Source organism: Phodopus roborovskii, unplaced genomic scaffold, assembly GCF_943737965.1.
Source record: "Phodopus roborovskii unplaced genomic scaffold, PHOROB, whole genome shotgun sequence".
Lineage (NCBI taxonomy): Eukaryota > Metazoa > Chordata > Mammalia > Rodentia > Cricetidae > Phodopus > Phodopus roborovskii.
In genome coordinates, this window is record NW_026126645.1 from 4,601,566 (window position 1) to 4,672,314 (window position 70,749).

At 48.8% G+C, this 70,749-nt stretch overlaps 4 protein-coding genes across 5 annotated transcripts in view; 2 read left to right on the forward strand and 2 right to left on the reverse strand.

Annotated features, from left to right (window-relative positions):
* Ubxn10 (UBX domain protein 10) overlaps window positions 1-2,776 on the reverse strand; it is a 7,182-nt gene extending 4,406 nt beyond the window's left edge. The window contains exons 1-2 of one of the 2 annotated variants that reach the window (XR_007833623.1): window positions 2,568-2,776; window positions 837-973 (exon numbers count right to left, since the gene is read on the reverse strand). The gene's annotated coding sequence lies outside the window, so the exon portion shown is untranslated. Of the gene's footprint in view, window positions 1-836; window positions 974-2,567 lie in introns of those variants that run through there. The other variant, XM_051173651.1, reaches the window with a different exon arrangement.
* Window positions 2,777-6,627: 3,851 nt separating this feature from the next.
* Pla2g2c (phospholipase A2 group IIC) lies at window positions 6,628-21,057 on the forward strand. The gene is given in 6 exon segments (XM_051173533.1): window positions 6,628-6,639; window positions 7,722-7,797; window positions 10,169-10,313; window positions 12,868-12,986; window positions 20,806-20,871; window positions 20,874-21,057. Coding segments are annotated over 6 exon segments (495 nt in total). The 3' UTR covers window positions 20,951-21,057.
* Window positions 21,058-26,723: 5,666 nt separating this feature from the next.
* Window positions 26,724-32,191, reverse strand: Pla2g2f (phospholipase A2 group IIF). Its single transcript, XM_051173652.1, has 5 exons — window positions 31,951-32,191; window positions 31,298-31,350; window positions 29,073-29,217; window positions 28,151-28,260; window positions 26,724-26,997 (listed from the first exon to the last, which is right to left on the reverse strand). The coding sequence occupies exons 1-5, from the start codon at window positions 32,064-32,066 to the stop codon at window positions 26,786-26,788; spliced, it is 636 nt and encodes a 211-aa protein (XP_051029609.1). The 5' UTR covers window positions 32,067-32,191; the 3' UTR covers window positions 26,724-26,785.
* Window positions 32,192-51,835: 19,644 nt separating this feature from the next.
* Pla2g2d (phospholipase A2 group IID) lies at window positions 51,836-57,349 on the forward strand. The gene is made up of 4 exons (XM_051173659.1): window positions 51,836-51,894; window positions 55,266-55,413; window positions 56,012-56,118; window positions 57,006-57,349. Exons 1-4 carry the CDS (start codon window positions 51,855-51,857, stop codon window positions 57,149-57,151), a joined length of 441 nt encoding a protein of 146 aa, XP_051029616.1. The 5' UTR covers window positions 51,836-51,854; the 3' UTR covers window positions 57,152-57,349.
* Window positions 57,350-70,749: the final 13,400 nt, after the last annotated feature.

Below are 70,749 nucleotides of genomic sequence, written 5' to 3' on the forward strand. Positions count from 1 at the left end.
CTGCATGGAATGGCCATGGGCTTGATGTCAGAAACCCCTCCTCCTATGCAGCTGCCTGAAAACTACAAAACACGTCTTGAGTTAATCATTTCCTTCTGACTGATGGCACACTTTCACTTACCTCAGATTCACTTCCTCCAAGCTCCGCCCATAACTCAATCCTTGGGCTTAGTTCCAAGTCCTTGGGCTTAGATGGGACTCTTGCTACTCTATGTGTGTTCTCTATCAGACCAAAGGAACCAAACCACAAGGAACCAAACATACTACCTCTATGTATTCCTGGCCACATGTGCCCACAAATATGCAACACACACACACACACACACACACACACACAGAGAGAGAGAGAGAGAGAGAGAGAGAGAGAGAGAGAGAAGCCCAGGGTTGATGTCAGTGGAAGTCATCCTCCATTGCTCTTATACCTTATTCACTGAGACAGGATCTCTCAACCAAACCCAAATCCCACTCATATGGCTAGTCTTGCTTAATTGCTACAAAGATCCTGTTTCTGCCTTCCAGGGCTGGGATTGTAGATGAACTGCCACACCCACCAGGCGCATACATGGGTTATGGAGATCTAAATCCTGCTCCTCGGGCAAATGCTTTAGCCATTGGGCATCACCTCAGCCCCCTTCCACAGTTCAAACAGCTCTGTGACTGTCCTGTTCTATACACAACCCAAACCTTCCTCCATTCTCCATGCCCAATCTGGCAGCAGGTAGTCCAGAAACTTCTTCCTGAACAAAAAGTTTTGCATCAGAAATACCTCCTTGTCTCCTTGTCCATTTTGTTTATTTTCTCATCAGCTATGAAGAATATTGTTCTCTATGAGTTTCTTGCTCAGAGAGGTAGGAGGAAGCCGCAGCTGTCCAGCTGGGTTGACAAAGGTAAGCTTGTCACTTGGACATGGCTATTAATTTGCCACAGCTTCTACAGAACTGTCACAGGCTTGGCTTCCAACACCCACACATGCCTGGAGAAGGGTTGACTGTCAGAAAGTTTGGTAACTTAGAAACCTCTCCCTAACAACTTTGATGAGGAAAGTCATGTGTTCTCATAGGCACTCTGCTAGGTTATTTTTAACAGTCAAACTTGAGTGTGTGCGTGAAGTTGCTATACCTTTTGGTACTCTATATAATTAGCCATGTTCAGGGGGTGTCATATTCAAGACACCCTGGTCATAAGATAACATGACTGTAAGCTATCTCAAGAGGGAAAAATAAACCTCAATTATGACTAATTTTCATAAGCCCACTCATGGCTATTTAGAGAGTAACACCTCCTTCAGGTAAAACCGTTCCATCCAACCTGCTTTTATAACTCACTGCCTCCTCCCCAGTGCAGAGACCATCTGTTACATGGAGGGAGCACCAGCTCCCACCCCCACCCAGTACAAGGGCAGGATGCTGTGGGGAAACAGGTGTTTGGAGAATTGCATCCACCGAGCCTTCGCAGTCACACCCCAGGTCCCAAGCTGTGCCTGTGCCCTCAGTCCAGGCTTCCACGACAGCATAATCCCTGCTTGGCGCATTTCACCACCTCTAGGTCTGGCAGACACTCAACCACAAAGTGATTTGACAAGATCTAGGCGTAGGCATCCATCAAGCTGCCAGCCGAAGAGGCAAGTGACCTGTTTACTTAAACACAATAGCTAGGAGGCAGAGGCCTGCTAGGAGGCAGGAAACAAAAACACTGGGCACCATTCCCAAGATGTTGCCAGAAGGGCAGGTGCCCATTCCTTAGGATTATCACTGCCCGAACAGGAAGGAAGAGGCATTGGCTAGACGATAAAGCAAGATTCCTGTTGCTTTCCATTGGTGCCCACAAGCCACCAGGGGTCAGACCACACTACTCCACAGCCCAAATCTAAACCTATAGGGAAAGCAGCAAAATATAACCACCTACAAACCATCTGCTGGCACATACCAAGACACATACATGTGCATTGGTCTTTTAAAATTGTTTATCAGTTACTGTCACCACCCCCTGCCACCGCCCCCTAATTCCCAGCCTGGCTCACAAAATTAAACTATGTAAAAGAACCAACCCCGGGGGATGGAGAAAGCGAAGATTGACACCATTCCCAGCTCTCGCTACTCCAAACCAGAGATTAGAATGCGGGGAAACCACAAGCCACCAAGTGAGGGAAGCTTTGGAAGGGAACTGGGGTTGATTCTAGGATAGAAGGGTGGGCGAGGGGGCTGGGGAGAGGCTTCTATATTTCCATGCTCCATCAGGCCTAAAAGCAAAGTTTAAAGTGAGAAGGGGGCAGGGGGGGGGATGGTGTCAGGTTATGGCAGGAAGGGCTGGAGCATGAGGGTAAACTTCAGGAAAGAGCCTGGAGCGGTGGGAGGCTTGCTCCAGCTCCTGCCTCAGAACATGACCGGGACCCGGATTCCCTTTTCTCTCTCTGGATCTGTGTCCAGGGTCTGGCTTGTATATGCCCCTCCCTGAGGGCCCCTTGGCTGCTGCAAACTCAGGTTCCAGCCAGACTGGCTCTGCCTCTGGGGAAGTCCTCTCAAACGGCCTGGCTCTCTGTTTCTGGGGACCCACGATGGGCCTCTCACCTCGCAGCTCAGCTCCATCCGCCTCCTGTGCCTGGCTACACAACCAGCTGGTAAACAGCCCTGTCTCCGTGGCAACCGCCAAGGGGTGGGGGGCCACGTGCTTCCGGTGGGACCGGAACCTGCCTGGCCTGGACAGGCCTGCGCAGGCCAAGTTGGACAAGCCTGGGCACGGAGAGCAGAGGGCTTACAGTCCATGGTTCACCGACTCCACACGCAGGATCTTGGTGTGGACCTGCCCCTTGGAGGCCACAGGGCCCTGGGCCTCTGCCACCTCTCCTCTTCCTGACCTGGCCTGACTGTGTCTCTGGGGAGAATGGGTTCATGGGAAAGGGAACCCTGCCCTGGGGTGGGGGTGGTGATCAGCATCAAATCCCTGTCAGTGCCCTCATTTTAAAACAGGGTTGTGGGACTCATTCCTTGGAGTCCAACTTTTTTTTTTTTGGGGGGGGGTGTATTGTCACAGAGGAGTAAGAGACTTCCCACTCCCACTCTGGGGACACTCTCTGAGTTTTGTGATCGCCACCCACTCCCTGTCTCCTTTAAGGGGTTACCTATCCAGTCAGCAGCTCCGGCCGCTTCACGGTGTTTTCCAACAACCTTGAGGTTTGGAGTCCTGCAGCCTGTCTGCTTTTTCCCCCATCCTGCTCAGAAGCTATGGCCCACTACCTCAGCCATTCTTTTTGGTAAGATTCCTCCTTCCCCTACTGCCATTCCATCCCATCCTTGTGAGGGAGCCTTAGCTGCAGTCAAGCACAAAAGATATCATGGCAAGTCACACAAAGGGATGTCAGGGCACTTGCGTGGTCTCCAATGTCAGTCACACCCTCAGTCCTCCCTGGCCAGCCTTCTGTTTGTTCTCCTCAGTTTTCTGCCCTCTCTGAATCTTTGTGCCTCCCCTCCTCCCTTTGGAATGATGTTCTCCTGGTCTCTGCAGAGAAAAACAGAAGCCATCGACTGCTGTCAGACCTGCAAGCCCCCTGCCTCTGCGCCCTTGCTTTCTTGCCTCTGGCCTGTTGGAGTGGAAAGGGGCTGGCTTCTGACTCTGTCCTGTTAACTGCCTCTGCTGTGCTCCGCTGGTTCCTGGCCATAGCCACACATCCACTCGCTCTCCCTAGGCTCAACACCCTTGCTTCTGTTGAATCTGTTTGAAGATTCTTCCCCAGCCTGTCCTGGCCCTTCATTTGCTCTATTCCTCCCTGTCTTTGTTCCAGTCAAATGAAGTCTTCCTCCCAAGCTGGCATTGAGGTGAGTCCCAAGCAGGCTCTGCTCAAGGCACTTAGAATAACTTAGTGATTGAACTGGTAGAAGTTACTACTAGACAGTCAAGAGCCACAGATTCACCACCTAGCCTTACAGCCACACATTTGCTACCTGCTTTGTCTTGTATGTATAGGCAGGGGATTTCCATGTGAGCACAACCCTAAACCCTTGTCAGCACATTCACAGTTAGAGAGACACATTGTTCGCTGATAGTTACAAATAATATTTTAGTTATAAATAATACTTGCAGTTATAAATAATAACCAATATAGTTTGAGCCAAGGGTAGGAGAGCAGATGTAGGCTGGATGGAATTACATGTGATGTGATTGGTACCAATGGTACATTTTTTAGGCACTGGCATGGAGGGGTTCATTTCAGTGATGGGCTGTTTGCCCATCTCAGAGAGGAAGCAGCTGACCTTGCATGGGGGTCTGGGCTAGGCTGGCCTCCTTTCTGGGCATTCTGTCTCTGGATACCCAGGAGGCATCCATGGCCTGAGGGAGGTACTGCTGGTACTTTTAGCATCTGGTTGTTTTGCATCACGGTGTCACTGGCTTACATCTTGTTAATGATGCTGTCAGAAGTCCAGGCGATGCTCTCCAGCCCTGCGGCGCCCACTCAGAAGAGATTAAAGTAGATCCTTCAGCAGCTATTTTCACATCACCTATGAATTATGAAATCCTTTGAGATTTGCATCGGTTTCAGTCCTTGCTCCCCAACTGTGTGAGAGAGTGGTGTGCGTGTGCCCTTGCTGGAGCATGGTGAAATGCTTGTTATGCCTGTGGTCCATTTCATGCTCAGCAACATGAGTCTTTGTTCTTTGGCAGGGTGTGGTGCAGCCCCGTGGGGAAGAGGCAGCCAGCTGTTCCCTCTCTTTATTTCCTGACCCACACCAGAGGGTATCTTCAAAGAACTTTCCCTCTGATGCCTGGGTGAACATGCACGCGAATTCACTAGATTCTCAGGAGATGGCTGGAGGCCACTCTCCCGCCTGCTTATGTGAGGGACCATCTTTTTTGTACCATGCCTCTACTCCCCAGCTCTCTCCTGAGCTCTAGCCAGCTTGTCCCCCAAATGGGCCCTTAGTGTACTCATCTCCAGTGTCCCACCTTCCCCTCTTCAAAGTGAGTCCAAACTGCTTGATCCTTCAAGGCCCTTCTAAAAAGTCTACAAAGTCCTTTCCTGACCATGTCTCCGGATCCCCCAATGCAGTACTTTAGTTCCTTCTGATCTGTGATAACATACCCAAGATGGCACCATGCACCATTCCCTGATCAGCTCCTTGGATGTCTGTGAATCTCCTCTACCGAGGCACCATCCATTGGGCTTCTTTGGAAAAAAAAAAAAAAAGAAAGAAAAGAAAAGAAAAAAGATTGAGCTCAGAGCCTTCTGCTAATGAGTAGTAGAGCAGTTTTGGGAAATGGCAACCAGTTGGTCCCAAAGCCCATTGTGGACCACCCCCACTCTTATACTCCCAAGCGCTTCATCTGAACCTGCCTGCTACGCTGGCCACAGGACTTGTAGGCATGGGGTGTGGAACCCAAGCCTCAGCTTCAATCCTTGCACCACCACTTTGCTGCAAGACACCTTGGGCATGTATATAACTTCTCCTCTAGACTTAGTTTGCACATCTGTAGAATGGACATTTTAAGACTGATTGCCATGAGAGTGAATGAGATAATCTATGGCATGGTGCCTGGCACATGGAAGTATTTTGTTTCCATCTTACCTGGGCACTCTCCTTCAATAGGTGATAAGTTGCCCAAGGGCAGGAACTTGTTTGTCCCTGGATCCCACACTTAGCCCACACAAAGCCTGCTTGTTATAGATGCCCAGCAAAAGAGAAATTGGTGATGACCTTGGGATGACCTTGATTCTACAGCTGGCTCTTGTAATGAAAGACTCGAAAGCCACCAGTTGTCACCCCAAGGCTAACTAGTTTGGAATGTAAGTGGCCTCTCTTGGAGCTGACTGAAGGTGGCTGGTCCAGTTTTTTGTTTGTTTGGTTTTTGTTGTTGTTGTTTGGTTGGTTGGTTTTGGTTTGGTTTGGTTTTTTTCCGTGGCTCTGCATAGCTCCTTAGAAATCAGCTTCCTGGGAGACAGTCAACAAAGAAGTTTCTGGCTAATAAAATGGAGCCCCTGAAGGACTGCAGAGTTCCATTGCTTCCTGCATCTTGGTGGAACATTTCCAAGTGTGCCTTGATGCTTCCTGTCTTGCTAAGCAGAATATGTCGAACTGTCACTCACCTTGGCCCCATGTTGACCAAGTGCTTTCACACCAGGAGCATCTAGAATCTTGCTGGCGCCACAGAAGACAAAGGACATTGACCCCACTTCACAGACAGGAAGCTCGGGGTCCTGGAGCTTAGTTCCACTGACAGGAAATGCTGGGACAGCTCCAGCTCTCTTTGGCATAGACTCAGAGACCACTGCTCCCCACCGTTGCACCCTTGTGCAATGACAAAGTTGGCAGCTGTGCTTGGGTGCGGTACTGTTGATGGGAGCCGAGGCCCATATGGGGCTTTCGGTCTATGCCTGGTCTCCGTTTACCTGTAGTCAGCTCAGCAGCCTCCTTTGGGCCCTCCATGGATCTTCTCCTTAGCCAAATACACAGCTGGTACTTCAGCTGGATTTCATTACCAGGCACACACCCCAGGCCCCTTTGTATCTGAAGTCTCATCACTTGCTGCTTCAAAAAACTGTGAGTCCTTTCTTTGTAGCTCCAAACTGGGCATGGTTTTGTTGGGTTCCCATGGAGACAGAACCTAATTAGAAAAGCTTGTACAGCTGTTGAAATGATGATTGGCCAGGTACAGCCTGGTCAGGGCCCACCTCTCAGCATCCACCTGAGTTGTATCAAAGAAGGTCAAGCTGGCTGGTTGGCCAGACAGAGACTCTTGCAGTGAGTGCTCTTGTGGTAGGACTGGTGTTTTGAAGACTTTATAGTTCCAATGTGAATGACACAGCTATGTGTGATTTTGGTTTTAGTCCCAAAACATCTTTGTCATATTCCTTATCCTTGCTGGTCTCTACCACAAGTAACATCTATAGGACTGCAAGGAATTTATTTGTTCTCTTTGTGCTTCTGTTACCCTCTGTCTAGCCAGCCAGCCAGCCAGCAAGTTATGCATCTATCCATCTGTTTCTTGAAACAGGTTCACATGGATCCCAGGCTGACTTCACACTTGCTATGTAGCCAGGGATGGCCTTTAACTTCTGATCCTCTGTATCTACCTCCTGGGTGCTGGGAGTGTAGGCATAGGCCACCATGCCTGGATCAAACCCAGGGCTTTGTGGTGCTGGGGAAGCACCCCAACAGCTGAGCCGAATCCCTGGCTCTATCCCATGTCTTAGGTGGAGGTAGAAACTCTGAGACTGACATGAGGGTCTCATGACATAACTGTGACACTGTCAAGGTTTGACATTATTCACAGAGGTTTGGATCTCATGTGCCAGCAGCAGAAACAAAGCTCTAGAGGGGGTGGTACCATGGGTCAAAAGAGAAACACTGCAGATGGCTGGGATGCTGATAAATTCGGCTTTCCAAACCACACTCCCATGATGGACACCATATATGCCATTTAAACCTGGGAACACAGTCTGCTGCCTCCTCCAAAAATAATAAAACAGCCAGAGTGATAGTGTGCCAGAGAAAGAAAGACACCATTAGCATTCACCATTTTCAAACAATGGAGCCATTCTTATGTTTTACATCTGGGTCAAAGTGCCAGGATGGGTGTCATATTCAAACATAATTAGTTCTGATAAAGATCTCCCAGAGCCCTGTGCTGAGGGCATCCAAAGGCCTGGGCTGTGTTGGTGGTTTATATCCAAATGGCCCTCTTCCTTTACTTTCTTCCCCAAAAGGAACTGAACTGGCAAATGAAGGTAGAAGCCTGGCACCCCGGACCTCCTGGTCTCCTCAGGAACGAAGGTCATTGCTATATTCATTATCTTCATCTTCTGCTGTAAGTATAAGCCACCTGAGAGAGTGCCGGGAGGCCATCTTTCAGACTGTGTCACAGGGGTGGCCCCTCCTGGGTAATATTGAGTGAAGGAAGGGTAGAAGGCACTCTGGAGAGAGCCAAGCTCCCTCCAAAGTTCTCCTACCTCTGGTTCTTCTGTCTGCTGGGCTGACCATGGTGTTGGACCCTCACACGGCATCTAGGACTCCAGGGACATTGGCCACATATTGGAAAAATTATGTTAGGCTGTGGTGTCTGCACTCGCAGTCTGGGAGGCTTTCTTCCTTCCTATTCTGGTTGCCTCTGTTTCAAGCTCTGCGTACTGCTGTACAAAGTGGTAGGCATGTCCAGCCAGCTGAAATAATTCTGGGGAAGGCAGCTCGATGATGTCTAGTGAAATACTTGGTCAAACTGAGTCACTGCTACCAAGGCTTCAGATTGCATTCTGAAGGGCCTCCTGGGAATCATCTGGCATCTCAGCCTTTTGTTGAGTGCCTGGGTTAGCTGTCTGTCCAGCCTCAGTTTCCTGCTGCTTTCAGCCATGTCGCAGTAACTCTGGGCTTCTGTAAGTGAGACATAGCAAAACTAATTCTCCTTCTTTCCCTGAGTTGCTAATGAGCTCTGCAGTTTTCAAAACCATGACAAATGTGTAATCTCCACTCTTGGGAAGTGGAGGCAGGAGGATTGAGAAATCAGGTCAAGGCATCTTAACTCGGCACTGAGGCAGGAGGGAGCTTGAGAAAACCTCCCTATCACTGTTACTGTTTTCCTTCATTGAGTTCATGGTTTTGCTGTATTTTTATCACAAACCAAATATATACTTATAATTTAAAAAGTCAAATGCAGGGCTGGGGACATAGCTCAGCTGGTAGAGTACTTGCTGGCCATACACAAAAACCTGGGTTCAGTCCCCAACACTGAAAAATCCAGGCAGGATGTGGAGGCAGGAGAATTGGAAGTTCAAGGTCATCCTTGGTTACATGTAAGTTTGAGGCAAACTTGGGCCACATAAGTTTTTGTTCTGTCACAAAACAAAACTATAAAATATATAGTAACAAAGGTTCAGCCGGGACTAGTACTTTTCTACACCTAAATACAACTCCTCTGGAGACTGTGGAGGACATTCCTTTAAACACACACACACACACACACACACACACACACACACACACACACAAACACCCCACTCACTCAAAATACTATATCCCTTGATCCCTGCTCTATGGCTGTAAAGAGACACCATACCAAAGGCAGCTCTTACAAAGAGAACCATTTAACTGGGGGCTTCTTTATAGTTTCAGAGGCTTAGTCCATTATCATCATGGCAGGGAACATGGCAGCAGGAAGGCAGGCATGGTGCTGGAGAAGGAGCTGAGAGCTACATCCTAATCTACAGACAGACAGACAGACAGACAGACAGGCTGACTAGGCCTGGTGTGGGCTTTTGACACCTCAAAGCTCACCCCCAGTGGCACATGCCCTCCAACAAGGCCACACCTCCTAATCCTTGCCTGACAGTTCTACTCCTGGTGACCATGCATTGAATACATGAACCTATGGGGCCATTCTTACTCAACCCACCACAATGTGTTTGTAAAAAACGTACGTGGAAGTATGCTAAATGGATGTGGCCTGGTTCTTTCTCCCTCTGCCTCAGTCTCGCTTCCAGGAGTTTGGCTATTGAAAGTGATGCATTCCAAGGCAAGTGCTTTGATGACTCTCCTCCTATGGGTAGACATGGGGCACTTTCCAGTGCTCTGAAGTTATAGACCACACTGCCAGCAGGTATCCTTGTATATGCATCTCTCTGTGTGTCTGCAAGCATTTCGTAGAGTACAAAAGCCTACTGATGCATGCCTGTAATTCCAGCACCTCAAAAGGCAGAGAGGGGGAGGATCTGCTCAGGTTCAAGGCCAGCCTGGTCTCTATAGAGCCTTCCAGGCCAGCCAGGGTTATGTAGTAAGAGAAGTCCCTGTCTATTGACAATAATAAGAACTGATGGGTCTGTGTATAAGTGCCATTTTACAGGCTGGGTCAAGGGTGTTTTTCTGATTCTTACCCCTGGATTTTGCTTCTTCTGGAAGACTACAAATGCCTGATACTGCCTGGAGGAGGGGCTGGCTGGAACCTCTGGCTTTGAGTTTTCCCAGTTAATGTTGATGAGATCTGAATGGTAGAGGAGCACCCCTGACAGCTGGGGAGACTGGGGCTCATCTTGGTTAACAGGAAACTTGCTGTGTGATGGAGTAACACTGATCCTGTTTTCTTTCCTGTGAAGGTGGCTGACACCTTGAGAGCTCAGGACTGCAAGCACTCTAGCCAGGAGGCCTGTGGGCCCTCAGGCTCCTCTCCTTTGTTGTTTTCTCCTTGGCAGGGATAACCTCCACCCTCAGCAGCTTCCGGCAGTTCCAGAGGATGGTCAAACACATCACAGGGCGCAGTGCCTTCTTCTCCAATTACAGATACGGCTGCTACTGTGGGCTTGGAGACAGAGGGATCCCTGTGGGCACCACAGACAGGTGATACACAAATTCTGGGCTAGCCCCCTATTGCATCTGCGATGAAGTCCGGGCTTACAGCCAGGAGAGAGGGAGTTAGGAATCATCAAGAAACAATCCCAAGGCAGCATGAGACTGAAAGGGGGTTGCAGGGTGAGTCTTGAGGAAGCCAGAACTGAGCAGCCTTCCCTGTGTGACCTGAGAAGCTGCCTGGGGCCCTGTAGGCTTAAGGTCCTGGGTATGGCTTGTGTGCTGACCATCTTGAGACAGGGTCTTAATTCCTAACTCATGTTAGCCTCTAACTTACTGCATAGTCCAGGTTGTACTTAAACTCTGGGGCCTCCTGCCTCAGCCTCCCAAGTGTTCAGTTTCTAGGCAGCACCATGTGCTGCTCAAACCCAGAACCCCATCCCTGCTGGACCATTACACCACTGAGACACACCCCAGGCCCATCCAGATATTCTCTATCCATCCCTGCTAGACCATTACACATCTGAGACACACCCCAGGCCCATCCAGATATTCTCTATCCATCCCTGCTGGACCATTACACCTCTGAGACACACCCCAGGCCCATCAGGATATTCTCAATCAAGGGCCCTAACATTACACAGTCAGTCCAGCCCTAGATCTGGAAGCCTTTCCCATTCACCTGGCAAGAGTGTTCTTCACCCGCATGCTCCATTTTTAGGCTTATGGGCCTAGCAAAACTGCCCTGCCAGCTTCCAGACCTAATTCCATATTTTAGGAGAGAAGCCAAGTGGCCCAGTTCAGAAAAGTTGTCCATCTGGAGGCAGTCACACGGTACCAAGTTGGTTTCCAGGACAGCTCTAAGGATTTGGGGGTGGGTGGTGTGGGCGTCCATAAAAAATGATGATACTGTAATCTGGAGAGGGCACATTGGGGAGACTGGATAGGGTGTCTTTTCCCATTGGAAGAAATAGGAAGGATATGTCCCTTGGCATGCATGTCCTTACAACAGGGTCTAATATATGGAACTTGAGCCCCATGGCTATGGAGTCATGGAAGGCTACTGGCACTTGTGAGGTATACATTATGTGCCCAACACTGAAGATGTGATCTACATGTGGGCCTCAGCCCTCACACATGTGATCCGCACGTGTCCTGAGTCCTCACACAGGTAAGCTACACATGGGCCTCAGCCTTTGCACATGTGATCTGCACATGTCCTCAACCCTCACACAGGTGATCCGCATGTGGCCTCAGCCCTCACAGTGAATGTAGGAGGAGCATCCCCACTATAACCCACCTTTACAGTAAATACAGGAAGAGGATCCCAGACTAAGAGTTGCTCAACCACTGCCCCCACTGGCCTGAAACACAAGTCAGCCATTTCTAAGTCTACCTCCTGCCCTTGCCCATCTGTACTTTACCTGCTGGAGTCCTAAGGTTGATTCAAAACTGCACACCATTAGCCCAGGGCCACAAATGGCAATGGGCTCCTCCAGAAAAGGACAGGTGTATCAGTGGCTCATTTCCCCAGCTCCAAGGCTCAGGGCTGGGGTGGGAGGTGTAACGAGTACGGTTTTTCCGCCTGCCGCTGCCCGGTCTTGTCCTGACACCTAGCCAGCCCCAAATAATACACAGAGACTCTGTATTTGATATTATACTGTTGGCCAGGTACTAGTTTCTTATTGGCTAGCTTTGTCTTAAGTATTAACCCATTTCTGCTGATCTATGTATTTCCACGTGGTCTTCTTACCCGGAGCCGGCTGCTGCATATTGCTCTCTCCGGGCTCTCCATCTTGACTCCTCCTTCCTATTTCTTCCTTGTCTCCTAGTCCCTCCTATCTTCCTTTCCTATTGGCCAACAGTGCTTTATTATTAACCAGTATGAGAAACATATATAGAATGACATCTCCCATCAGGGGGGGAGATGGAGAGGATTGAATCTGAGAGTGAGAGCTTCTCAGAGTCTTTGCCTGGTTTTGCCTGGTCCTTTCTGCCCGACACCAAATCTCAGCTCTCACCAGGAAGCCAGACCAGAGCCCACTCTACATTATGGGGCAGTAAAGAGTTGATGACTGCAGAGTCCATTGACTTTGCAGTTTCCCTAGGCAGCTCTGGCTGTTGAGAACATTCCTTGGTTTTTTGTTGTTGCTGTTGTTTTTGTTTTTTTCCCATTTTCAGGCGTGTGTGGTATGCATGTGCACATGTTTTTATATGTGTGTAGGTACACTTGTAGGTGGGCACAGGCAGGTGGATACTTGAGGTTGGTGTTAGGGATTGTCCTCCGTCACTGTTCTGTCTCATTTATTGGGGCAGAGTGTCTCCATCAAACCCTCAGCTGGCTGATGTGGTTAGCTTACTGGGGTGATCCTGTCTCTGTCCCTAGGGGCTGGGATTGTAGGCAGGCCACCAGATCCACCCAGTATTTGGTTTCTGGGTATCTGAACTCTGGCCTCCCAAGTGCTTTAACCCTGAATTAACACTCCAGCCCTGCTAACCTTTTTGTTTGTTGGTTTTTGTGGTCTTGTGTTGACAAGGCATTTGGCTGTCTTTCAGTTGAACAGACATTTGCTAAGGGCGATTGCATGTTGTGTGCTATGAGCAGGAGCGGGACACTGCACAGGAGGAAAGAGGGAATCATGGAGTGTCCACTCAAAGGAGCATGCCCTGGAGCTGAGGGCGTGGGCATGCGGGGGCAAGTCTGGCTCAAAGAGCTTGAAGGCGGTGGGCACCAGCCTTTGTCCAGCCCTGTGATTCCAGCCCAGGAGGTGGTTTCTTGCTCCTCATAAACCGTATGCAGTAGGTCGACTCCTGCCAGGCCTTAGGGCAGTGAGTCACTTCCTCCCGAGTTTATGCAGTGTTTCCGGGTATCCATCTGCCTCCTCCAAGGTCAGAGAACTACTGAAAGACCTGCGGAGGGAGGGCTTGAACCCTCACGCCCCGACTCAGGAAAGGCGCCCCCTCCAAATCACTCACGAGAAGCGGTCTTGATGCAAAAGCATGAGGTCTTTTATATTCCAGTGCACTGGGGTCTGCAGCCATACTCCACATGGGGTAAAGGACTGGGAACCCTGGGTACAGGGTTCAGACAGCTTTTATAGGATTACAACAAAGCCTGCGCATTACAAACCAATCATCTCATAGCATCCAGTGTGGACCAATCAATTTGAACTATCCAAGCCCGCTTAGCTCAGGAAGTCTGTTTTCGCTAGGGCTTCTGGGTGGTGTGGCACGGCTCATTTCCTGTTCTCATTCACTCACAGGTGCTGTCCATAAACTGCCCTGTTGTAAACAGTCAAGAATGACCTTTTGCCTACTCACTGCTAGGGGGCAGAGTCTAGGGAAAATTAGGCTAAACTTTTCCATCCTTACACTACCAGTTGTCCTTGTCTCATCTCCCAGGAGTCTGCCTAATACATAGCCCTGCCCAGCTGGCACAGGACCCTAGTACATAAAGAGAACCTTTGCCACTGAGGCCTACATCAACCCTCCGCCCTTCCTCCATTCACTAGCTGCTCAGGAGGGTAAGGATAGGCCTGGAAACTGAACCTCCCAGCCTAGAGCTCCAGGAGATGAAGGCTAAGGCCACAGAAGACAGCACATCCTCTGGCCAGGACTGGTCAGCTGGAGGTGGGAGACAGGCAGGACCTGGAAGCTCACATTCATTCTTCAGCTTCCTCACATGCAGCCCATGAGGTCTGGAGAATGAGGGGACTTCCACAGCTCCTCTGGGGCATCAGTATCACCATTCAAGGAGCCTAGAACTGTATGGCCTGGTCTCTGATGTGGGCTGAGACACAGACACACCCACCCATGTACCCTTTGTCGGCTGAGCACCTACGGCCACTGTGGCCCCAAAGCCAGTCACAGAGTGAGGCAGGCCCAGCTCCTGCTTACCTAAGGTCGGTAGCTTAGGAGAACTCCACAGCAGAAAACACCTTGACAACCACCCCAGCCAACCTCTCTCACTGATACTCTGGGAAGGCTGAGGCCCACAGAGGGGAGGGGCTTGGTCCAGGTGAGTGACAGACAAGACTGGGACTTGCATGCTGAGGCTTTCCAGGAAGTCCACTCTGGAACTTTCTGCTTGGCTTGAGCTGTCTGGGCCTTGGTCTTCTCAGCCACAAAGTGAGAGCAGCAGCTACCACAGTGTAAAGCTTTGCACACCTCAGGTTGGCTTGCCAGAATAGACCTCAGAGGCCGGCACTTTCCTCCCTATTATTGCATAGGATGTCAAGGCTCAGAGAAATTAAGTGGGATGTCCAAGGTCACACAGCCAGGGAAAGGATGGAGACTTGGACGCAGGTTATTCTGCCTCCTGCTACCCTGATGCAGGAAGTCATCTTGATGGATGGATTATTCTCCAAATGCAAGTCTCATGGCCTCTAGTAACTGATGAGATAGATGTTCTGTCCTGGTTGGAGGAACACAGTGAACGGATCTCGGTTTGTTTTCCAATCCGGCCTCATTGTCCCAGTCAAGCCTCGGTCTCCTCATTCATAGAAATGGTGAAATAGCCCATACTGCACAAGGTTCTGGGTGATGGACAAGAGTGACCCCTCTTGTGACCCCAGGAGGGGCTGGTCCCACTGCCAGTGTTTAGTTAGTGCCCACCGTTTGGATGTGGGAGTTTCTGGTTTGCCCCGTTTTCGCTTTTTACCTTGTTGGGAAACACTGGAACTGTTTTTGTTATTTTATGTGTATAAGTATTTTGATTGCATGTATGTATGTATGTACACCATGTACATGCAGTACCAGCAGAAGCCAGGAGAGAGCATTAGATGCCCTGAAACTGGAGGTAGAGACTGTCCTAAGTTGGCCTGTGAGTACTGGGAATCGAACCCAGGTCTGGAAGCCATCTCTCCAGCTCATCCTCCCCTGTCTTATTTATAGTTGCTTTGAAGTCAGCCCTGTATTGCCCCCGGTGGGACTAACACAGTCATTACATGTGTGGAAAATTAAGCCTCTTCTCCCAGGCCCCACTGCAGTTCAGAGAGCTGCGCTGCAAGAGTTAATGCCTCTAGCAGTTCTGAAGTCCCGCCCTCTAGCCTGGTTCCAGGTTGCCTAGCAACCAGTGTGGGGAGGGCTTTGAGGAGGGTGTGGTAGGTTAGTGAGGGGTGGGATCAGGGGGAGGGGGAGGAGCTTGGCAAGCACAGCTTGAAGTGCTACCCAGGTATCTATCAGTATACCACAAAGTCTTTGAAGGAGCTCAAGGGTCAGTTTTCCTGAAGGGCATAGCTGCCCTGGCATGGCTGACCAGGTGGCTGCTCCTCCTCTGAGGAGTTTGGCACTCACAAGGGACTTGAACAGCAGTACTGTGATACCCTTTCCACCCACACTTGCAATGTGTTGGGTGAAGCCTGGCTGTGGGGGACAGAGACTGATTCTAGCCACCTGTGCCACTGTTACATGTATCTGCAGCCCTCTGACTCCTCCCTCCCCCTGGAGAGGAGGAGGCAGAAGCGGTAACTTTGTGGAAGTTTGGTTTGCAAAGAAAAACCTGTCTCATTTCTGATGCATTCCTCACAACAGCTTCTGCATGGCCCACACCCCTTTCCTCTCCAGCACTCAACCGCACTCTGACATTTCCTGTACCTTCTCTGTCTACGTGTGCAGTGGCCCCCACCTGCCAGCTGGAATATAAGTGCCCAGCCCTGAGAGCTGTGAGTGTGTTCACTTCTTTACCAATGGCCTTGTCAAAATACCCGATGTCACCAACTTAAAGGAAGAAAGGTTTAACTAGACTCCCAGTTTCTGGGAGTCCAGCCGTTACTGGCCCGTGCCTCTGAGCAGAGGTGGAGGCTGGCTTTGAGGCCTCTATATGCTAAAATTACACCCAGTAAAAGAGACCACTTCCTGTTGCCTGCAAGTTACATGGAGTGTAAGATGTGCTGTAGTTCAGGTATGTTTTAAGCGTGTTAAGGGTTTGTGTGTGGGGGGTGTGGCATACCCGGGTAATAATGTTAAGAAGTGGGGGACTAGGATTAGAGAGATGGCTCAGCTGGTAAACCCCCTGCTGTACAGAACTGAGTTCCAATCTCCAGCCCAGGTGGAATCTGGGGCATGACACCATACACCTGTAACTCGGCCCTGGGCACAAGGCGGTGGAGACAAGTGGACCCCTGGAGCTCAATGGTTAGCCATCCCAGCTAATTGGGCAGCTCTAGGTTCAGTGGGAGATTCAGTCTCAAAAATAAGGTGGTGGTTTGTGGAGATGACTCATCATGCAAATATGAGGGTCCAATTTTGGATCCTAAGAACTCATATAAATGCTAGGTGGGCACCGCAGCCTTCCTGTGGCTCTAAAACTTGGAAGGCACAGATAGGGGATTCACAGAGCAAGCTGACTAACAACGCTAATCTAAATTGGTATCTTAGTTAGGGCTTCTATTGCTGTGAAGAGACACCATGACCATGGCAACTCCTAGAAACGAGAAACATCTAATTGGGTGGCTTACAGTTTTAGAGGTTTAGTCCATTGTCGTCATGGTGTGACGTGCGGGCAGACATGGTGCTGGAGAAGCAGCAGAATGGTCTACATCTTGACTTACAGGCAACAGGAAGTGGTCTTACTGGGTGTAACTTTAGCATCTATGAAGCCTCAAAGCCAGCCTCCACTTGACGTGCTTCCTCCAACAAGGCTACACCTACTCCAACAATGCCACCCTTCCTAATAGTGCCACTTCATTTGGGAGTCATTTTCTTCCAAACCACCATGATTGGTGAGGACTGGGTCCAGTGATGAGCACTGGGCGAGAGACCCTGCCTCCACGAATAAAGAAGGCAGAAAATGACTGAGGAAGACTCCTACCATCAATCTTGGGCTCTACGCACATGCACATATATGCATGTGCACCCATGCGTGTATATTCATGTGTTCACATGTATATGGACACATATGTTGATGCATACCACACATACATATACACAAACAGTAAATTTAACAAATAAGGAAGAGAGGAATCAAGGAAGCTACCCAGCTTTAGTCTCTGGCCTCTGCATGCATGCACACACATACCCATGAATCAGTATGCACGTGTGCACATACTACCCACAAACATATATACACCATACACACAAACACATAAGATTTGGTGCCACCTTTAAGAGGTAGAACCTGGAGATTGTTAGAACATTGCAGATGGTACCCTGGAAGAGATTAAGGTAGTATTCCTGGGGCATTGATTAATTCTCAACAGAGGAACTTGTTCTATAACAGCAAGCAAGGCTGGCCCTTCCCCAGTCTCTCTGGATTCCTGTTGTCCCATGTGACCCCTCCTTCTTGAGTGCACACTCACCATGTTGTTGTATGTCATGCGGTACTGTGCTGTGCCTAGGGAAACCCTGCAAGAGCCAACACCACGCTGTCTGGACTTGTAGCTCCCCAAATTGTGAGGCAAATGAGCCACTTTATTTGCAAATTACACAACTCTCTATTTCAACAGAAAATGGACTAATACAAGATATGTGGCAGCAAACAGATACTTGTGTTGCTGTCGGGAGCTCAAGGAAGAGGTCTGGGCTGGAGGCTGGGAACCCAGGAGGATGTTGGGTCCTGAGACTGAGCAAGAACTCTATGAAGATAATCTGGAATAAAGCTGGAGCTCAGACAGAGGCCACGTGAGGCCTCCAGTTAGCCACAGGCAGGAGTCTGTGCCTGTCACCTTGCCTCATTTGTGGAGATGAAATTCTCATAATGAGAAAGAAGTTTCTGAAGCTGTCATTTCCTTTCCATGTGCCTCAGTTTCTCTTTTGATATATTGGAAGATGCAGGATCTAGAGCCCAATGCTTTGAAATGCTTGTAAAGATGGCATTTTTTTGGCTGAGGATCATGGCAAACCCAATCTGACCATCACTGAGGGATGCTGCCAAAAATGACCATCCTTGGTAGAAAATCACTGTTCAAGACCAGTACTGAAGAACTAGGGACTGGGAGAGCTGTGAGAGGTGGATTTACACTTCAAGGAGGGGATTTAATCACACAGTACAAAGGAGTCAGGGAGAACTGGGGATGTAGCTCATTTGGCAGAGTGCTTGCTTGCCTTGCATGTATGAAGCCCTGGGTTCAATCTCGTCACTCACAAAGCAACACGGTGGCCCCTGAACACCATCTCAGCATTGGAAGATGGACCTGGGAGGGTTAGGAGTTCAGTGTCATCTCTGAGTGACCTTGGGAATGATTTAAGGCCAGCCTGGGCCATGTGAGACTGTGTCTCAGAAACAAAAGCATAAAAGTGGTCGGGGAGATGGCTCAGTGGTTAAGAATGCCTGCTGCTTTGGCAGAGGACCTGAAGTCAGTTTCCCTGAAATCACAAGACAGCCACACCATCACTAACTAGTTCCAGGAGATCTGATGTCTTCTTCTGACCACTGGTGGGCACCAGGCATGCACACGGCATGCATACATACATGCAGACAAAAACCCTCATACACATGGTCTAAGAAGAAGGAAAGTCTAGAAAGTTTAAAAAAAAAACGGGGGGAAAGGAAGAGCAAGACATAAACAGGAGAAGGGAGAAGGAGGGACAGGAAGGTGGAGGAGGGCAGAGGCCATAACAGGGCTCAGATTTCCTGGGTGGCAGCACCAGGTCTCCAGAGGACAGTGGTCCACTAGGGCAGAGTCTGCATTCAGGCAGCCCACACTCTCTGCGGCCTTTACGGCAGCTGCTGTTTTGGAGACACAGAGACTTGGTGTGGACAGGGAGAAAGAGGCACATGCATGGTGCCCAGATGAGGAAGGAGCCCCGAGGGGGCTGGGACTTGATGGATCTGGGCGGACCTTCACAGATGGAGAAGGGAATGTGAGAAGGCCAAAGGGTGTGGATGTGAGGAAGAGTGGGTGTGTGTTGAAGGGCAGCTGAGGCGTGGTGGTGTCTGTCCTGAGATATCAAGTCTCCAGACAGGCATGGGTGGGCAGCTCCAGTGGGAGTGTGGGCGCCGGCGAGGGAAGATAGCAGAGAAACAGCCTGCATTGGTCCAGCAGACAGGCGCTTGCATCTTTGTATATATGGAAGCAAGGGTGCCCCTGCCAGAGCAGCAGGCACAGCACATAATCCACCTGTCACCAGCATCTTAGCAGCGGGCCTTACGCTGCTGCTCATCTGTGACCACGATCAGCATATTATCCAGGGAGACATCCAGATTAACAAGCTGCAGAAGACAAGCCCCAGGGTCTGGCAGCCTCCTTCCTCACCAAGAGAGCAGATCTGGGTGGAGTTCTGGAGAAATGAGGCATCGTGCCTTTGATGACCCCAGTACCAGTATGTTCTCATGCATGCACATGTGTGAGCACACACGCGCAAAGCATTGGAGCTGTGACTACTCCACAAAAGGTCCCAGTCCACTTGTCCTTCAGTTCCAGGGCAGACACACATCCTCAGGGCTTCATTGGCTTAGCGGCAACGGTACCCTGAGGAGCTCCCATAGACTGGCCTCTGCTGTGGAAGGGGGAAGACTGTGAGGCACCAGAGCCTCACTCTGCAGGGCAGGAGAGGGAGGGCACAGCAAGCCAGTATGCAAATGAAACCAGCAACGGGACCTGGGAGGGAGTGGCTGGGGAGAGCTTTAGACTAGGTGGCTTAGGTTAGCCTATCTAAATTCCATCAAGACCCAAATGGATTGTGGGGCTCACCACACGGGAAGAGATAAGACCAGGAGAGCAGCACGTGCGAAGGTTCTAGGACAAGGCATACCTGTGTCAGGAGCAGACTGGGGACGGGAGAGTGGCAGTTCCACGAGGAAGGGGGAGGCTGGGACAGTCAAGCTGTGGCAGGTGGGCTGGGGACTGCCACAAAGGGAAGATCACCTCTTCCACCGAGGCTGGGAAACCAAAGGGTGACTTTCAGTGGGAGAATGGGTATGATCCAGGTGACATTTCGAGACTACCAGTTTGTTTCCTCCTGTTAAGGAGGAAGAGCTGGTGGTGACAGTATGTGGAAAGGGACAGGAATGTGGGTAGTGGCAGGGATGGTGGACAAAAGAGGGCAGAGCATGAAGGGGTTAAACGGGAGGACATCCATGGGACTTACCTGCAGATGGGAAACAGGAAGTGAAAGAAGGGAAGGGTTCCTAGAGAGCCACTGTGGTCAGGTGTATCATTCCTAGGGGTGGAGAGGTGACGGGCTCATTGGCATGGCACATATACATGAACAGGGTAGCTCTGAGCATCAGCCGTTGGAGAGGCTTCAGACAGCACCTGGCATGTCAGGCTGGTGTCTGGAATAGGAGATGCACCCTGGGGGCATGAGTCCTACCTGTTGCCTTGGCCCAAGTGCTGCCTGGGTGTAGTGACTCAACCCCCCCTCCCTAACATGCACCCCATCCTCCCCCATCCATTTACCTCCTCCTAGGCATCTGCTCCTTGTGACATGGAAGGATGTGTGAGTGTGATTGGGGAAGGGCCGTGAACAAAGAAAAAGCATTCCCACACCTTGCCCTCTGTCCTTGACCCCTGTAGCTCCCTCTGTACCCCCAGCATTTTCCTACCTTAGAACCTGCTTTGAAGTGGGCAGTGAGCCCCCGTGACACTGCGTGTTTCCGCAGATGGATGCCCCTGGGTGGCAGCTGCCTGTGAGTGTGACAAGCAGTCTGTGCACTGCTTCAAGGAGAACCGAACATCTACGAGAAAGCTTTCGAGCAGGTCTTCCTCAGCAGGCCCCACTGTGGCAGACACAAACTCCGGTGCTAGCAAAGCCACTGTCCCTCTGTCACATGGCACCTGCTCTAGTGGTATGGCCCTTCTGGAAAGCTGCCTTGGACCATCTCTGACAGCCCCCAGGCTCCTGCATCTCGGCATTGCTGTCTAGGGGGTGACTTTTCCCTCAGCACAGGGGGACTGGACGTAAGAGATGGGGAATTCCTGCTCTAGAAACATAGCACTGGTGTTTGGCAATTAAGTGACACATTCCAGCCGAGGTAAGTGCTAGGAATCCGGAAAATGAGAGCAGGGTGGGAAACGCCCTTTAATTCCAACATTTGGGAGGTGGAGGCAGGAGAGGCAGAAATTCAGGGGCACCCTCCATGATATGGTAAGCTCAAGGCTAGCCTGTGCTGCCTGAGACCCAAACCCTTTTTCCAGGAAGGGAGGGGGAACCGAGATCTAAGCTAAACTCTCCTAAACCCCCAACCCAAGTCAGGACACATGTCTGATCAGAGAACCAGGTCCTCCACCCAGAGCTAGCTGGGAACAAACAAGTATCTTAGAGAATACAACCCCAAGAGCCTCACCTGGGGTCTTGTCCTTGTTTGCAGGACAGCAGGAAGCAGGCTGGTCTGCTGACTCAGAAAGCCCGGTGCCATTACAAGGATGGTGCTCACCCCTGCCACAAGGATGTCATAGCAAAGATGCACGGAGAAATGGAGAGATGTGTGGGACAGTGGGTTCAAGGTGTTCTAAATCCCCGCCCCCACTTAGAAGCCTCTGCTCCTATAAGACTTAAATCTAGTAAACAACAAACAAGGACTGTCCAATTGGGGTGGAGTCAGTTTTTCGTGGTGCTAGACTGGAATAGTGGGATTGGGACACAGATGCGACCATGCTTGGTGGCACTTGCCTTTCATGCTCTGGCATTTAGCGCATCTGTCACGGGTAGAGTCTCCTTTTCATTCCCTGAATCTGGGACTCTGCTTGGTAATGTACCCAAAGCGAAGGTCTTAAATTCAACCATGCCAGCACACCTTGATTCTCTATTTATAAAGTACTTCGGTGAAATGATTACTTGCAAAGAAAATACAAGAGGAAGAATCTAGACTCGACCTCCTGCTTTGTGCAAAGCTGACTGTACCCTTGCAGGGTTCTCTCTGCATCTTCTCACATAGTGACTTGTCAACAGGATGCCTGACCCACCTTTCCCTCTCCCTTCCAGCAGTTCCCAATCAGCCCATGTTTATAACATGCTACCCGCTGTGCTACCAGCCCCCCCCCCACTCCTCCGGAGTTTTCTCCCTCACCCAGGGCACCATGCCCATCCTTACTTATATTCTTCGCCTCCATCCTCTACTTGAGAGCAACCATCTTGTTGCCCTTGCTACCACTGATGTGTATGTAAAATTGGGTGCAGGGAAGAGGGCACGTGTAAAGGCTGAGAGATGCTGTGGTGGTTAAGAGCACTTGCATGATTTTCATGCATGGTCTTACTGATCATGGGAGAGATCCTAGGAATCCATAATTCACCCCCCATGGCTCTGGTGAAAATGAAAGGTTGTGTCTACTGGAAGGAACGCAAGCCTCATCTTCTGGTTTGAAGTCTCCACATGCCGCAGCTGGAAAGAGGGGCCCTCAACTAAGAAATTGCCTGCCATGATGTTTACTTCTTTATCAGCTGTCTGGATTTGGAACCTGTAACACGAATTATTAAATGACCCAGAGACTGATATTGGGCTTCAAACTTCAAGCTAATATCAGAGAAGCAAAGCGGCCGGCCACTAGCTCTGACCTCTATCTCAGGCCAAAAGGGCCGCTCTACACACAGGCTCTTCAAGTCTCGGACTGCTGCCTGTCCTCGGTGTGGCTGGAGAATGAATGCCCCTCTGAGACCTTGCTTCTGTCTTACATACTTCCCTAATGTTGGGATTAAAGGTGTGAGCTATAATTCTCTTTTAGACTGATTTACTCTTGTGTAGATCTGTTTGGCCTTGAACTCACAGAGATTCCTCTATCTCTTAATACTGAGTCCTAGGATTAAAGGTGTGTACCACCACCTCCTAGCTTCTGGCTGCTCGGATTAAAGGTGCGTGCCTGGCTTCTATAGCCTGTGGCTGATTTTGCTTTCTGAATCCTCAGGCAAGCTTTAATAAATCATAAATAATATATTGCCACAGTTGGTGGGATCAGCTGCTTGTCGGGAAGCCACAACTGGGGGGGTGGGGCTGGTAGCTGCCATTGCTTTGCTATCCCCTGGAGAGGACGGACTGTGTTCACAGTCAAGGCTGGGCTGAGTAACTGGCTGAATTACAGACCAACCCAGGGACAGGCATGGCCTGAGGAAGGGACTGTGGCTGCCTCCCCACTCCCTCCCTTTCAGCTCCCTCCACCTACCTCCTTGTGTGTGTGGGGTGCTGGATGGGACTGCCTTGCTGACTAGGGGACCTTGTGGTCAACACCCTAGCCAAAGCACCCATCACTGACACTTTCGGTCCTCTGTCAGACTGTCCTAGGGCATGCTTGTTCTTGGCCTCAGTCACCCCCACCCCAGACTCCTGCTGTGCACTCACCAGCCCTGGCATGCAGAGAGGTGAGGTGGTTTGCTCAGGGCTGTGTGGCCAGCCAGTGGCTGAGATGGTAGCACCTGGCCCACAGTCTTTGCCTGAAGGGTCAGGCGTTTGTGAGAGGTAGCATTGGTGGCCATGACAAGGTGTTTGAGGAGATGTGTCTCTTTGTTCCAGGGGAACACTGACTGCTTGGGGTGAGATCTGCCTATGGGATAGGGACCCCAGAGATGTGGTGAGTAGAACCGGATGTGAGCCATAGTGTCCACCAGGTGTCACCCAAGTTCTAGAAACCATCATTAAACAAAGGATCCCAAAGCTGTGGCTAGGGGAGGGGAATGACAGGATCTTCAGCCTTCAGAAGGACGAAGACAGCGGCTAGACAGCAAGGCAGCACCCTCCTCAAGCCTCAGTGTAGATGACAGCTCAGAAAGACTGACCAGGAGTCAGAAGGAGAGAGACTGCGGGAGCAAGGGGCCCCTCATCCCGAGGCAGGGCTTTTCTGTGGGTCCCCTAACCCTGGCCCTGCCCTAACGGCTTCTGGGGACACCCGGGACTGCCACAGATTTGGAACACCTTCATCTGTACTGGCATGCCACAGGGCACCATGTGTAAGGGATATGGCTTCTCTCACCTTCTTCCTCTCCTAGGTCTGGGCTCTAAGGGAACAGGGACCACCCCTGAGTCCCCAGGAAACCACCAATAGAGTTTCTGTCATCTTCCAGGATGAGCCGAGGATTGAGGCAGGGAGAGAACCCATGTGTGTCGGCCTTCCCGACCCCTTCAGGAACGCCCAGTGGGTTAGTTTTTGCCCACTTCACACACACTATAGTTGGGAAGAGGGGCCTCCATTAAGAAATTGCCTCCATCAGATTGGCCTGTGGTCATACGCATGGAACATTTTCTTGATGAAGGATCGATGTGGGAGGGTCCAGGCCACTGTGGGTGGTGCCATGCCTAGGCAGGGGGAGGAGGTATAAGAAAGCAAGCTGAGCAAGCCCTGGGGAACAGCTTTCTTCTGTGCTTCCTGCCTCTGGTCCTGTTCAAGTTCCTGCCCTGACTTTCCTCCATGACCACCTGTGGCAGGGATGCACAAAGCAAATGAACCCCGCCCTCTCCAAGTTGCTTGTTGGTCATGGTATTTATCTCAGCTGTAGAAATCACACTAGGTTGAGCACCCGCGGCTCTGGACACTGGGTACACGAGAAAACCGGTAGGAATTCACGAAGGGACCCGGGTACAAGAAAATATATGATGCAGATGGGTGTCTCTGGTTCCCTGTAGCTGGAGGAGTCTGACCTCAGAGCTGGTATCCCGAAGAGCCCACAACACCCCCCACCCACCCCTGCTTTCCTTAGCTTGCTAAGACAACTGCTGCTTCCCTGGCTGTCCTATTAGGTAACCTTCAGGTTATAGAAGGGCATGCATCCTGAGCCCACACTGGCTGCCACCATTGCATAGAGGGTCCCTGTGCCCTTGCCAATGGCTCAGGCATTGTTTTTTTGTCTTCTCAGCCTGTGCCTTTAGGTGCATAGGGCCATATCTCCCCACAAGCAGAGAGCGGTGGAATGTCAAGGAGCCTGTCTTCCCCAGACCTAGAGACTCAGGAATGTATCCCTGTGCCCACCCTTACCCTAAGAAGGACTCAGCAAAGGCAGCCAAAACTGGTTGTTGTTGTTAATACTATTATTATTATTATTAGTCTGACGAGGGGATATTGTATTCTGTGGGGACTGAGGCAGGGGAGAAGGGGGCTGAAGGGGCTAGATCCTATAGCAATGGAATCTCATTGCCCCAGCCTTCTCTATAGGAGGTGTGTATCCATGGAGGAGCCCACAAGCCTGGTGTCAAAACTCAGCCGTAAGCTCTCTGGGCACCCATCACAGCTCTTGGGGTGGAGCTAGTGTAGCAGGGAAGAGAAGGGAAGCCTATTTGCTGAGCTCCTGAGAGGGTAGATAAAGAAGATCACAAGGCCAAGGCAAAGGGCAAGTTGGGTCAGTGCACATAAGTGACCGCCCTGTCACACCAGGACCGGCGTGAGGGTCCCTCTTGCACACAGTGACTCCCTTAGTCCCAAAGCTGCCATTTCAGACACTGCCATCTGCATAGACATCTTTTCCTGCTTCTACAGTCACCCTGCTTGGCTCTCTCTCCAGTGACAATGTCCCACGGAGCCACGCAAGCTGAGCTTCCTGGTGAATGTCCTGAGTGTCCACATGGGGCTGGCATTCCTGGGTCCTCAGAGTTAGCAGGACGAAGGCAGAAGACAGGTATGAGGCAAGGCTAGACACCGCTGACCTTGAGATGGCAGATGAGGCAGGGGACAGGGGAGGTACACCTAAAGAAACACAAGGCTGGCGACAGTGGAGAAGGTGACCCGCCAGCAGGAGCCTTCAAGATTCCCAGACTCATGGGGCCACACCCTCAGCTTCACTAGCCTGTCCCCATCTCTCTTCTTGCTAACCCCATCTCCATGTCTGACAACTGGCCTGGCCCTCGTTACATCTTGCCCCCCCCCCCCATTCCCTTCTTTACCATCTCCCTCCCTCTCTATCCAAGTTTCCCTCTCAGTCTCCTGATGTGATCTTCCCTTTCACCTTTCAACCCCGGAGACAGCCTGAACTGGCCTCGTCCTGCATACGGAGTGAGTGCTCCAGATACTCCTAGCTCGCCACTCTGAATTTGGGTGGGGTAAGGGCCCAGTGGGGTATACACCACTTTCGTGCAGGAGTCGGAAGGGCAGGGAAAACTGTGGATGTGTGACCACCTCCTGCCAGTCCCTGTACACACACATACTGTGTACATGGGGTCTCTGTGCCCTTGGAGCCTGCCAAAAGGCACTGGGTAACAGAGGTCAGGCTTTAGGCCTAGACACCTCCTGTTGGCTGAGGGCTGGATGGGGCCACCCATTCTGTGAGTGGGACTCTAGAGAGTCACAAGTCTACCTTAAGTTATCTTGTGGGACTCCAAGGGTCTCCAGAACCCAGGCCTCAGCCCAGCCCTCTGCCTGCCTGAGTGTAGTTCCAGGCCTGTGATGGGTCACAGGTTTTGGGAGTTGAGTTGAGGCCACATCGTTTCCTTCCATATCCAGGTGAGACCCCAGCAAGTAAATGTGCTTCCCGCTAAGCCCTGACCCAGCTGCTGAGTGTGAGGCTGACAGAGTAAAGGCCACAGACAAGCCTTGGACTTCCAGAGTCTTCTGGTACTGAGCTCACTACAGGGCTAGGAGGGAGTCACAAGATAGCCTCGGCCCCACATATCAGATGTAGACCCCAGCCAGACTCCCTGCCCTCTTTTCTCTCAGACCTTAGTCAGGCTAGGTTGAGACAGGGGTCGCTGGGAAACCATGGCCACAGGTAACTTCCTCTGGGTAAGGGTCGTAGATGCTGCAGTTGGGTGTGGGACCCTGGCAGTAGACATTGAGGTAGCCTCGGTGCTTGTCTCTGTATGGCTGATCCTTGAGGCACAGAGTCAAGTTCTTGTCACACTCGCACGTCTGCTTGTCACACTCTGTCTCATTGAGTTCACCTGTGCATAGGCGATGGGTGATACGGGGACAAAGGAAGGGACTCTGAGAACCCAGTGGCCTTTGGGAAATGACTTCAAGTCAGTAGGTCTTGTGCCACCTGGGCTTTTAGTGTGCCCTGCTCTGGGCTGGGGTGCCACACCCTTGTGAGTGGCTCACATGGTAAAACTAGGGGACCTCTGAACAGCTGGGACAACTGAAGCTAAGAAAGAAAGATGGGGAGCAGGAGAGATGGCTCTGCTATGGGGTGCTTTGTACACTGTGAATACGTATTGTTCCCATTGGTTAATAATTAAAGCCGTTTGACCAATAGCCAGGCAGGATAAGTTTGGGTGGAGCAATCAAAATGAGGACTGGGATGAGGAGGGGCAGAGTTGAGGAGACTCCAGCCAGCTGCACAAGAAACAAGATGGCAGCGGACCAGTTAAGCCACAGCCAGATGGCACTATATAGATAATAGAAATGGGTAAATTAAATGTAAGCGCTAGTTAGTAATAAGCCTGAGTTATCGGCTAAACATTATAATTGAGATACGCCTCTGAGTGATTATTTAAAAGCGGCTGCAGGAGGGGGTTGGACAGAAAAACCTGGCATTACATGGCCCAGCAGTTAAGAACATGGCTGCTTCTTGCAGAGGACCTAGTTTCAGTTCTCCGTGCCGAAATCAGGGGCTTCACAATGCCTGTAACTCTAGTTCCAGGGACTCCAACACCCTCTTCTGGCCTCTACAGGCACATGCTAACACATGGAGCACATATAGACAAGCAGGCCCACATACACATAAGAAAAAATCAGCAAAATTAGGAAGAAAGAAAAGAGGTTTACCCACCCGTACTGGCTACCTCCTGCTTTCCCAGACTCCTCCTTACTTTCCTAGGGAGTGATTGGTAAGAGCCAAGTAACAAAAGGTAGTGTTCAGTCAAATCCATGCCAAATCAGTGGTTATTCTAAGTCTTCATTTTATGCTACTACTAATTTGAATCCAACAGTTAACTTTTAGTGCCAGTGGTCTCGTTTGGGTTATCCTTATCCCAAAAATGTTTTTCATTGTTTGCCTGAAATCAGAACTTAGTGGGCTACCCTGGGTTTGTCTTTGGGTCCCCACCCTCACCCCTAAGTCCCGTTCCTAGCGAGGGTGTCAAGGGAGGGACTCACTGCAGATGATCACAGTGTCATTCTCGATCCTGTGCTCATAGTGGTCCACGTACGGGCGGCAGCCCTGGTCAAAGACCTTCTGGTAGCAGCAGTCATGGGCATGACAGCACCTGGTGGGGTGGGGTGGGGTGGGGTAGGAGCATTGATGATCAGACAGGTGCAGGCAGCCAACCCAACCCCCACCCCCACCACGGGAGACCTCAGATCATCAGTTTCAGCCCATAGTGGTCAGCCCTTCAGACTGTAGCTCTGAGCGGGGCAGTTATATGCCAAGCTCACCCAGTAAAGCTAAACTGGTACTGGCACCCTGTATTCTTGTCCTTGATCCTACCTCTGTGTTCTATGTCAGGGCTCTCAGCTCCCTCCCTGCCTTGGAGCCAGGTGTCCCAGCCACCAGGCCAGGGAGGGAAAGAGGGTCGGGTGGGCAGGAAGATAGGACTTTAAAACCAGCAGCACAAAGTAACTCAGACCTATACAGAGGCCCTGCCTCCTTGTGCTGGATGGCCAGGGAGGGGTCTGGGGTGGGTCAACGGGCACTGGGGGGGGTGAAAGGTGGGAAACAAATGAGGAGTAGTCACCCTCCTCTTCTAAAAGAGTGAAGCCAACTGCCATCTCCTCGTGGTGCCAGATTTGGTGCTGGCTGCTGCCAGAGAAGGGAGAATGAAAACCATGGCTCCCAGGGTCTCTCAGTTTGAGGGAAGAAGCATGGACTAATGGCATGGGTGTCCGTCCCTTGCCATTGTGGAACATCAGCCATGAAACCTGAACCTCCTTGGCTGTTTGTGGGAGGGCGTAAAATGCCGTTCTAATATGGACAACAGAAAGCATCTAAGAAGCTGAAGATGGAGTTCCTGGCCCCACCTCCTCAGTCTGTCCATTAGCTGCCCCCTATCTCTCCCCACAGGGGGCCTCCAGAACCTACCAGTCTACCTCATCCATGGGCTTGCCTCGGCCCCCCAGCCCGCAGTAGCAGCCGTAGCCCACAAAGGACAGGATGGCGTTTTTGTGCGTGATGGCCTCCACCATGAACTTCAGGTTCAACAGGCTGCTGTGGGCGGTGGATACAACTGCAAGAGAACCGGGAGTGTAAATCTAGCCTGGTGACTCCCCAGAACCAAGACTCAGGGAATGAGAGGGGGGAGGGGAGGGAACAGACAAATCCTGTAGGCTGGGATGTTTCTCACCCCTGCACTGAGCCCTTCAGCCTAGATGACCAAATATGGTTCATTTAGCTGCAGGCCAGGCAGTGTCCTAAACCCTCGCATTTGATAACTCATTGGGCGTTCACTGCAACCCCTGACTTTTGTTATTATCACATTTTTCCTGATAAGCAAATTGAAGCTGGAAAGAGCCCTGAGTAACTTGCCTAGGGTCACACTGTCACATGATATTGGAGAACCTAGAGCCAAGCAGGACAGAGGGACCTCAGCCACACACACACCCCCCTTGCCTCAGGTGCTTGGCATCTGATGAACTCATACTAGCGTGAAAATACTAAAAGTCACAATTACATTTCAGCCATGTTCAGTGGTACACATTCCAGATACTTAGGAGTCGTCTGAGGCAGGAGGATTGAACATGCAAGGCCAGCCTGGGCAACTTAATGAGATCGGAGACCACTCCCCAAAGAGGTCATTCTGAGTATCCAGTTCACTGGAGAGAGCTTCACAAATGCCACATACTGCCATGAGCTACAAGAATTTGGCTTCTGGTGTCTCTGCAACTGAAGGGGAGCCGGGGTCCCCGCCAGCATCCTGGAGTCTGTGTGTCATACGATGCACATACGGCACAAGCAATAACTCAAGGGTACTTCTGTCACCAGCAAAAAGCAGCTTCCTGCCAGCAGCTGGGCCCTCCAGCCATTCACCCTTCCTTCTCTCAACTGCTTCCCTCTCCTGTCTCCTGTAGGGTGTGAGGCTCTTTGAACCATCTGTGCTGAGTCAGCGCCACCAGCCTACCTGAGTGAAGCTACTCACCCACCCACCGGCATCTACAGGGTGAGAAAATGAAGGCTCAGAAGGTGAAAGGACTTGCTCAGGTAGCACAGGCTGGGAGGAGCAGAGTTTGGGCAGGAGCCTTATCTGTTCCTTAGCTGGAACTGTGTGGAACCTGTGTGCATGCAACCTTCACTCTGGCCTGCTGGAGCTGCGCTTGGAATTAGGCACCCTCTCCCCGCATCCTCCAACCTCCTCCCTCCATGGACAGGACATGTTGTGAGAGATAGGGAGTCCAGGGTTGGGAAACTAGAGGCTGGATGGAGCCCAAAGGGCCTTGGGGGCACCCAGACACACACACACACACACTTTACCTCATAAAACCATCACTCAGGAGAATCAGAAACCAGAAGAAAGGCCATGGGCACAAGAAATAGTTCATATTAGTTTCCTCAGACCAGTGGTTTTGGGAGAGATAATTGTTTTTGAAATGACAGGTCATTTTGTCTGAGTACATCAGCCCTTTCTCATGCCTGGCCACAATGAACCTTGTCTTTGGGGGTGTGAGGTAGGGCCAAACTTGTATCAGGAGCCTCACTCAGCTATGCTGGGGGATAACTGCTCTCATCCATGAAGGCCTGGGCATCAGCCCTGGGAGAGTTTACACACAAACACTCCCTCTCCCTCTCCCTCCCTCTCTCTGTCCCTCTCTCTCCCTCTCCCTCTCTCTCTCTCTCTCTCTCTCTCTCTCTCTCTCTCTCTCTCTCTCACACACACACACACACACCATGATGAACACAGATATATACCAGGTCCCAGCCATGAGCCATATTTTACTGTGGGGCACACAGACATAGTGTATGCTCAGACACACCCACACTCATGCACAGACACGCATCCAGCTACACACAAACTCATTAACTCCTGCCAGCACGGAAAGTCACTAATACATATGCTCAGGTCCACAATAATGGCAAACACTACCAGTTTACGAGGCTTGCTCAGCCCTCTGCACCTGCTCGGCATAGCTCATAAAAGAGGGCCCCTGGCTTGTTTACAGGTGTCTAGAACTAAACAGCCCCAGAGGAGAGGTTGAAGCCTCCACAGGGAAGTGGAGACCAGAGAGAGAGAAAGAGGAACAGGCTGTCAGTAGAATAACACAGGAGCCCCCATTATAGAGAAAGGGGGAGGGGCCACTGGGTGCCAAGCTCACCGCTGCCGGCCAGGACTGCAATGGCAAAGAATTTCTTCATACCCAGGCTGGACCTGAGAGAGAACAAAGCTCAGCCTGAATCCCTCTTCCCAAGCTACCTGTAGTCAGGTCTCATTCAAGACACCTGCTTTCTCTTGCTCTAATTGCTGTCACCCAGCCCCGTGATGGACACTTCCCCACCTGGCCTGCATCTCCAGGGAGTAACACACCCCAGGGTAGCAGAGCCACCAGAACCAATGTCCCCTCCCCAACTCTCAGCTCCAAGACAGGAAGCCGTTGTCCCACACCAGATTCAGCCCTCTTCAGTCCATACTCCAAGGAATACTAGGACCCGAGTCACAGGACCCTACCTGGCAACTGGATCTTAAAACCTAAACCCAAGAGACCCAGGTCACTGGGTTCTAGATTCAGCTCTGCAAATGCTGAGGGAGTCACAGGCAGGTCTCTTAGCTTCTCTGGGCTTCAAGAATGGAATGAAGTTGACTAAGTGTCCCACGGGTCTTTCAAGCACCAGAACGCAGTGGGCAGACCTCTGCTCAATGTACAGACACTCAGTTCTACTTCCTGAAGAGCTAACTCTACAAGTAGATCCCCTTCCCATCCCCCTGCCCTTCTCCATGGAATGTTCCATTCCGGGGCATCAAGCACCTTACCTGGAGATTCTGGAAGGAGAAGAGGCCCCAAGGCTTGGACTCTTCCATCCAGCGGGGTGTTTAGCCAGCACCTTCTTCCTGAACCCTTTGGGGTTGGCCTGTGCCCCATCTGCCATGCCTTGGGTTTGGGGAGGCCAGCGACATAGGGCTTGAAAGGTCCTTAAAATGCCCCGGAGTTTCTGAGGAGCAGGCCCCAGCTTCACGCTGCCAGGCACACTAGCAGGGTAGTGCTGGGGCAAGGCCCCTGGGCAGGAGGCAGGTGACAGATGTCCTAGAAAAGGCTGGCTCCACCTCTCCCCTCCCACTGTCACAGCCCTCCCTTCCCACACCAGGCTGGTAAAAGCCCCACCCCTCATCAGCCTGCCCACCCCTAGGCTTGGGAGTGGGGTACAGCCACCAAGACTCAGCCCCACCCTCTGTACCTGAAGCTCTCTCCATCCCCAGCTGGAGGATGCTAAGGAAAATGTTACCCAACAGCACTTGTCGAAGAAAAACAAGAGGCACTTTCTTCAAGGGACCCTCCTGTAAGGGACCACTGTACCGGGGCCTTGTAGAGAGCAAGAGAGACTGGACTCAGTCCCAAATACAAGGCAAGGAGGGCTGAGTGGCCAGAGTGCACAAGGATCTGGATCCAAACACAGCAGAAACCCAGTTGTAGCTCATGCCTGTAATCCTGGCTCTTAGGAGATGGAGGCAGGAGGAGCAGGAGTTCAAGTCCATCCTCAGCTATATAGCCAGTTTTAGTCTACCCTGGGCAATAGTGTGTGTGTGTGTGTGTGTGTGTGTGTGTGTGTGTGTGTGTGTGTGTGTCTGTGTGTCTGAGTGGGGAGGGAGGGAGGGAGAGAAAGGCTGGATGTTGCCTCAGTGCTTAAGAGCAATGATGCTCTTGCAGAGGACCTGAGTTCAGTTCCCAGCACTTAACCCACAGCTTACCACTGCCTGTAACTCCAGTTCATTGGAGCTAGTGCCTTATTCTGCTTCTTCAGGCACCAGGCATGCAAGTAGTACAGGCTCATACACGCAGGCAAAGCATTCACACACATAAAAATGAAAATAAGTTGAGGCTAGAGAGATGGCTCAGAAGTTAAAAAGCACTTATTACCCTATTTGCAGAGGACCCAGGTTCGGTTCCCAGCACCTACATGGTGGCTCCCAACCATCTCTCACTCCAGTTCCTAGGGATCCAGTGCCTCTTCTGACCTTTACAGTCTCCTGAGTGCACGTGCGCGCAGTGCGTACACACACACACACACACACACACACACACACACACACACACAGAGGCACATAAAAATAAAATATTTTAAAAATAAAATTAACATTTTAAAGGGAAACGGAAGTGCATAAAACAAGGCAAAGACAAGTGTGAGCGAACACAAAATCATCATGAGGACCCAGCAGGGGCAGAGGCTCCAGCTAAGCTGACCAGACAGCTTTTTCCAAAACAGCAGGGTGATCAGGCCTTCCCCCAGGGGATGGTAGAGGCTGATAAAGGAGACTTCAGAGGACCACAGAGATCCCAGCTAAACCATTGTCGCAGGACTACAGCTATACATGGACACTGCAGAGACCCACAATGAAGCCTACACATCAAAGCCCGCTTAAGAAGAAAGTCTCCAGGAGCCCAGTCTGGCCCACTGAAGGAGGCTCTTGTTGGCAAGGGGACTTTATGTGGACGCATACCTGTCCACTGTCCAAATGGACAGAATTCCCCTTACACCTGAAGGGGCTCCCATCATCCACAAGCATGTTGTGGCCACCTCCCCCCAGACAGAGACCCCAGCTGGGGTTGGGGGCTCAAATGCTTGCATCTGCACCCTGCAGAGAACCCACAGATCCCCTGCAATGTCAGGAGCAAGGCCTCTTGGGGTTCCTCTAACCTGTCTTTGTCTGTAGAGACCACACCCAGTACAGCCAAGTAACACATATCAGGGCTTCAAACAGGACCCCAGGCCCCAGCAACAGCTCTCCTACCTCACTCCTAAATTGTCACACCCCAAAAAATGCCTTTGAAAATCACTGCAGCACCCTGAGTGGTATCAGGTGGAGAGCCTGGTGACTCTGGGTGTTGGCGTCAGTTGACTGCGTTTAGGAAGTGGAGTGTGTGTGGCTGGTCCCTGTCATTACTCCGTTCTGTGTGGGGTCAGCAAAGAAGGGAGGGTCTGAGCTCTGGGCTGCCTGAGCAGGCTGACCAGGCACCGACCCTACCATCTCCTGGCTGAGACCTTGGCCAGTGGGCTCCCTCCCCCTGTGGAGCCAGGGATGGCAACAGCCAGTGTCAGTGCATGCCTATGAGGCATGCACAGGGCTCCATTTTAAAGACTGGATTGTGACAAGGGCCTGGGGTGACTCGGCATGGGGTGCGGGGGTTGGGGGTGATGGGGAAACAGGACTGTTGGACTCTGGTACTTCCAGTTATCCCCATAACGGCTCATCTCTACTCATCCAGTGTTTCTGATCCTGTTGGAAAGGGTCTGAAAGAATGCCCCATCCCCTCCATCCTCCCCATCACACTCCCTTCCATTTCCCCCCCACCCTCCTCTCCACCCTCCCCTCCACCTTCCCCTCTACCCTCCCCTCCACACACAGACACACAGACACACACACACACACACACACACACACACACATACACACACAAGCTTCTCTTTCCTCCCATCCCCAGGCTTTACAGATTTCCTCTTGTGGCTGTCCGAAGCCAATGGGCCCATCTCAGGTGAACTTCATTATCCCTCTCCCACCCCCCACTTCTGCCCAGTTTCCTGTCTGTGTCCTCAGGAAGCCCCTCACAGCCTCCAGTCACACGTCCACACACAGGAAGGCTCTCATCTGTACTTGTATGTGCTTTCCTTTGTGGGTACCTGTGTGTTTTGGCTTGTGGATCTCAACACAGACTGGGAACCCTGGAGAGTGAGCCCCAAGGTTTGCTCCACCATCTCAGGCCAGTGATGCTTTGGTGTCTGCTGGCTTCTAATTCTACCTCTGCATTTGCATCCACCTCTCAGGAAGAGCACTGAATAACAAGAAGATGCAGACACAGATGCAGGAGCTGGGGGATGCCTGTGTTGCTTAGGCTGGGACCCCAGGGATCCACTTTGTCCCCTAAAATTCTAGTGGAGGTACAAGTCAGACAGGCCCCATCCTCCCGGGGAGGGAGGGGCAAGCTCCTCCCCTCCCACCTTCCTCTTCCAAGCTCCAAGTGCTCAATAGTGAATAATAAACTGGTCCACCCAGAAATTCCACTTGTGGGAGAGCAAACCCAGATACAAACCTAAGCTGTTCCCAAAGATGGGTGCGAAGAGACACTGTGGGGTGACTTTGTGACTTTTGTTTTTGTGGGTTAGGGCCCACACTCATGAACTCAGTCACCCCTTTGAAGGTACTCTGCAAATATAGACACATTCTGAAGCACTGAGCTAAAGTGCCAAAGAGGTTTCCCCATGGTGAGGGAACACCATTCGGGTCAGAACAAGTTCTCACAGGAGTCCCTACATGATCTTATGTGAGAAGGTGCTGAATTTACCCTCTGCAGTCACGTCCATTCCGATACCAAAGCTAATAACAACACCTCAGAGGAAGCATACAGACCAATGACCTGCATGCAGACTCTGTAATAATGCACAAACAAAAAAAGGAAACCGTAGCCAAGTCGGCTTCATCCCAGGAACGAAAGATTTATTTTTACACCAATAATACAGCCCGTGTGTATTATATCACTTTAACAGATTTTTTTTTTATTTTAAAAAAAGTGTAAGATATCACAGATGCAATTAAACCAACCAAGAGAGCACCATGTGACAAAATTCAGCTTTCATTCTTGACAACAAAAAATTTAAAAGTCAGAAAATTGAGATCTAAGTTCAGCTTGAACTATAAATGGAAGTTAAAGTCATTCCTGGTGCGGAAAAGCTGAATGCCCCCTGCTGGGAAGGGAGCAAGGATGTCCACCCACTGGGTCTGTTCGACACTGCACTGGGGCTGGAGGGGGCATCGGTGGGGACATTTAATACAGTAAGGTAAAGAGAGAGGGGTGGGGAGGCACAAAAAGAAATAAAACACATTAAAGCCACAAAGGATGTCTGTTTCTGGACAGGATAACGGGTGTGCCTAATCCCAGCACTCAGGAGGCAGAAGCAGGAAAATCTCCTTTGAGTTTGAGGCCAGCTGGGCTACATAGAGAGACATTGCCTCAAAGAGTAAACAAATAACCACCACCAACAACAAAAGAATAGTTCTATTAGCATCAACAGGATAACCCACATGAGGATTTCTGTCTGACCGTTGCCACAGCCAGCCATGTGTTCACAGTCCTGCCCTGTCACAACAGTGCCTTCACTTGGCTGAAACTGACATCTGGTGACAGGAAGGAGCAGGTTTATAAACTGATCACCAATCAGTGTGACCTTGAAGGACTCACAATACATAGCTCCCTATGCATTATGGGAAAGTTAAAGAAGCCTTGGTCCAGCCAGGCATGATAAGTGGTGTCTGTCTGTAGACCCAACACTCAGGAGGCAAAGACAGGAAGATCACAAGTTCAAAAGCAGCCAGAGCTGAATCTTAAAAATGCATCCCTGGGTTGGAAGAACTCCTACCATTAGGATGGTTCTGAATGATAAAGAGGTGAACCCATCCATCCACCCAGTATCACTTAGGTTATCTCTCATCCTGGGGAAAATGAATCACCAGCAGCGTTTCCCCAGCTGTACAAACTCATCTCTATGCTCAAGCAATGAAATCACTGTTTAACATTTTAGAAGAAATGGTGGCTCCCTCTGTGACCTCAGCGCCCAGGAGGGGGAAGCAGGAGGAAGTCTGAGTCAGAGCCAATGGCGAGTTCCCCAACAGCCAGAGAACGTAAGACCTTGGTCCAAAACAAATAAACAAACAACAACAAAACCCTGTGGAATCTACACATATTGAATTCATACACTGAATTTAGCCAGGTTGCGGAATAAAACATGAACATTCCAAACTAACAACAGCTGTTATGTCTACATGCTGGAAATGAATGTTTAGAAACTGAAAACCTAAAAACATTTGCAAAAAATACTGATGGTATCAAATGTCTATGGATGAAACGGATAAAGAAATGGGAAATGTGCACACTGAAAATGGAAGAAATGTCCAGAGGGACCAAAGGAGACTAAAATAAGCCCCAGATGAACCAAGAGCTAGCCCACAGTGGTGAGCCGGGATGCTCAGCGGCACCGAGAGGCCACTTCCTCCCTGGGCTCTATGGATTCAATGTCAGTGTTTCTTCAGGCAAACTTTAGCAGACTTTTCTTACAGGGTTCAGCAAGCTCCTCCTAAAATTCATACAGAAATTTCAATGACTGGGGGATATTCCTGTCAACAATGAAGAGGGAAATAAAGGAAAGAAAGAGGAAAAACAGAAGAAGAAGAAGAAGAAGAAGGAGGAGGAGGAGGAGGAGGAGGAGGAGGAGGAGGAGAAGAATTTCAAACCTTACCTCTCACCATATACAAAATTTAAATAGAATTTAAGTAGGGGGTTGGGTATAATTCAGTTGCTAAAGCATTTGCTGAGTATGCATGAAGGCCTTACAACCACATAAACCTGGTATAATGACATATACCAGGAAAGAACCCCAGCACTGTGGAAGTGTAAGATCAGCAGTTCAAGGTCATCCTCAGCTACATACTGACTTTGAGGTAAGACTAGGCTACATGAGACCCTGTCTCAAAAAGTAAAATAAAAATAAGCAGAACGGATCATAATTCAACAAGGATGCTAATATAGTAAGTAGAGAAAAATTGTTCTCTTCAACAAATCTAGAGGAGATAGCTGGATATCTCCAATCAAAAGAACAAGGCTAAAACCCTTCCTCATGCCACCCACAAAGGTGAGCTCAAAATGGGGGCTGGAGAGATGGCTCAGCAGTAAAGAGTATCTGAGGCTCTTGTGAAGGACTGAAGTTTGATTCCCAGCACCCGAGTCTATTAGGTTAATTAACTGGGGCTGAGGGGAGGGAATGTGTGGCCGAGGAGAGCTAAGAGTGACTCCTATTGGTAGAGTTTCATTTGGGAGTGTCTAAAATTAGACCATGGCCATGGTTACATAAATGTGAATTAAAAAAAAAAAAAAAACTGAAGCTGGCCTTGGTAGCACGCACCTAACATCCCAAACGCTTAGGAAGTAGAGGCAGGAAGATCTAGGGTTTGAAGCCCTGGGCTACATGAGGCGCTGCTGAGTTAAGGGCTGGAGACTTAGCTCAGTTGGTAGAGTGTTTGCCTAGCATGCATGAAACCCCGAGTTTCCTTCACCATGCAAACTAATGATGGCACGCATCTGCAATCTTGCTACTTGAGAGGTACAACTGCTTGGAGTGTAACTCCAGAGTATCCAGCACCTCTTCTGGCTTCTGAGGACACTGCACTCATGTATATATACCCACACACAGATACCCACACATTCACGTAATTAAAAATAAAATATATCATTTTTTTTAAAGGTTAACTCAGAATGAATCAGAAACCTAAATGTAAAGTATAAAAGCTTAGGAGACGTCCAGGTATGGTGGTGTGTGGTTGTGATCCCAGCACTGGGGAACCAAGGGCAGGAGGCTAACCAAAGAGTGGAGGCTAGCCTGGGCTGCATAGCAAGACCTTGCCTCAAACTAGCAAACAAAACCATAAAAACACTTGGTAGGAGTAAATCTCTGTGGTATTGGGATAGGCAATGGTTTCCTAAGTAGTGTTAGAGTGACACAAGAGACATAAAAAAAAAAAAATTGAATTTCATCAGAATTTAAAACTCCTCAAAAAAAAAAAAAAAAAAAAAAAAAAAAAAAGCAAGAAGATACCCCACAGAGTGGGAGGAAATCATGTGTCTCATAGGAATATGCCCTGAATATATAAATGACTGTCATAAGCCAACAATAAAGCAATAACAACCCAATTTCCAAATGACAAAGAACTTGGACAGTGCCTAGCATGCACAGATAAGCTGGTGACCAATGAGTGCATGGAAAGGTATTTAACATCATTAGTCACCACAGAAACACAAATCAAGGCCACCCTGAGGAAACACCTCACACCCACTAATACACAATAATGAAAAAGGGAGGTAAAAAGAACATGACATGTCTTTAGAAGCCATCTAGCCTTTCCTCAGTGAGTTAAGTGTGGAGTTTTCCATGTGAAGGGGATGTTCCATCCTAGTCGACACCCCAAAGAAACAAAAGCAGGTGTCCAGGGGAGATGTGTACACTGTCCACAGTCACTGTGTGCATTAGGACTAAGAGTGAAGGAGAGAGGCCCACCCATGGGCCGGTGGATGTACGAGATGTGGACTACCTCTCCTGGGACATCTCCAATCACTGAGAGCAGCATAGAGGCTGCAATCCTGTGGCTCAGCCAGCAGACACTTTCCACCCATGCTTGAAGACCCAAGTTCTATCCTGGCACTCACATAAAAGTCAGACCCAGTGGCACATGCCTGTCACTCCAGCTCTGAGAGATAGGACAGGAGGATCTGTGGGTCTTACTGGTCAGTGGGTGTGGCTAAGCTCCAGGTTCATTAGATCTTCTTTTGAGAAATTAAGTGGAGAGGAGTTGAGGAGAACACAATGGTGACCTCTAACCACCCCCACACACCTATATACATACACACAAATGTATATACATACATACAGGAACACATACACGGACACACCGAACAAAAGATGGAATCCAGTGTCAGTAAATGCCACAGTATGGGTGAGACAAATGTCAGCCAGGAGAAGCAGTTACTGAAGGCAATATGTTGTGTGATTCATTTGCATGCAGATCCAACACAGGCGACAGAGACAGAAAATGCATGTGTTAACTAGGGTTGAGGGGAGGGAGTGTGTGGCAGAGCAGGGAGTGACTATTATTGGTAAAGTTTCATTGGGGTGTCCAAAACTAGATTGTTGTCATGGTTACATAAATATGATTAGAAAAAGTCAAAGCTGGTCATGGTAGCATGTACCTATAATCCCAAACACGTGGGAAAAATAGGGGTAACAGGATCAAGGGTTTGAGGTCAGCCTGGGCTATATGACCAGAAAACAAAAAGAAAATTGAGTTAAGGGCTGGAGATATAGCTCAGTTGGTAGAGTGCCTAGCATGCACAGAGCTCTGAGCTCAGTTCCCATAAACCAAGGATAGTGATGGCATGCATCTCCAATCTTGAGAAAATCAGGGTTATCTTCTCCTACAAAACCTATCTTGAGTTTGGGACTAGTTTGGGCCATCTGAGAGCTTATCTCAAAAATAATTAATAAATCGTATACTTGAAAGAACATGATATATACTCAACAAGCTGCCTTTGAAGATGGATCATTTTGTTTGGCCTCAAGGAAGGAAGTCCCAGTGCAGCTCACAATGCGAACAAATCATAAGGGCATTAAGCTCATCATGAAATACTTGAGATGTCAGTCATACAGACAAACACTGTAGAGTCCTGCTTCCTGGAGTGTTCAAATTCACAGACACCAAAGAGGGGAGTAGTGCCTTGCAGGGGTTGGGACGGGAGTGGGAACTCTCGCTGCTCACTGAGAGCAGAGTTTCAGTTTTGCAAGATGGAAAGTTCTGTGGGCGGATGGTGGGGAGAGTTGAGTAACACTGTGAGTGTGCTGACAGTCGGGATGCTGCACAGTTGAAATGGTTATGATGGGAAATTTGATGTTGTGTGCAATATATATGTGTGTGTGTGTGTGTGTGTGTGTGTGTGTGTGTGTGTGTGTGTGTGTTAAAGAAATAAATATTTAGCCTATACATGTAAGATTTAGCTTAGGGACTTTCTAAAGGAAAATGGGCTGGGCACGGTGATATATGCCTGTGATCTTGATACTTGGAAGTTGGAGGCTCAAGGATCAAGAGCTGAAAGCCAGCCTGGGCTACATGATACCCCGTCTCAGGAAAAAAGCAAAATCAAAAACCAGGGGTTAGAGAGATGGCTCTGTGGTTATGAGCTGTTCTTTTTGGAGGACCTAGGTTTGACGCCCAACACCCACATGGCACCTCACAACCCTCTGTAACTCCAACCCCAGGACATCTAATGCTCTCTTATGGCCACATTGGCACTATACACACATGGTACCCACACATGCAGGCAAAACACCGTACACATAAAATAAATGAAAAATGAAAAAATGAAATACAGTTCTTGCAGAGGCCCTGGGCTTGGGTTCCACAACCCACATCAGATGGCTCACAATCACCTGTAGCTCCAATTCCAGGGGATTTGATGACATGCATGCATGCGCGCGCGCGCACACACACACACACTTTAAAAATAAAACAAATATTTCCTTATTTTTTTTTAAACAAGGCTTCTCTGTATAGCTTAGCTGTCCTGGAACTTGCTCTGTAGACTGTGGGCTGGCCTGGAACTCACAGAGATCAAATCTTTAAGACAAACACACACACCAGAGAAAGAAATCATTGTGACCTGGCATTTGGTAGAACTCTTGATAGAACACAGAAAGCACACACATCTGAGAAAATATCCATGGCATTGGACTTCATGAGCCTTTGACTTTTCCTCCTTCCCAAGATCCTCTCTTAAGGAAATGGAAGAGCTTGGGGTGGAGCTGGATAGCAGAGCATTTACCTAGTACGCTTGATGCCTGGATTCAGTCTCCTGCATGGAGAAGACGAGAAGAGGAGAGAGGAGAAAGTGAGGTGGGGAGAGAGGAGACCCTTAAAAATAAATGAAGTATTTGAGCAGGGTTTCACCAAAGAAGATGTATCAGTAGTAAATTAGCATGTGGGGAAGGTGCAGAGAATTATTTGGTACTCCCTTCTCCTCTTCCACCTTCTCCTTCTCTTCCTCTTCCTCCTTTCCTGCACCCTCTTATTTCCCCACTCTGTTCTGCTAGAGATGGAATGCTAGCCCCACACATTCAAGGCACTCCTAAGTAACATTTTCCCCTCAGTCCACGCATTTTCTTGAAATGATAATAACCCAGCGGTTCCATTCCTAGATGTTTCCCCGAGAGAAATGAAAACGTTTGTCCAAACAACCAAAAGTCTAGAGACAGGAAACTAGATGAGGAATTCCATATGCCTGCACCAGGGAATATTACTCAGGCCTGAAAAGTGGCATGCAACAGCAAAGATGAGTCTCTGGATAATTATGCGGAGTGAAACCAGACAGAACATGTATATGCTGTGGGATTCTACTTTCTGTGCAATTTCCCAGAAAATGCAAAACCATCTGTACTAATAAGCAAATGAGTGGTTGCTTGGAAGCCAAGTGGGGAAGTGAGCCATCTTCATTTTGACGGCCATTTCACTGATGCATGCAGGCATCACTTAGCAAATTGCGCATTCTAAAAAAGATTTTCTTTTTAAGTGTGTGTGTGTGTGTGTGTGTGTGTGTGTGTGTGTGTGTGTGTGTGTGTGTGAGTGAGTGCAGTGCCCACAGAGGCCATAAAAGAATCCCCTAGAGGTGGAGTTACAGGTTGTGGTTGCTGGGAACCGAACTCAGATTCTTTACAAAAGCCACAAGTACTCCTAACCACTGAGCCATCTCTCTGACCCTAAATTGGCTGTTTTAACATAGCTAGGCCTTGCTATCCTTGGGTGGGGGGAGGGCAGGCATAGGTCAGGACCCATTGCCAAGACCATCACCTGTAGATACTCAAGTCCACTTTACTTACATAAAATGGCTTAGTGTTTGCATAAATCTGTCCATCTCCTTTAAATCATGTTAAATCAGTTCCATAAGCTGGTAGTGCACATCTATAAATAATCCTTGCACTTGAGAGGCAGGAGGATCACAACCAGTTCTGGGCCAGCCTTGGCTATATAGTGAGGCACTACCTCAAAAGTAAAAAATAAATAAATCACTTAATAAATGACCTTTAGATCACCTATAATATAAATACTAAGTGTGTGTGTCTGTATGTGTCTGCCTGCCTGTCTTGCATGCATGTGTGTACAGATGTGCTCCCCTGTAGAAGCCAGAGGTATATTTCTCTACTACACTCCATCTAACTCTTTGAGACAAGGTCTCTCACTGAACATGAAGATTGCCTGTGTTGGCAAGACTGGCTGGCTGTGAGGCTCCAGAATCTGCCTGTATCATCCTCACTCATAACACCAGAGCTACAGGCATGCACTTCCATGCCTGGAGTCTATGTGAGTACCAAGGACCTGAACTTGGGTCCTTAAGCTTGTTCAGCCATCACTTTACCCTCTAAGTTTTCTCTCTTGCCCCATAAATTAGGAACTGGTAACAGGAAAAGAAAACCCGTTGATCTGAGGTGTAGCTCAGTGGTAGAGTACATGAGTAGTATGCATGAGGTCCCAGGTTCAATCCCCAGCACTGCTAAGAAAAAAAAAAAAGAGAGAAAAAGGAGAGTATCTGTGTGTGTGTGTTCAGTACACGTGCACACACACACACACACACACACACACACACACACACACGCACGCGCGCGCACGTATGCCCACAATATTCCCTGGATATTTTTAATATTTTGCTTTATTTGTAATTGTAGGTATGTGTGTGTTTGTGTGTGCCTGTGAGGGCTGTTGCCATAGAAGCCAGAAGAGAGCACCTGTGTTCCCTGGAGCTAGAGTTAACAGATAGTTGTGAGCTGCTTAACACCAGTACAGGAAACTGAACTCAGGTCCTCTGGAAGAGCCCTTCATGCTCTTAACCACTGAGCTGTCTCTCCAGCCATTCCCCAAATATTTCTGATCTGTGCTTGGCCCAAGCCATGAGAGTAAAATTCACAGATGTGGATCGTTAACAATATGGGTGATTTATTTTTTTCTCAGTCTCATTTCGATGATGCTATAATGAGGAAAGAAGGGAGAGACAGAGAAAGGGAGAGAGGAAATGATAATATAATGAGGAGAAGAGAGAGTTAGAAAAAGGTATGTGGGGGCTTCCGTTAGCCTGTCTGAGGTTTGAGAAGACTGGTGCATTCTGGTGAGGACATCAGACAGCTGCGACACACACTTCCAGAGGGAATAAAAATTGAGGAGACTTTGGAGATGGTGTGGCCACTTCCTGTAAAGGTAAACATATACTCATGGTACTACACCATCATTCCACTACCGGTGCTTACTGGGAGAGCAGAGCATGTGCACACGTGCAGTCCAGAATCTTCCTCACAAGTGCCTCCCCAAACTATGCTCACCTTGTGACAACCAAGCTAGAAGCAGTCTAGATACATGTGACTTGAAGAAAGGACAAAGGGACTGTGGCACTTCTGAACGACCAGCCCACAAGATGCTTCTTGGCGACACAATTCACGACTCTTCTGTACACCCAACAACATGGACGAACTCAGGAACAGTATATGATGCCAAGGCAGAGACAAAGTCCCAAACTGGATGAGTTCATCTGCCTGAAACTCCAGAGACTCATCTAAGCAGGGTCAGGTGACACAAGTCTCTAGCCCCCACAACTTAAGAGGCTGACACAAGATCACAGATTCTGCCTGAGTGACTGAACCAATTCACACCCAGCCCAGGCAACTTAGTGAAACTGGAAGGCTGAGGGCTACACTGAGGGCTGCAGCGGTGTTAGGGAGCCTGACTAGCATATACTAGGCCCTGGCTCTAATCCCTAATGCCACACACACTCATACACACAAGCATACATATACTCACACACATACACACAGAGAGACACACTCACACACACATACACACACATACGCTCATACACATACACATGCGCTCACACAATACACTCACACAGAGACACACACGCACACATACATATGCACACAGACACACAACACCTCTCTCTCTCTCACACACACACACACTCACACACACAGGGTTCATCAGAGCCCAGTGATTTGGGCAAACTGGCTGGCCAGCAAGCCATCTTCTGCTTCCTCCTGGATCCATCTGTCTCTGCCTCCTTGTGCTGGGGTTATAGGCACACTTTGAGAATTTTACAATACAGCCCCATCTATAAAGATGGGAGATGGGTTGGTGGTCGTCTTGGATTTGAGGAAGGAGTGAAACTGACTTCTTAGGGAAATTTTTTCAGGGGTGTGCTGCGGGGGTGGAGGTGGGGTAGGGGTGGAGAACAGCAGGAGCAGGGAGGAGTGGATTGGGGGGAGGGTTAAGGAAAATGTTAATGAATAAGGAATATCTTCATCTGAATTAGCCAAACTACTAGTGGATATATTTTATCTTATACAAATTATACTTCAGTAAAGGATTGGATGGGTGTAGCTCAGTAAATCATGTGTGTGCCAAGCAAATCACTTGTGTATGATACAAATCACTTGTGTACTATGCAAATCACTTGTATACCATGCAAACACTTGAGTACCATGCAAAATGCTCTGAATTTAGTGTGTGGCACTATAAGACACCAATCCTGGTGGTACATTCCTGTAATCCTAGCGCTTGGGAGGGTGGAGGTAGAAGGATCAGAAATTCAAGATCATCCTCAGATGCTTAACAAGTTTCAGATCAACCAAGGATAAATTAAAGCCTGTCTCAAAAAAAATATTTCAAAAAGAATGAATGAAGGAAATTATATATCAGTAAAACTTATCTCCCAAAAGCATTTTGTATTTCTATAGCTGACTAAACAATTTCTAATTGTTAACTCTGGAGGAAGTCATCTCAAGGTGAACATTCCCATTTTTGGGAGTAGAAACTGAGGCAATGAAATAGCTATGTATGCATCTCAGTCTTGCAGGCAGTTCCCTGAGGCCAGGCTGCCTTAGACCTGGCTGCTGCTCTGCAGGGACCATAATGTGTCTTGTGATGGGGACAGATTGAAAAAGACAACACTATTAGAGTCAAACTCCTCTGGGAGGACCCACTTACACTCACAGTTTTCTTGGGGTTCCCCAATGCCTGTACGGTTTTTATAAGGATACCATTACAACATACCGTGGGAATAAACACAGAGAGTGCATACATGCGTGTGTGTGCATGCAGGGACCAGAGGTTGCTGCCCCTTTAGTCTTTGAGATACGGTTTCTCACTGAACCCTGGAGCTCACCAATCCACTAGCTGGTTTGGTCAGCGATCCCCTAGGATCCTCTATGCCCCTACCCCGTGCTGGGACTACCTGTGTGCAACCATGACTGGCTTTTTATGTGGGTGCTGAGGGTTCAAACACAGGCTTTCTCAAGGGCTGTGCAGCAAACATTTTACTGAGCAGGTCATCTCCCCTAGCCTAAGGATTTATTTTCTCATAGCTGTGGAAGTTGGAAGTCTGAGCTAAAAGGAAGGTGGGGATTGGTTCTTCTGATGTCTCTCTCCAATTCATGCCTCTTTACTGAGCCCCCATGTGGCCATTCTTCTCTGTCCTTTGGGGTATTTTAGTTTTGTGGCTTGGGACTTGCTAGGTGGATCAGGCTAGCCTGGAACTTGCGATTCTTCTGCCTTAACCTCTCAGGTACTGAGACGATAGCCTCAAACCATCATACCCATCTCCTAGTAATCTCTCGTCCAGAGGACACAGCCAGCAGGCAACCCATCCTGTGAGAAGTGAATGATACAGGCACTGAGAGAATCCCAGGAAAGTAATAAAAATATACATGGGCTTCCTGGAGGAAGGGGAAGTTTGTGCATGCCAGAGGGTTGTCATTTCCCATAGACTTAATAGCATGCCACTCAGGACTAATCTTGCCTCTGGGTCATAGGCCACCATGGGATTTGATGACTTTAAACTATTGCCTCTACCTTCTTGACCTACTTGTATAAGTTGGCATCCTCTCTGTATCCTTGAATAAATAAACAAAGCAAGCCTTATCATTACTTCTTTAGGGAGCCACTAGCTGTCTGCACATAGCAGAGGCCCTAGTTTGACAGTGTCTGGCCACTCTAGGGACCCTTTAAGCCCTACCAGACAAGGACTTTCCCTGCTCATCCCTCTCTAACCCCTGCATCCAGTAGGGGCTCAGGGAGTATCTGCTGAACAGATCGCTTTCTTGGTTCCTGTGAAATTTCTCGAAGGTGTTCTCTTGGTTTCCCATGGGCCAGTGCTGGCTGGCAACCACATGAGCAGCTCTGGCTCTCAGACACTTGCTGTGTACCGGACGCATGCCTGTACATTCTGCAGCAACAGCTGTTAGAGTGGCTCCTGTGTTTTGACCCATTTCTTTGGTTCTGCTTTGGATGGATGATGCATCACACTCCCACCAAAGACAAACTCAGCCTCCTTCATCTGAGCTCTGCCCCACCCTGGGAGCCCAGCTGCAGTGTCCTCTATGGTGTTTGCACCTGCTGTGTGTCTCTGAGTGGTACTTCTGACACAGTTCCGGAGGCTTTTGTTGGGGACAGATCTAGCCTGTGGGACTGAATAGCAAATGGAGGTATGCAGGGAGTTCCTGGAGGAAAAGCCCCTGATCCTGGCTGGAGGATACGGTTTCACCCCATGGGAGGATTTTAGGAGTGGTCCCTTTACTCTGCTGCAGTGGATGGAGGTGGCAGCTCTGCTGGATCTTCCTGTTTCCACTCTGTGCATACTGGGAGGGGCAGGGGGCTACTCCATGCTGTGACACATGCCGATTTGCAAGGACATGTTACACAATACTCCACACCTGTCTAAAGGGGTCCCTGTGCTAACCCCAACTCTGCCAGGTACTTTCTGGGTGACTGTGCATAGTTCTTAACCTCTCTGAGTCTTAGTTCCCCTGTTTGTGAAATGAGAATAATAGTCTCTCTTTCCTGCTGTGGTTGCGAGAGTTAAATTAGGTAACAATACAGTGCTTGGAGAAAAGGCAGGCCTGGACATTTTTTCTATTCCTGTTTTTTTTTTTTTTTTTTTTTTTTTTAATTTTGTGTGTGTTACCAGTTCATACATGTGTGCTCATGCCTGTGCATGTGTGTGGAAATCAGGACTTGACATCGGGTAACTTCTTCAATCACTCTCTACTCTTTTTAAGATAGCATCATCTCCATTTTGTGCTAGATTGGCTGGCCAACAGGCCCAGGGATCCTTCTGTTCCTGTCTCCCTGGTGCTGGCACTACAGGTATGCACCATTATGCCTGGCTTTTTAGCATGGGTGTTTAGGGATTAAATCCAAATTCCCATGCCTGCATGGCAAGCCCTTTCATGACGGAGCCATCTCACAGCCCACCCACCTCTTCAAGGCCTTCCTCTTTCCTTCCACCCACCCAGGAGAGTATGCTGGGCTGTGCTCTAACAGCCTTAGCAAGAGTCTTCCAGGCTGAGACCAGGGAAGCAAGCTAGGGACTTCCGACAGTGTCCAGAAACACCCAAGGGCACTTTGGCGGTGGGCAGGGTTGCTAAAATCACACAGATTCTCACTGAAACCTTCGTACCTTCTGATTCCCCTGACTCACTTCTAAAACTCTGCTCTATAGAAACCATCAAACAACAGAAAAAGCCACTGAAATGGCCCAGATGGTAGGACTGGGGTTTCTAACTAAACCCTGTCTGCTTCTAAAGATAAAGCTTAAACACGGTGAAAAACATAGAAGGTATAAAACATAGACCCAGATAAATTTATATATAGAGAAGGATGTATTGATCTAAGACAGACATCAGATAAGATTAGCAGTAGATTAGACAATGTAGAAGAGGGGCTTAGTTGTTTATTCTGGGTATCTTAAGCAGTAAGGATGAGGATAAAGAAGATGATGCTGATGGGGGAGATAACCTTAACTAACATTTATTTACCTCTAGCTGTGGACCAAAGCCTGTTCATATGCCAGATTAGTTTATTTGTTGTGACTGTAATGAAAGACCTGAGGCTGGACCCTTTATAAAAAAAAAAAGAGGTGAGTGTAGCTCACATTTCAGAAGACTAAAAGTCTAAGAGTAGGTGGCTCTGCAGATTCTTTTATGGTGAAGGCCTTCTTGGCTGGGTCATGCCTCAGTTATTGGTACAGTGGAGAAGTGTGGAGGAGTACCTGTGAGAGGGAGAGATAACTCAGCAAGATAGGCAACCAGAGATGGGGAGAGGGTAATAATGGCCTCCTACTAGGATTCATGTCTTTTTGGTTTTGTTTTTGAAATAGGTCTTGCTATATAGCCATGCTAGCCTAGATCTTGTTATATAGACTAGACTGGCCTCAAACTGACATTAAGCCTCCCGCCTCTGCCTCCCTAGTATTGAGATTACAGGTGTGCACCACGATGCCATGCCCCCTCTTAAATGGCCCCTCATTTCTCAATGTCACCCTAAGGGGGCCAAGCATGAGCCGATGGCACGTGTGCAAATGCTTTCTAGACTATGACGTACATGGTCTCTATGGCTTGCAATGTTCCTATTCCATGGGTACCATCGTCAAGCTGTCTCACACAGGACTAATGGAAGGGGCAGAGAGAATCGACCTGCTCCAGTTTGATCTGCTGGGACAATGGGAAGGCCAGGCTCTTTAACCCAGGTAGCCTACCTTTTAATCAATCCTGTCTCCTGAGCCCTCTCCCACTCCATGTCCCACGCACTACTGCCCGTTCATGGCTTGTGAATCATCGGTCCCTGCTAAGTGTGGTGTGCTTTGACCAGCTCACCTCAGAATCTCCTAGGAATCACAACAGGGAGGAACCTTGGCCCTCTTTTGCAAATGAGGACACCAAGCCTCGTGTTGACAAAATCTTTTCCTAGGGACCCAGAGCTGGCAAAAGAAAGAGCCAGAACCTGAGCAAGGTCTCTCTGCCAGTGAGGCAGGAGTTTTGAATGTCTGTTTGTGGCCTTCTGGGACCAACAGAGAACTACTGTGCCTCCTGCCAAGACAGGTCAGATGGGGGAGGTGGCCAGAGGCCCTATCTAGAACCCCAATCTAGAAGGTTGCTTTCGGTTAAAGAGGCATGTGGGCAGGAATTCGGGCCTAGTATTGAGCAGGTGGAGGCCTGACATGAGCCAGCCAGTCACAGGAAACGCTGGAGGCCATGGGCATGTCTACAGCTTCCTCTGGGGGATGGTTTCACAGAGAAGCACTCAACCTCACACTCATCAAGTTTCTTATAATTTACTGAATAACAATCACCCCTCCACTAAGTGACTTATACAGATAAGAATATGCCAGATGCCTCTAGTTTGTCTGCTGATGAGTGGTTGTTTCCTTTTAAAAAAATTATTATTAGGTGAGGGCATTTTGTTTTACTTTGCTCTGCCTTCAAGAATATTTGTGGTGGCCCAACCGCTTTGAGCTCTCTATGCAGCCGAGGATGGTTTGGGACTTGCAGCCATCCTCCTGCCTCAGCCACCCAAATGCTGGGATGAACTGCATAAGCCACCATGCCCAGGTCATTACTTCCCATGTGCATGGCTTTCTCACAAATGAATATTAGTTCATTGATTGAGGCAAGAAACAAAGGGGAAGCCAGTAGAGTCTTCTGTAGTCCTAGCACTCCTGAGACCGAGGCAGAGGGGCTGTAACTTTGAAACCAGACTGGGCCACAGAGTGAGACTCTGCCTATAACAAAAGAAGGAGAAAAGAAGGAGGGAGGGAGGGTGGGAACCTGCTGTCAGAATTTTGGAATGACCTAATTAGCCAGGAGCTAGGAGATCAGTTTAGGCATTATATCCCCAGCAGTCAACTACAAGCATGGAAGAGCCCATCTCTGATGTTGATGGACAAGGTCCCTGGATGTGTACTTCAAGCAACAACTCTGCCCTCATTGGCTAGGTCCCAGCCAGTTGTCACATAGGGATTCTCTCCAGTAAATTGGGGCAAATTATTGGCAGGCTCACTTGTCAGCACTGATCAAGTGCCCTGTAATCATCGGTGTTCTTTGAGTCAAGCCCACATGAAGTAATAGTTGGGCATCAACTTGGATATTGGAACATTTCTTTTGTTGAACTTGAATGGTAAAAAACAAAAGTGGTCAGCAAGCTGTGTGTCTGTAAGAGGCTCACTGTACAGTCAGCACAGTGGTAAAGTAGGCAAAGTGGTCAATTGTGCAGATGCTTCCCCAAACCACTGCCAAAGAACACTCAACAACATAGAAACGTGTTCACGTAATTGAAAGAAAAGGCTGAGGCTGGACTGGGGGCTCAGCTGACCTCGGATGCATGAGGCCCTGGGTACCAAGCTTGGCACCACACAAACTTGACATGATGCCACACAGCTGTAATTCTAGAACTTGGGAGATGGAGGAGGACTGGAAATTCAAGAGGCCATCTTTGACTAAATGAAGACTTAGAGGCTGGCCTGGCTTACTTAAGGAGGTCTTGTCTGGGGTGAGGTAGGGGACCAACTATAAAGTACCACATATAACATTTCCTAGTTTGGTAAAATGGAACTATGGAAGCAATAGAAAGTATATACATAAGCATGTAGTAGTCAGATAGTAGGTAAGTAGATAGATAGATGAGAGATGATAGGTTAGAAAGATGGTAAATGTTAGATTGATTAGCAGTACGTAGACAGATAACAGATTACATAGATGGCAGATGATAGATTGTTGACATTTATGATATGATATTAGATGTATAATAGATTATTGATGATAGATGATTGATAGAGACACATACATGGATACATAAATACATAGATTCATAGATAAATAAAAAAAAAACAGTACCACAAACACATAATCCAAAATGCTAATCATGTTTCCTGTTTTCACAGATGAGTCGACATTTCAGGTTGTGTGTTTTTCAAATCTTGGGCTGTGGGGCTGGGGTGTGGCTCAATGATAGAGTGCTTGCCTAGCTTGTTGGTGACCTTGGGTTCCATCCTCTTGGCCTTGAAGGTGCTTGCCAAATCTTCCATTCTAGACATGTGTCTCCTTTTTATCAAAAATCTGGTGGGGACCCCAATATATCAAAAAAGAGAACAAAATGTAACCCCAGAGTCATAGAAAAGAGGAAGTGGGAGGCACGTGGGTCGATTCCCCAGGAACTGGGAAGGGTTGGGAAGCATGGGTGGGGGGAACCTGATATAAGGGACCGCCTATGTAGCAGGGGATTTCTAATAGCTGCTTGCCTCCCTTTGTGCAGGAACCATGAGATTTGCTCTGCTGTGTGGACTGCTACTGCTGGCTGGTGAGTGGGGACAGGTGTGAGGCTGGGGAGGAAGCAGGATTGAAGGTAGATCCACCCTAGTGTTCCACCCTAGACTAGGATGCTCTGATCCCGGGGACACTAGAAATCCAGTCCCCAACACTTCTACTACCAGCAAGGAGTCATCCAAGGCTGCCAGGTACCTAGGACTGTGCCTTCTGGCTTCAGCCAGAGAACTGGGGAAGACAGAACTGTGTAGCATTCTGGGAAGAGGACCCCTCATTCATTGGCAGGGAGGGAATCCAGGGACAGTTTCTACTCACTCTTTAGAAGATCAGATGTAGAAACATGGCTGCTTGCACACTGGCTTTCAATTTCTTAATCCATCTCAGAGTACATGATCTTATAAAGGTCTTTCCCTTTTTAAAAGCGATTCCGTGGCTGGGCAGTGTGGTGCATGCCTTTAATCACAGACTGGGGAGGCAGAGGCAGGCACATCTCTGACTTCAAGGCCGGTCTGGTCCACAGAGAGTGTTCCAGGACAGCCAGGGTGACAAAGAGAAACCCTGTCTCCAAAAAAGTGATTTTCTGTTGTTTTGAGACTCCCACACCCTTGAGAGGGACACTTGCCCAGAGTTTCAGTGACGTCCGTTAACAAGCATGCAATGGAGCTACCGAAATTCATCCTTCAACATAGAGACAATGTAATGCAGAGGCATGCTTCACCCATCACCTCCTGGCAGCATGTGCTAGACCAAGCCACCTGACCTCTTCATATCCTCATCTGCTCAGTGGACCAGGGCATCTTCCCTCTGTTGGTGAAGAGACCCCTAGTGAGAAAATAGCAACCAAGCATTACATAAGAGCTTAGCATCCCTCCCTCCCTCACCCCCACCCCCACACAAAGTGACTCTTCTGACCAGGAATTCCTCATCCCTGAGGGTGGAGGGATGCAAGGGAAGCAGGGTTGAATTGTTGAGACAGAAATCTCCGACAAACTTTGGTGGACATCACTTGGACGTATTTCCACAGGCTTGATTTGCCTCACTACCAAATGATGAGGAGGGGAACGACCCCACAAAACATAGAGAATTTCAGCTGAATGCATTGCTTAGCTGCCTGGCGAGGGAGAGCTGCCCCCTTCAGGATGGAGCTGAGTTGAAATCAAGAGGGGCTAGCTCTGGAGCAAAGAAATAGAGGGCAAGCCTGGTGGGGTGGCTTACAACTGGAATCCCAGCACTTGGGAGGCTGAGACAGGAGGATAGCCATGAGTTCAAAGCCAGCTTGGGTTACAGAGGGAAAAAAAAATGTTGGGGGTGGAGGTGAGGGGATGTGGAGAGACAGAGAAGCCAAGAAAGGCAAGAAAGATTTCGAATTCAGATCTTCAATTGGTGCCCAAGGAGGGTTCTGCCTTTGCAGTTAATTGCTTTGGGTTCTTCATCATGGAATCTGGGATGTTCTCTAATTCCAGATGGCAATCCTAGATGATTCCTAGGGGTCTGGGCTTGTGTATCTGCACAGCCACAGATTAGCTAGGCCTCCCTTTAACATCCCTTAGCCAGGAGCACTGTTTCAGAGAGGAGTGTACACACAGGCTACACACAGAGAGGACAACACCACCCACACAACAGTCACTTCTAATTACAGCCCAGGGCCCCCTGCTTATGATTGCCTCTGTGTCTACTGCATGAATGCCTTCCAATGCCCCGGTCCTCCAGCATGGGTGGCAGCTCTCCTTAATATTCACTATGTGCCTGAAGGCGCTCACTGCGGTGCCAGGCCAGGAACAGACTGCTTGCTCCAACCTCCTCTAACCCTCATGGCTGCACCTACCCTGCATTCTCCAAATACACTATTGTCCTCATCTGTTTCTCCCAACTTGACCCTGAATTCATCGATTCCATATATTTTATTTCTCCTAATTTAACATAATGTGTTCCCCTCTCCCAATAAAGCAGATTTCCCTTAAGATCAATTCTAGCCAGAAGCTACGAGGCCTGAAACAAGCAGCATTGACTTCTAAATCACACACCACCTCCCCACCCCACTCCAGAGACCTCCTGGGCCATTGTAAAGTGAAGATTTTTCTAGAGAGGAAGGGATGTGTGTGGGAGGGAGAGTGAGTTAGGCCCCCTCTTCTCATTTTGAGTGGGAAATCGATGCCCAGAGACAGAGAAGCCAGACAGCATTGGTTTTGATCCTGGCTGGATTTTCTTTCTTCTGTGACCTTGAGTAAGTCAGGGAGCCTCCAGCTGCTCATCTGTTAAATAAGGGTTACAAATGGAAGTCCTGGGCTTGGAGGACAGCCCAGTTGGTAAAAGTCTTGCCTTGAAAACACGAGAACCTGAGTTTGACCCTTAGAACCCGAGTGGGAAATGCCAGATGTTGGCGGCATGTGCTTGTAAGCCCAGTCCTGGACAGGCAGAGATTTCTGGGTTCAGTGGCTTGCCTAATTGGTGAGCTTCAGATTAATGATAGACCTAGTCTCAAAGACAAGTAGACAACTTTCCCAAAGGTAATATATTAGGCTATCCTTTGTTCTTTTTACGCACATATGCATGTGTCCAGACATGCACAAACACACACAGGCACACACACACACAGGCACACACACACACAGGCACACACACACACACACACACACACAGGAATTCTGGCCAGGTGCACCTTTAATCCCAGCAAGGGAGGCAGAGGCAGGCAGATGTCTGTGAGTTTGAGGTCAGCCTGGTCTACATAATGAGTTCCAGGTCAGTCAGAGCTACATAGTGAGACTCTGTCTCAACAACAGAAAATGGAATTCCCAGCTGGGCCTGGTGGCACAGATTATAGTTCAAGCACTTGGGGGAGGAGGTAGAGGCAAGAAGGTCAGGAACTCAGGGTCAGCCTCAGCTACTTAGCAAGTTCCAGACCACTCTGTGCTATCTGAGACCCTGTCTCGACCCTCTTTGCCAAAATAAAGTATTCCCAGGACACCCCCACCATATGCCACTTTGATTTTCACAACAGCTCCTCAGTCATGTAAGATGAAACATTAGAATAAATCAAGTGAGGAAGGAATGAGAGCCCTCTGGACCATCGCTGCCATTTTTCTGTACATCTAAAGCTGTTCCAAACTAAGTGTTCCCTTGCTTTTAAAAGGGATGGAGGGGCTAGAAAGATGGCTAAGAGGTTCCTAGCACCTGCTACTCATGCAGAGGACCCACGATTAATTCACAGCACTCACATCAAGCTTCTCTCAAGCACCTGTAACTACAGACCCAGGTGATTCTATGTTCTCCTCCAGCCTCTGAAGGCGCCTGTGCCATACACACACACACACACACACACACACACACACACACACACACACACACACCCGTAGGACCCGGTACCCTCGTGACCCTCACTCCTGTCCTCCTTGTTTGGATATTTAGCAGGTATGACCCCAACCCAGGGAGGGCTCCTGAACCTGAACAAGATGATCAAACGTATGACTGGGAAGAAACCCTACTTCAACTACTGGCCCTATGGCTGTCATTGTGGATTTGGTGGCATAGGAGAACCCAAAGATGCTACAGACAGGTAAACTCCCTCTCTATCCCTACTTCAAACTCTTTCCTTCCTTTTATGTCCACGGATTCATTTAGAAAACACATTTTATTGAGCATGTACTACATGCTAAGAACTTTGCTGAATGCTAATATAGTCCCATTCCTCTTAGAACTGGCCTTTCAGAAGATTCTCCAGAGTTCCTTGAAGTCCTGACATCTTCTTAACCTGGGTCTAATATCCCTCACTCCTTGTTACCATTATACATGGTATTCTGAAGCCCAGCCTCCTTGCCTTTTCTCAGTTGATTTTTCACAACCATTTTGAGAGTCAGCCAGAGAAGTCACATGACTTTTGCCAAGCATTTCAAGCTCCAGGATTATGTTTCTTCATCTGTGAAATGGGGGTGATACCAGCACCTCCACCATGGGGTAGTCACAGGGGTTAGTAGAATATGTGGCTGGAACGGGTGTCTGGTGTATGACAGGCCTTCACCAATAGCAGCTCTCATGACCTCCTGGGAACCCAAATGTTACTCATTCCTGGTGACATGTGGGGGGGGGGGGCAGGCAGTGACCAGAGCTGACTAGTGACACCTACAGTTGTGTGCCCTGCCTGCCTGTCCACACAGGTGCTGTCACAAGCGTGATTGCTGCTATGCCCGCCTGAAGACCGATGGATGCAGGACCATGACAGACAACTACAAGTTTAACATCTCCCACGGTGTTATCTACTGCTGTGAGTGTCTGGCGGGGGGGGGGGGGGGCAAGGGCTGGAGCTGGGGATTCCTAGCCCTCCTTGCCTCCATAGGCCCAGTAGTATTACATAAAACACTCAACACCTGAGCTGTTTCTCTCTTGTGGGCAGTAGCGGACAGGCAGGAACAGGGGAGGGGCATGGAGAGGGCCAAGGGGACATCCCACCCTTTTGGTATCCAGAAGGCAGGCTCATCACTGACCAGCTATGTGCTCAGCACTGTTTAACATCTCTGAAATTCAGTGTCCTCCTTGGTAATCTGCTGATCGAAGCCAACAGGAGGAAAGTCAGGGGGATGCTAGCCACTCCCATTCTCATGGGGGAGCACAGAGGTATCCCTATGGTGGCCTTTCCTTTTTACCCCATAACAGCTCACCTTAAGGTTAATGGAACTGTAAAAGCTAACACAGATGATCACCCTATGGGGACACTCCCTTGCTACCCCAGCTGTCAGTGGGAGTGGTGATGTGAGCTAGGATGGCTCCTTGATACTGCCTTACCCTGCCGCAGGCCTGCATCTCTCATGCATCGGCTTGGGACTGTTTGTTCATTCTGTGACCCTCTACCACCTGCCTTCCCACCTGTCCATTTGGTTCAGCCTTTGCCCCCCCCCCCCAGGATCAGTCTCCCAATAGCTGCTCAATGACTCTCTAGTGAATGGGTGTGAAAATAGGTAAAGGAGCAAGAACACAGGCGGTAGAAGTCATCGCACCATGCAATCAGAGCAGCTGCTTGGAGGGGGTGGGGGGCTATCACCAAAGATGAGCAAGGACCCTGTGTTGATTTCAGGACCCCCCACCCCACCCCACCCCACAGGCAGTCTCAGGAAGGGACAGATACTGAGCCATCCCTGTTTCTTTCGCCCACAGCTGACAAAGGGAACTGGTGTGAGAGGGAGTTGTGTGCTTGTGACAAGGAGATGGCCTTGTGCCTGAAGCAAAACCTGAACAGCTACGACAAGAGCCTGTTTTACTACCGGCGGGCCTACTGCAAGGGCAGTACTCCGGCGTGCTAGGAGAGCCGGCTGTCTGTCCCCTGCATTTCACCCTGCTCCAGGGCATCTCAAGATCTGAAGTCCTGCAGGATTGCTGCCTCCCGCCCCAGTGTCTAGTCTCCCATACCAGCTGGCTTTTAAAGCCCTCCTTGCAAAGGGTCCTGCCTTGAGGATTTCCTCTTGGTGCCTCTCTGCTATAAAGAACCTTTTTGATCTTGCTGTCTATGACTCTTCTCCTTTCAAACGATGGTCTTTCTGGGCTTAGGATAAAACCTCACCTGTGTGTTCAGAGTCCAGCCCTCTGGCCCCGTGTCCTTTCCCCCAGCCAGGCTGTGAGGTCCTCCAGCTCCGTCTTGGATTCAGCTGGCGCCCTGGTGCCCAGGTAGCCTCCTAAAGCCAAGCCCAGCAGGGTCTCCATCACCCAAGCCTTGAGGACTTGTTTCTCCAGGTGCTGGAGCCTGACCTGCTGTTTCCTGTCTATTTGTGCTTTCTCTGGGGTCTCCTGCTGCAATGTAGGCTCAGGAGTTCCTCTTCTGGAAGGCCTTCTGGGCTGGCCCTACTCCCTAGTTCTGAGGGCTTCTCTGGACTGAACTGTCTGGATGACATAACATCCCACATGTCTCCTGAGAACAGAGGTGAGATGTCCCAGAAGGTCATTTTCTTTCCCTGGTTCCCTGAAAAGTTTTCCCTGGAAAGCTTCCCCAAAGAGCCCTCTCAATAAACCCCTGGCACGAGAAGCCCTGACTCATGTTCCGCCTCTAGGGAGACGCATGGCAGACAAGTAACAGGAGATCCCACTGTCTTTGTGTTCTTCCTGGCTCCCAGAACCACGGACCAGATTACAAAACCCAGAGCTGCTGTTGTAGCCAAGGAATGTGTGTGTGTTCATTAGTGGCAGAATGAGGAGAAGGCATCCAGGGAAGATCAGCCTCCCATCTGAACAAGGATGAGAGTCCTTTTAACAGGGAGAGGGTGACTGTGTTGGAGGGATGGTTCCCCCTGGTAGGTAGCCTTTTTGATTCAAACCCATTCAGCCTACTATCCACTGGGACTGCAGAGGCCTTCGTGGTTGGCAGAGCTGGTGTAGTGTTGGAAACAACTTGGCAAAAGGGATCATCTGGCAGGATCTAATCTGGCATTCTCCTGGTAACAACTCTTTCAGAGAACATCTGTCATCCTTGCGTGATTAGCTGTGTTTCTAGCCACGGGGCCAAGGCACCTAGAACCACCCACACCCTCCAGCCTGTGACACCCTGCAAGGAGTCACAGAGCAGTTTTCTCAAAACCATAGCGAGGCTGAGCACAAAGACTTCCCAGCTGTGGGCTCTGGGTTCAAGTCCCCACAGTCAAAATGCCCACTCTAGTGGGGGACCCTGAGGGTAGGAAGTTGTGTGTGCTGGGGAAAATGCACTAAAAATTGCCAGTTTATTTATTTTTAAAATCTAGTAAAAAAAGAATTCCAGGCTTGGCAGGATGGTATTGAGGATGGCAAGTTCAGAGCCAGTGACTAATCATGTTACCTAGGGATTCCCCAGCTCCTTGTGCATAAGGTAGAGAGGAAAACCGGAAGGAAGTAGGGTCAGTGTGAGCTCAGTAATGTTAGTTTCCACACAACTCTGAGCAAGGTGCCTGCGGGTATGCAGAAAACCCCTAGTTCTGTCCACAGCACTACACAAGAGAGGTGGTACCTGGCTGTAACCACCCCCCACCCCCCAGCACTCAGTGGGCAGAGGCAGAAAGGTCAGAAGTTCGAGGTCATCTTTAGCTACATCAAGCCAGCCTGGGCTACATGAGAGCTTATCTCAGAAAATAGAGAGAGGGAATGGGGGAGAGAGGCTGGAAATGGGGGGGAGTGTAGTTGGGGGGGGTGAGAGGAACTTGGCTCCCAGCTTGGCTTTTGGGTGACTTGATCATGTCTTCAGAGCCTGGTTTCTTCCCTGCCCGTGGCTGGGCCATCCTCATCCACTCTTCCAGTTTTCCTCCCGGGCAGGCTCCCCACAGTCTCAATTACAGTCATGGTCCTCCAGATCTCAAGACAGAACAATGATGTCTCTTCCACCTTACAGCCAGCTTTCCCTAGGGACTGGCCACCTGGAGCTTGAGCTGGCTTAAGAGAGTAGGGTACCCTGGTTGGTTGGACTACAATGAATTTAGTTGTCCCTGAGAAGATGCGCAGATCCCGCTGGTAACCTGCACTCAGTGGTCTGCAGGCATCAGCTTTGCGTCTGGCTGTGCCTGCTGCGGAGTACTCCACATTGTTACAAAGTAGCAGCAGCTCCCTCTATGTTGCACTCATGCTGAGGCAGGATGGCAGAATCTCCCTGTGCACACAGACACTGCCACCTGTTCAGCAAGACCCACAAAGCACAGAATGGCAAGTGCCTTATTCATGCCTATGACTTTGCCAAGGTAAAATCAGAAAGCAGGGGGCACATTGGCATATGAACATTAGTGGGTCTGGGGAGGGATCTCACACAGTAGAGTGCTTGAGGAGCATGTATGAAGCCCTGAGTTCAACCCTCACCAACAAATAAAATGGGGTGTGGTGGTGCACACCTGTAATCCTAGCACTCTAGAAGATTACAAATTCAAGGGCACCGAGCAATGGTGGCACATGTCTTTAATTGCAGCCCTCGGGAGGCAGAGACAAGGGGATCTCTGAGTCTGAGGCCAGCCTGGTCTACACAGAGAGTTCCAGGACAGCCAGGGCTACACAGAGAAGCACTGTCTGGGGATTGAGTGGTAGTTTATTTAAAGTCATCCTCCACTACTTATTGAGTTAAAGCTAACTTGGGCAAGAGACTCAATGGAAAACAAACAAAACAGAAAAATCAGGTTGATGAGCTTATAGAGCACATCAGACTTGGACGGAACTGCAACACCCTCCCCTGGACCCCACAGACCGAGGGCTGCCTGACAGTGCAGACCTTCTCTGGCCAAGCTGATGGGTGACTCAAGAGAACCTGAATTGCTACCAGGTCCTTGCCTTGCCTCTGCCTCAAAGCCTTGGCCCAGCAATGTGGCTCAGCTGGCCTCCAGCACCCTGCCTGGCAGCTTCTGAATATCCTCAATGGCCACCTGCGGCTGCATTCACACCTGCTCTCTCCTGTATCCCCAGTAGAGTCTTGGAGCTCCATAGCTTCTTTCACTCCTTTCACAGCCCCTCGGAGCCCTGTTTGAAGTGTGGAGTGTGACTGAGAGTTCAGAATAAAGGGACCTGTGATGGCCAATGGCCAAGCTACCAGGGGAAATTAGCATTACTTGGTACATTACAGCCAACGAAGCCCAATGCTGATGTTGCTTGTGGGACCGTGGCTTGTAAATCTGTTGTGGAAGGACACACACGTGTCTGTGGTTGTGACTCTGTGACTCACTGAGTGGCTGATAGGATCAGGGTAGTGGGGGAGGGGGACGGCTGCTGCCAGAGTGACAAGCCAGGGCCTGAGATGGGGAAGACAAGGCACGAGGCAGAGCTGTGCTTCCCTTGTGGTTATGTGTCTCATTGCGCAGGACTCGGGACCAGGATAGGCAGATGGCGCCTCAGGAAGCCACGTCTGTGGACCTCAAGGCAAGAAGTCCGAGACTTCATCTTCTGAACAAATTTTCTATTACTAAAACTGGGCAAGAAGCAGAAAAGAGGGAGACACTCCCAGGGTGTGTTTGCTGTCCACTCCCCCCCCCCACCAGGTGAATCAGTGACGGGGCCAGGAGGAAGTATCTCTTAGGATTCCAGATCCCTCCAGTCCAGGTCTACCAAGGAACAGGCTGTGGGTAAGAGGTGGGCAGCTCTGAAGACCTGTCAAACACCCGGGAGCCCACTCCTTCCCCACGGCCTCAGACTTAGTTGTTGTTCCCTGAACTACAGAAACTTGATAAGCACCAGGGCTGGAATTCGAACCCAGAGCTCCCTGGCAGTAGGGCCCTGTCCCACCCTTATTCCTACACTCTTAACTGGGACAGCTTCTGATTCAGCCCAGATATCCCTCCAGGGGATTAGTCATGCCACGGACCATGCAGCAAGTGTGGGGTGGAGTAACACAAGGCGCCAGGGAAATTGGTTACAATCACACAAAAGCAATAATGGTGTTCAAGCCAAGACTGGTAGCAACAGCCCTGTAATCCAGGTTACTAAAATGACTAGGAGAAGAAGATCCCAAATTCAAGGTCAGTTGGGGTATAGAGTGAGTTCAAAGCCAGGCTAAGACACTTAGTGAGACCCTGTCTCAAAATTAAAAGTTCGGGGGTTGGAAAGACAGCTCAGCAGCTAAGAGTCCTTGTTGCACAGTCATGAGGACCCGAGTGAGGGTCCCAAAAGCCATAAGGAGCAAATGACCTATGCATGCCTAGAATCCCAACTCCAGGAGGGAGATGGGAGGATTCCTGGAGTTCTCCAGCATAGCAAAGAAAACTGGAACTCCCGGGTTCAGGGAGAGACCCTGCTTCAAAGGAATAGGTTGATGGAGGGTACCTGGTGCTCTTTTCTGGCCTCTGCTTACACTCCCAGACATATAGGCTCATGCATGCATGTGCGCACACCACACACACACACACACACACACACACACACACACACACACTGCGGTGTGGTCAGTTAGGGGAGATATTCTGGGCTAGAGCTCAGTGATAGAATGTTTGACAAACAAGAGCAAGGCCCTGGGCTTATCCCCAGTGCTGTCAAACACAAGAGGGGGGCTTTCAATGGAACCCTGCTTTATCTCACACTCAGTCCTTTCCCAGCCCTTGGCTAATGCAGTTCTCTGGCCTTGTGGATTCAGGGTTCTACCTCCATGAACCAGATCAAGGATAGGTGACTGGCAATGACTTTGACCTGTCCCTGCCTGTTTTTCCAGCTGGATCCTGCCCCAAATACCTGTGTCCCTTCCATCTATCTTCCCCTCCTTGTGACATGTTTATGCATGGCTGGGCTCCTGCTATCTCACACCCTGCCACAGTGTCCTCTTGAGGGAGACTGGAGTGTAGGGACATTTCTCACTTGGAATCTCTGCCATCCTCTATCATTCCTGGGAGCTGGCAAATACCCTTGTCCCCCAGACAGCCAGGGTCCACCTTGCTCTCTCTAGAATCCTATGGGTTGTTTTCTGTTATGAGCACTTTCCCACCAGCATGGTCCCACAGCCACGTCAGTCCCAAAATAACACACAGCCTCTATTAGTTATAAAGCTGTTGGCCAATGGCTAGAGATTCTTATTGGATAGCTCTGTCTTAACTATTAATCCATAATCATTAATATATGTATTTCTACATGGTCTTATATTACTGAGAATGCCACATTTGTGTCCTCTCTTCCTGAGATCACCCCACGATTCTACTACATTTCCCAGAATCCTCCACCTCTCCTAGTCCCACCTATCTTGCTTTCCTTTTGGCCAACAGTGCTTTATTCATTAATCAATAAGAGAAACATTTACAGAATGACATCTCCCATCATCTCTTTTCTGTCTAAAATAAAAAGAAGGGTTTTAACTTTAACATAGTAAAATATATAACAAAACAGTTATCAAATAAAAACTATAGTTAGCAATATTTAGTCCATTAACATTTAGCAAGATTTAAAGAAAATATTCCATCATCTATCATTGTGAGTCCAAAGTCTTATATGTAACTCATATTTAATCCTAACTAAGGAAAACTATAACCATAACTATCTGTCTTTAACTCCATCAAAGACCACAGAAGTATAGTATATAAACTGTATAAATGACAGACATCTCGCTACCTGGACAGACATCCAAAGTTCTTCTGTAAATTGACGTATCCATCTTCAGCCCATAGGCCACAGGGTATCTGGCAGACTTCTCAGCAAAGCAGGAAATTTCAAACTGTCCCACCTGAGTTGGCAGTTTGTCAGTCACTTTTCTCTGTGTCCTGCAGAATATCTGGCAGACTCTTCCATGAAGCAGAAACCTTGTAGCACTGTCCACCTTGTTTAAGCAGTCACTTTCCTGTGGGGCCTGCACATTTACTTTATAAAGCATATAGTTAAACAGTCCAGATAAGAACAGTATCTTGCCCAAATGTCTAGTCTTGCCATATTGGACACAAACTCCATAATGAGTTTCTTAGATGTCCATCTTCCATTCTGATGCAGTTGGTGTTGCCAGGAGCAATTGTTCCTCACTGTTAAGAAAAACCCTAAACCATTTTAAATGCCATATTCAGTAGGTCTTTGAAAGGTTTGAAGAACCCCTATCCAATTGAAATATACCTCTATATATCTAGAAAACCTAACCAACCTAACTATAAGCTTTGACTATCATAGATAACTATCTACAATCTGTACTTAATTATACATTACATTTTTAAATGAGCTATATAAACACAATATTTAAACAAGAGGAGAAATATACTTATCACATAATTGACCTTAAATTTGTATCAATAAATGAAAATCCATACCAATACAAACTATTCATTTCTATACCATAATCTCTTTTTACCTTACATTTAGAGACAATATTTAGGAATTTGGGCATCATTCTTTCCAAAAGAAAAAGGGTGCTTTGTCCTAGCTGTTTTGGATGTTGGATCACCTAGGACACTGCTTCAGGGGGTCTTGCTTCACCAAACTATATTAGTCCCACTATATTAGTCCAGAATATTGTGTGGGAAATAAGATTCTGGGATACAATATAGGTTGGTTGATGTTTATTCGGGAAGAAATCACTTACGCCTGAAACAGATGACTGCCACGGGTTCCTGCTCCAAGGATGTCCCCAGATGCTCTCTGTAACCAGACCAGGAAGTAAGAGAGTGAACTGGGGTCCAGTACCACAGACCTAGATCCACAGGTCAAGTCCAAACCTGTTCCCATGCTCTAATGGGCGTGGTCAGTGCAACAGGTGTGGGTGGGGTGGATATCTCACTACAGTTCATTGTTAGTTTATTTGTGACAGGAGCTCCCACTAGCTTTGACATTGCTGTATAGAGGAAGATGACCCTGACCTCCAAATCCTCCAGCTTCCACTTCCTGAGTTCTGGGATCACTGGTGTGCTTTACATCACCTAGGGTGATGGGGACTGATCTCAGGGCTGGGCAAGGACTCTACCAACTTACCAACTGACCTGGATCCCCATCACTCCCTCTGAAATTTAAAAACAAAATAAGAATAGAGTATTTTGAGAAAGCTAACAGCTGGCCAGGGGAAGCAGGCTAGGCTTCCTGTTGGTTCTTTTCTAGTCTCACTTCCTCTGGGAAGTTACATTTTAAGTTTAAAATACTGTGCTTAAGAGATCTATGAAACAAAAAAAAAAAAAAAAAAAAAAAAAAAAAAAAAAAAAAGCCTGTAAGCCCCACTTGCACAAGGACAGATAACTTCCTGGAATGCTGGGGCTGTTTCATGTGAGATAACAAACCATGTGCTTATGCTTCTGTTAACAAAGTTGGTTGCCCCAACTGCACAGGATGTGCTAGATCACACATAGGTGGGAGGTACATAGCAGGAAGTACATCAGGATGCGCGCTTGTCCTTGATTGGATGAAGGCAGGAACTTCTTGTGGGTTTGCCTTTATAAGCCTTTAACTAACATAATCCCAGGCATGGACCTGGCCTGTGCCCATCATCCTGGCCAGTATTTAATAAAGCATGCTTCAAATTGAGCTCAAAAATTGTGGTAGTGGTCTTATTCTCAAGTGCTGGGATTAACACTACCTCAGGGCCTCTCAGGGAAGAGCTTCCAGCTTAACTAGCTCAACTCCTCCTCCTGTCCCTGACCCTGGAAAAATAAACAATCAGCCACTCCCCCCCCCCTTCCCCACTTCTGGAATGTTCTCTCTCAAGTATTGCTCTGCCTTGCTCTCTTTTTCCCTCCCTCCCTCCCCCTCTCTCCTTCCCTTCCTCTCTTCCTCAGTTTCTTCTTTTTCTTCCCTCCCTCTCTCCCTTCATTCCTGCCTTTTTCCTCTCCCCATCTCTCCACTCTTATCTTTCCTCCATCTTCTTATCTATCAACTATCTAGGTAGTTCTGGTCTGGAACTCACCTTGGGGCCCAGGCTGACCTTGAACTTGCTTTACACTTCCTAATTGTTCTCAATCCTCCACTCATGCAGCCTCCCCACCCCTGGCACTCTACTAGAATGTGTAAAGGCAAGGATGGACCACAGCATTCCCAGTGTCTACACCAATGCTGGGGGTGTCGTGTGGGGGTGGGGTGGACTGCAGCATGCAGCATTGCCTGGCAGGAAAGCCTGTGCTATTTCTTCTCCCAACGGGGCCACTTCCTAACTGTGTGAATAGGACAGCCTGGTCTACAGATCTCATTCCAGGACAGCCAGGAAAGTTACCCAGAGAAACCCTATCTCAAGGGAAAAAACAAAGATGGAGTGTCTAGCTGAGATGGACTTTTTGAGTGGATCCTCATCTCTCTTCCAATGAGCACTTCCCATTGGTGGGAAGGTAGGGTGATGCTGAGGTCAAGCTATGCTCAACTCTGTTACTCAGGTTGCATAGAGTAGTGTTTTTCCTTTTTTCATTTTTTTCCAGGCTGTATTGAGGGGCTGCTAGTGGGGTTAGGCCTCAGACAGACAGGCTCCCCCTAGATCAATGTACTTTTCCCTCAAACACTGAACATGGCTGGCCTCAGCTTCTTCGCCCACTCCAAGACAAAGACTTGGTGGGTGTCAACCCTCCTTACCAGGGGAAACTGTTTTGTGGGACTTTCAAATGCCCCACACATAGGGCAGGGTCCTGTGGTGGGAACCCATCAGCTTCCTCTTCTTTGTGTAGTTCATGAAATCCCCTTCAATGAACCAAACCAGGGACCCTCCCAACCCCAAACATGACAGTTTTAGCTTTCCAGATGGGGTCAGGTTCCAGGTCTGGATGCATAGACTCCACTGGGGAATCTGCTTGTGCATGTTTGTGAGTGTGTGAGTGTGTGTGTACATGTGTGAGTGTGTGCATGTGTGTGTGCATGTGTGTGTGCGTGCGTGCGTGCTCTGCTTTCAATACGACGTGACTGTGTGCTGATACTTTGCTTTCCCTGCCTTGTTGTCCTTTAAGTTGGTGAAGGAAAAGAGTTCACCCCTGCAATGTCAGCCTCCATGCCTTGCCCTGAGAGACTCCATTTACAAGAAGCTACGACTCCATTTTGAGGTTGGAGGATGATTAGGCTCTTGGGTGGGCCAAGTAAACAACCCCATTTCTCTGTCACCACCCACCCATGCAGCACATTGAGATATGACTTATTCCTGGTAGTAGAAAGGGAGACACCCTATACATTTACAGGGAAGAATTGAGACTGAAGGGGCACATGGGTGTAATAAAATCATATCAGGGAAATCAGGCCCAAGAATTCATTTACTATATCAGGCTGGGGGAAGGGTGTAACTCCCTCACCTGGACCCCATAAAGTGGGCGACACCTTGCACCGCCAACCTGTCGTCTGTGTGTATATGTATGTACATATATGCATGCATACATGCGTGTGTGTATGTGCATATATGTGTTTGTGCGTGCGTGTGTGTATATATGTGTTTGTGCGTGCGTGTGTGTATGTGTGTGTGTGTGTGTGTGTGTGTTTGTGTGTGTGTGTGTGTGTACCAAGAACCAACAGGCAGAGAACTCTCAATTGTTCCTGAGGCTTCCGCTCAACTTTGTCCTGACTGTATCTCCATGATGTTGTCTTAGTTTGGGTTTATATTGCCGCGAAGAGACACCATAACCTCATTAACTCTTAAAAAGAAAACATTTAATTGGTGTGGATCGCTTACAGTTTCAGAGGTTCAGTCTACTATCATCATGACAGGGAGCATGGGGGGGGGGGTGTGTGTAGGCCTATGTGCTCTGGAGCTACATCTTGACCAAAAGGCAGCAGGAAATCGACTGGCTGTCACTCTGAGGAAGACTGAACAAGAGACCTCAAAGTCTGTCCCCACAGTGACACACTTCCTCCAACAAGGCCACTCCTCTTAGTAGTGCCACTCATTTTGGGGGTCATTCTCTTTCAAACCACCGCAGATATTGACAAGGCCCACTCGCCTGCTTGCCACCCAGGACCTGGACCCTCTGGCTACACTCTTTTTCTTGGCTACTTTGGGGTTCATTATCTCATCAATCCAGACTCTACTTATATTTCTGTCAGCCCTCTTCTGAGCCCTCTATATCTGTTATAACCTCTCTAATCCAGATAGACAGATAGACAGACAGACATGAGGATGATAGATAATATATTTCTATGGAACAATCTTTTTGGACACTGTGAATAATTGGTACTTTCATTGGGTTAATAAAGGGCTAAATGGCCAATAGCTGGGGGGGAGGGGGTAGAGGTAGGTGGGACTTGATGACAAAAAATGTATGGCCATGTGGTAGAGCATATACAAGAAATTTGGGCTAATTTAAGAAGTAAGAGCTAGTTAATAACAAGCCTAAGCTATTTGCCAAGCATTTATAATTAATGATATCTCTGTGTGGTTATTTGGAGCTGGCCATCTGACCAAAATAAATAAATAAATAAAAAATAAAACCAACTCCACCTACAACATATAGATAGATAATATGTAGATATATAATATGTAGATATATAATAGATAGATAGATAGATAGGTAGATAGATAAATAGATAGAGTGCTGAGTACTGTGTGATTTGAGACTTAATATTAGTCATTAAAATTAGAGTAAAAGTACCTGCATTGGCCCCTGCCACTTACCAGAGTGGGCAGGATTATATGACAAATTGCTGTCATTGAAGCATTTGTACCTTGTGAATTCATTGATCAATAAGTTCTGGGATGGTGGTAAGACATGCGAGGCATGAGAGATGGTGGCACACCTGTAATTCCAGCTCTGGGGAAGGACAAGAAGGAAGGTCCGTGATTCAAGCTAATCCTGAGATACATAACAGTTTGAAGATAACCTCAGCTACAGGGGACCCTGCCTTAAAACAAAACAAAATGAAAACAGCCCTCTACCTTTGTGAAGATCAGCCCCCGCCCCCCTGCTTCCAGGAGGCCACCCATGTGGTGCCGGGGGGCAGTCTCTATCTCTAAGGGACTCCCTTCTCAGGGCTGGGACTAGGATGGGGTGAAGCTCCATTCCTGAGACAGGACCACAGCCACGATGGTTCTTGCTCTGCTGATGGACAGAGTGGCCTCTGGACTTCCCCTGGGAAGCTTGAAGGGAAACTCAAGCCTGCTTTCTTAGCATCTCTAGCCTTGTTTCCAGAACCTCTTCCAGACTGGTGATAGGGCTCAGCAGGTAAAGGTGTTCACCTTCAAGCCTGGAAACCTGAATTCAATGTCTGGGGACCGACAGGGTAAAAGAGAGCTGACTCCTACAAGTTGTCCTGTGACTGTCACACATGTGTCCTCTCATGGGAGTGCCTCCCCCGATAATTAATCAATCATTTCGTTAATAAAACCTCTCATACTGCTTTTGTTAGGATTGTCCCTTTCATTTCCACAACCTCAGGATCTCCATCCCCTAGATCTGAAGTAGAACACAAGAAATGTCCTCCCTCCCTCTCCTTCCCTCCCTCCTTCTGTCCATCCTTTGCTGTCCCTTCTTCCTTCCTCCCTGGTTTCTGCCTTGCTCTCCTATGCTTGGGATCCAGCACAGGCCTCATGTGCTAGACAATCACTTTACCATTGAGTTACACAGCACCCTCCACCACGTGTGTCAAGACAGGACCTCAGATGGCCCAAGCCTTGAACTTGATATGTAGTGGAGGCTTGAATTCCTGATACTTCTACCTCCACCTCCTACATGCTGAGATTTCAAGCACGTATTGTCTTGCCTGGCTTTCCAGCCCTTTCTGTGGGTGTTACTTTAAGATAAAGTTTTGCTCAATTGCCCAACTGTGCCTTGAACTTGGGATCCTCCTGTCTCAGCCTTCCAAACATCCGGGATCACAAGTTCATACCACTGTACTGAGTCCAGGAAGCTGCAGTGTATGTGTGTTTTAGAAGTATGTATGCATGCATGTGTGCATGCATATATGTATATGTGTGAAGGATGTATGTGTTCCAGTGTTCTATGTATACATGTAATGGATGGAAGGTGCAAGCACACAGGTGTACGCATGCACATTGAGGCCGGAAGCCGATGCTAAGTGTCTTTCTTGTCTACCTCCTCAATGCTGGGACTACAGCCGCTACTGTGCCTGGCTCATTATGTGGCTGCTGGGATTCACACTCCAGTCTTTGTGCTTACATGGCAAACACTTTACCAACTGAGACATCTTAGCCCCAGAAGCCGCACTTTGAACAATCGATACTGGAGGCCTGAGTCAACCTCCGTAGAAGTCTTTTATCCTCTAGCATTGTATGCTCACGCCACCTTCCTTCTCTGGACACCTAAAGCAGAGATCCACCCCATCGCCAGCCAGGACTAACCACATCTACCCCTGGAGCCGAGGCACGGCCACAGAGCTGAAAGACAAGATACATTCGAGACTAAACTCTAGCCCAGTGGATTCAAGGGCTTCTACCCCTCACGGACAGTTCACCTTGTTTCATCAGACTGCAGGACCTTCACAGAGGCCACTGTGTATTCGCTTCCTTTATTTTATTTAGAGCCTTGAGCATGCATACACTGAGCTATAGCCCAGCTCTCTCCCTTTCCCACTTTTGTTGATGTAAATAATTCATTTAAGAAAAAAAGTCTATCCCTCTCTGGTTGCTTGGTTCAAAGGCTCCAGGAAATGATCCACACTCACTAGCTACCTTTGCCTCCTTTTCTGTTGCTGGGACTGACAAAATTACTTCCGGAAGGAGGCAGGATTCATTTTAGCACAGTTCAAGGGTACAATCTAGTCGGTTGTGTTGGGGAAGTCAAGGCACTGGACGTTTGAAGCAGCTGGCCGGATCCCACCCGCAAGCAGGGAGCAAGAGGCATGAATGTGCTTGCTAAGCCCAGCTGACTTTCCCTGTTTCATACAGCCCAGGGTCCCCAGCCTAGGGAAGGTTTGCACCCACTAACAAAATGGGTTTTCCACGTTGATCTATGTAATCAAGATTATCACAGGCAAGCTCAGAGGCCTGTCTCATGGCTGATTCTAGATTCTGTCAGGTTGACAACCAACACCACAGTCATGAAGGGAACAGAACATGTTACCCAAAATAATGCCAAGGCAACTGAAAATTGATAGATTCAGAAGGCGAGCTCTTGGCCTCCCCTTATGAGACCACCAAGGTATCAATTTCTCTTTGAGGAAGGGGTACCCTTTCCTCTTGTACTGCTGAAGTCATGTATGAACATCAAATTGACTTTGCACAAATAGACCTTACCTTAGAAGGCCTTCTTTTTTTTGCATGTACTTCCTAGTAATTTCCTCTTCAATTCATCATCCCTTGAAGCTCAAACTTCTCTTTATTAAAAATGATATAGAAGTTAAACTTCATTTTATACTTCCATGAATGGACACGACAAGCACACGTACTTATGTATATGTATATATATATATATATTTAACTATATATATATGTGTGTGCATATATATATATATATATATATATATATATATATATATATATTCCCCCTGCTAATCTGCCCTTTGCTAGTTCAATTTGCTGGTCTCACAGTGACTGAACATAAGAGGGTAGAGGACATTTTCACTCCAACAGTTTCTCATCATTACTCAAGCAACTAAGAAAAAAAAATCC

Excerpts from the sequence above, each read along its gene's own strand:
- Pla2g2f (XM_051173652.1), bottom strand. The coding sequence starts at position 32,066 with ATGGCAGATGGGGCACAGGCCAACCCCAAAGGGTTCAGGAAGAAGGTG. Across the intron at positions 28,261-29,072 it reads CCCATGGATGAGGTAGACTG|GTGCTGTCATGCCCATGACT; the intron begins GTAGGTTCTGGA and ends CCACCCCACCAG. Across the intron at positions 26,998-28,150 it reads TGACACTGTGATCATCTGCA|GTGAACTCAATGAGACAGAG; the intron begins GTGAGTCCCTCC and ends GCCTATGCACAG.
- Pla2g2d (XM_051173659.1), top strand. The coding sequence starts at position 51,855 with ATGAGATTTGCTCTGCTGTGTGGACTGCTACTGCTGGCTG. Across the intron at positions 51,895-55,265 it reads TGGACTGCTACTGCTGGCTG|CAGGTATGACCCCAACCCAG; the intron begins GTGAGTGGGGAC and ends TTGGATATTTAG. Across the intron at positions 55,414-56,011 it reads CCCAAAGATGCTACAGACAG|GTGCTGTCACAAGCGTGATT; the intron begins GTAAACTCCCTC and ends CTGTCCACACAG.